The sequence below is a fragment of the Solanum dulcamara genome, chromosome 4 (genome assembly GCF_947179165.1).
Source record: "Solanum dulcamara chromosome 4, daSolDulc1.2, whole genome shotgun sequence".
Lineage (NCBI taxonomy): Eukaryota > Viridiplantae > Streptophyta > Magnoliopsida > Solanales > Solanaceae > Solanum > Solanum dulcamara.
The window spans coordinates 74,580,757-74,641,704 of record NC_077240.1 but is presented as its reverse complement, the minus strand read 5'-3'; the positions used below and the strand labels follow the sequence as shown (position 1 = coordinate 74,641,704).

The window sequence follows — 60,948 nt, the reverse complement described above, 5'->3', positions numbered from 1 at the left end:
AAAATTACTTAATTGAGTGATTTTTAAAAATTAATTACTAATTTTAGCGATATTTTTTATTTATTACAATTTATAGCAATACATAGCAATATTATGATAAATCTACACTTGTATTAAAAGTGAATTATGCATACAATATAAATGTATTATAAGTGTTTTAAAATATATATTATGTTTGTGTAGTAAGAAATTGACATAATGTATTATAAATCTATTAAAGTATGTGATAAATATATTATCTATCTATAAAACTTGTATTATATATGTCTTATAAATAGTTCTCTGCAATATGTATTAAAACTGTATTATAAATGTATTATAAGTGTTCAGTGATTTTTTTTATTGATATAGATGGTAAATATTTTCTTAATATTATATATTTATGTAAGTTTACCTTTAATTAAATAGGTCAAGCCCATTTAGAGTATAAGACTGTCGAAAAGGCCCTTACAAATGAGCCTGATATGCAGAGAAATAAAGCCTCATTAGAATACTGGGATTTAGAATTAAGTGCTCATGTATGTCACAAGCCCCATGCATTTTTATTTTATTTTCTGCTCATTTCTGTCAATTAATTAGTCTTTCCTCCCTAAAATGTATCTGCTTTGTTTCCAGGGATCTGAGGTTACAAAGTCGCAGCTCAAGAATTGGTAAGGGTGATATTTCTTTTATTTTGTTAATACCTTTAAATAGTTTATCTTAAACTATTTTATTGTCGGAATGGTGTGGGTCTAAATATGTTTATTACAAGGTACCTAAATGATTTATTCTTTTTAGTTTTTACACCTGTGTACTGCTTTCCCACTATGAGTGCCAGCATCCATGAATACCCAAGTTACTGTTCCACATCCTACTACCTTTTGAAACATAAATGTCTGTCCAGTGGCATGCTGAGTCAACAAAATATCTATACTTAACCGATAGACCGTTCGATAACCGTTCGATAATTATTAATCCGATATCGAACCAACCGATATCTTATAGGTTGGCTAGCGGATTAGTACTTTTAAAAACCGATAACCGTTAAATCAAACCATTAAACATAATAATCCGTTCGATAAGCAGCCCTTAAAGCATAACAAAATAAGTAGCACCAAAAAATCGCCCTAATAATTTTCTTTACAAATCAATCTTTTAATAATTTTCCAACAGCTCCGGCCATAAATATTGTTAACATAAATACATGTTGCTTATTAGGTTCTAATTTCCTTTTATTCACTGCTGTATTACAGGATGATTTCTTAGAAGATTTCTCATATAATTTCACTTTATCTATTCAGTAATTTCAATCTTCTAAAGCTTCAACATCATCATTATAACTATCGTATTTTTGCTACAAGGTTTTACGAATTCAAATAGTCATTTTTACACATTTTTACTAAGTTGAGTATATACCTTATTTTTCTCTCTTAAATACAACATAAATATACTTGCTCATGAGATGAAATTTATGAACAAAAGAGATAGAGAAAATATTCGGATGTTGAAAATGAATAAGGATGGAAGAATAAATAACAATGGAAGACAAAAAAATTGGAAGAAATGAAGTGGATAGAGTATTGGCGTAGATATAAAATGGAGAGAAGAGCCGTTTGAAAACACTGCCCAAGAAAAAAAATAATCTTGGACAGTGAAAGTTGTTGAAACCGGGTAGTGATTTAGGATTTTGTTTTTAGTGGTTTAACTTTAGAGGGTATTTTGGGTGAAAAAAAATGAATTTATCAATCCACCCTTGCGAATCTCCTCTAATTATGAAAATAACCTCAAAAAGTGGAGTTGTGCCAATTTATGATAATTTTAGTTGTGCCAAATATATTTTTAAAAACAATTTAGAGTCACATAAATATTTACAACTTATTTAAATCACAATTCTCCACTCGTGTTCTTTCAGAGCTGGATAAGTGATTTTCAAGGGCATCTCCTCGATCCATTCTTCAGACAGATAAAGATCTGCACTTCCCTTTTACAACATAGGAGGGAGGGGCCTCGTTCCTAAAAAGCCTTTTCGATTGCCTCCGCCCCTATCTCTTAAAGCTACGGCATCCCACCGATCCCTGAATCGGCCTTCGAAGTATCTTTTTGATAGGTGCTTCTATTTGTATGGAAAATTCGCTGCTGGTAAATCTCGTTCAGTGTCCCCCTCCTTCCCCCGCCGCCTTCCAATCCGCAGAAATATACAATGACAATATCACATAAACTCCTCAATAATTCCACCCCTTCCCTCTAAGGGGAGACGAGAACATAATGGCCCACCACCACAGGAAATTTCAAATTCAACCTTTTTTTAAAATTTTTTTTTTTTTATGCCAACTGCATCACATAAATGGGAGACGGAGATTCATATATCATCATATTTATTTATTTTTGGTTGATGTGTTGTTAGAAAGAGCCGCCGCTCAATAAGTTTCCGTTTCTGGAGGTAAAAACGACACGTGAAGTATCGTATCCCCCTTCCAAAATAAATGTAACCTATACATTGTACTATGAATTTATTACTCTACTAGTGGCATACCAAACAAAATCTAATGACCGTTAATCATATTAAAAATATATGTTTATTTTATTTATATTTTTAACATATTAAGAGAATTATACATATTCTTTGGATATTTTGTTTTTAATATTTAATTATTTTTTAAAAATTATTTTGTAAAATTTAAAAATAAACATTAATTAATATAAATATTATGATAAAATACTAATTCAATTATTATTATTATCTAAAAAATTATTCAAAGTCCAAATTGAACTAATAAAAGTGAATGAGGGCGATAATATTGAAGAATCCAAGTAGCTAATTAATGAACTACTCCATAAGTAATACTCCCTCTAGGCTCTAATTCATATTGAGTGTTTTAATTAATTTGGAAATATCTCTTAAAGAAATTTACTCATAAAGGTGACAAACAAAAGTGAACATAGAAAATAAGTAAGGATTATACAAAGTTTATAGTGTTAAGAGTTAATTATATTCTATTCTTCGATACATTGGGTCTCGATTCCGGATACATTTCTCAAAGTCCTGATACATCGCGTACATTTGATACAACATGTAAAGTGATGTATCCGATTGATACATCGCATAAATTGATGTATCTTACGTTTTGATATATCATATAAATGATGTATTCGATCGATACATCGTGCAAAATTATGCATCCGATCGATACATCGTGTAACGTGATGTATCTGATCGATGCACCGCATAACATGATGTATCCAAAAATAGAAAATAGTAGAAAATTTTATAATTTTTTTAAATGATAAAAAATTTTAAAAAATAAATTAAAATAAATTGTATATTTAGATAATTTTTCTAAATAAATTGGAATGTGGGAAACATAAACCTTTTGTACCCCTTGGCTATTGACGTAATCCCTTTGAGTTTATTAAAGACATAAACCCAAACATCCGCCGCCTTCCATTAAAGGCTTTTTCCCCCCTCAACCCCTTTATTTGCGGCTATATATTGGCTATCTTGCACTTTTAATGTCTTTAATTTAATGATATTTTCACTAGCAAAAGAATTTAATTCTATATATCCCATGCACCAAATGACAATAAATAACCCTTTTCTCTTATAAATACCCTTAAACTTCTTCCTATTTTTCCTCATCATTCCACCAACTCAAATTCCTTGTATACCTTTTGTAAAATTGCTATTTTTTTCATCTAATTTTATTACCAATACTAGTGCATGCTCAACTAATTTATCGACACATACAAAAAAAGAAAAGAAATAGTGACAATGCAATACCAAAACACTAGGGCAAGACAAACGTCATCATCTTCGGAGTCGTTGGAGAGGGTGGCAACGCTGGCATCAGGAAGCGCGGTGGTGATATTTAGCTCGAGTAGTTGTTGCATGTGCCATGCAATGAAGAGGTTGTTTTGTGAGCTCGGTGTGAGCCCGATGGTGTACGAGTTGGATCAAGATCCGAATGGAAAAGGGATGGAGACAGCGCTTTCCAAGCTTCTTGGCAACTCATCTGCCATACCAGTTGTGTTCATAGGTGGTGAACTAATCGGATCGATGGATAGAGTCATGGCTTCTCATATTAATGGCACTCTTGTTCCACTTCTCAAAGAAGCCGGAGCTCTCTGGCTATGACACTCTTTTCTTTTTAGTCCATTAAGAAATGAATGATCTTCTTCTATCTTTCAAAATATTATAAGTAACTTCCTATTTTGTCTTTAGAAGCATGCTCTTTTTAACCATGAAAATATCTTAATATGTTTAAGGCAACAAATTTATAGTATGTATTGAATGTTTTTCTTTTTAAAGTTTCATGTTCAGTTAAATAATGACGTATTATATGAAATAGAGGATGGAGCATTAAAAGAAGCATATATGTCAAGATCAAGGGATGTTGGGATTTTTGGCTTGTTTAATTTAAGTCATGAGTTTTATAGAAGTAGCTAGGTTAGGTAAAGTTAGAAATATCTGGTAATATACCAAATAGTATTATCACGGCAATCTAGTATGCCAGCAATATGAGTAACTTCTTGGGCTCATGGCTACCTTTAGTCTATTCCTCTTCCCTTTTCTCTTTCTTTTTTCTTAGGGCTTGTTTGGAAAGATGCTTGTAATTAAATTTAAAATAATTGGGTATAATTACACGCTTGACATATTTGATTGGTCATGTGATTACTTGGTCAGCAGGTAATTGTGTGTAATTAATAGATGGTAATTACTTTCTCCAATTTATAGGGAGAGGCTGTGAATTGCTTGTAATTACATGGTGTAATTACAAATAGATTACTTTTCAATTTCTTCCTTTTATTTTTGTTTTGCATGGTGTAATTACAAGTGGATTACTTTTTAATTTCTTCCTCTTATTTTTGTTTTTCATTTTGATTTTTTTATTTTTATTATTCTAATGTTTTCTAAAATTATTTTTTTATCTTATATTATTTATATTTCATTTTCTTCTCATTCTCGACCTTTACTTCAAGTGATTCCATGCAATTTTTTGTATTATCTATTTTTTATTTTATATTTTTTTCTATTAGCATAAGTTTGTTAGTATTCTAGTTTCTAAATTAAGTAGAATTCATTGTTGAATAAAGTTATAGACTTACATTTTTCTTTTCTTTTAAATTATATTTATGTACGTTATGTTAAAATTTGATACAAGAGTATTATATTAAATTTTTTGTTTTGAATTTAGAACCTATGTCATATTTTCAGTTTTATTTGTTTTAGGAGTATTGACTCGATATTTCACATTGCAATTTTTTTTTTAGTTAGACTTGATAGATTATGTTTTTGTCAAATATTTAATAATTTTATGACAATATATTTATAATATTAATCTTTTTGTCAAACATGCATTTCATGATGTTTATAGAAATTTTGTACTTTCAGTTTTATGATTAATTTAATTAAAATATACTAATTTAAAAATATAAATTAATTATTTTTATAATATTAGTTAAGAACATATGTTTATTAATTCATATATTTTCAAAATATAAACTTTTTATATTAAAGGAAAGAATTATTAGAATACCGTTGCAAGAAAAATTAAATAGATTAAATATAATTAATTTCATAAAAAAATTAAAATTTAAGATCTTTATTTAAATTTAATTAATATATTTGAGCTGCCACGCTGCAAAATCTGCCGGAAAATTCCGCTTTTTCAATAATGGATCCAATCGACCTCCATATACCATAAGTACCATTTCTATCATTGAATTTATATCTCTAGTATGTACACTAGTATGCCAGCATGCGCGGAAGAGTAAATTTGAAATGACAAAAAAGAATAAAAATATGCATTAAATAGGAGTAGCAGCAAAAACGCCAGCAGCCAGTGCAGCCTCTATATAATACTCCTAAAAATATAATAGCAAATTAAGGCAAATTTATTATTTGCTTTTAATATTGTATTTAATATTAAATAACTATATAAAATTGTATTGGACAAAAAATAGCTTGGATATATAGCATCGTGAAGGATAAAAATGTGGCACGAACAAAGAATGTGAAGGAAGTCGATTCAAAGGGATATGTCAGTTTCCAAGATATGTTCGGCGAGAATCGACTTAGGCGAGACCTGAGAATGAAAAGATTGGGATCTCACCAAAGAAAGGGTGAGAGCTCTTGGCCGGAAGATCAGATACGAAAGGATTCGGGTCCCGATGACATGGTAAAAAAGATATTTTTACATGAATAACAACTATTGATGATAGTACTTTAGGGCCTGAGTGGAGCTCTTCTATTGATTAATATATTACCTTTATAACCTATAAATATTATCTTTAGCTTTCGCACAAGTGTAAGGGACATGACGTCCTGATTCTAAGGAATACAAACACACTTATTTTTTTGTGCTACAAGCTTTTCCTGTTTCATTAAGTGTTTGTCTTTAAGCATTAAGTTACTATATCATTTTTGAATCGGAAGCTAAGAACACTCAAACAACACCAAATCCAGTGCATACATTTATCATCGAAGCTCGAAAGCGTCATACGATTTCCATTTACTTATTTTATTATCGCTTCTTGCTTTTACTTATCTTTGTTGGGGAAGGAAGCACCATAACTAAAGTTTGATATGACAATAAATATGAAAATAAATTGGACACGAGAATTTTACGTGGAAACCCCTCTAACAGATAGAGGGGAAAAACCACGGGGTAGAAGGATCTCACTATTTTAATATTGAGTACACAGCTCTCAAATACAAGGAGAAAACAACAATTAACACTTCTCTCTTGTAAAAGGAACAACTACTAAAGAGGACACTCAAGACTACAATATTTATCTTGGTGTATAACTCTCTTTGTATTCTTACTCTCTCTTTCTGGGATGATCTAAATGAGGGTAAGAGACCCTCTATTTATAGGGAACAAAAATGCGTTTCTGTAAAAAGATTAACGCGTTTTCTACGCGTTAATTGTTAACGCGTTTTCTACGCGTTAATTGTTAACGCGTTTTCTACGCGTTAATTGTTAACGCGTTTTCTACGCGTTAATTGTTAACGCGTTTCTGCCAACTACTGCTAGCCTCTTCTTTTGACTTTTTGCTACGCGTTTTCCTTTATGCTTTTCCAACCTTTTCTGTCTTTTTTGACTTTCACTCTCTACTTTTTCGTTTCTAGCATTTTCTAGCATTCTCCCACTTGAAGATTTAATTGAGAATCAATTAAGTCTTCACACCATCCTTTCTACCCATTTACTGCAATGTTACATTTCTGCTAGGCCAATAGAAGATCAACACCATATGAACTTGTTACTGTTGATCGGCTTTGTAAACATATCTGCCAGGTTGTCATTAGTGTGAATTTTCTGAATATCCACACTGCCTTCTTCCACCTTCTCACGAACAAAGTGATACTGAACTCGTATGTGCTTTGTTCTTGAATGAAATGCCGGATTCTTTACAAGATCCAAAGCGCTTTGACTGTCACAAAATAGAGCAATCTTCTCTTGTTTGTGCCCGAGCTCCCCCAGTAACATCTGCATCCATATTGCCTCTTTGCTAGCTTGTGTAGCTGCTACATATTCTGCTTCCGTCGTAGATGTAGCCACGATAGATTGCAGTTTTGAAACCCAGCTTACAGCTCCTCCAGCAAGAGTAAACACATAACCTGTGGTGGACTTGCTTTTATCAAGATCACCTGCATAATCTGAATCAATATAACCTTTAACAGTAAAGTCTGATCCTCCATAACATATTGTAACATCTGAGGTACCCTTGATGTATCTCAGGATCCTCTTAACAGTATTCCAATGCTCTCTACTAGGATTAGCCATGTATCGACTAACCACTCCCACTGCTTGTGCAATGTCAGGTCTTGTATATACCATGACGAACATTAAACTTTCCACTGCTGATGCATACGGTACTCGAGATATCTCCATCCTCTCTGCTTCATTGCTAGGACTCATACTTGAGGATAACTTGAAATTAATAGAAAGTGGGGTAGAAATTGACTTACAGTCTTGCATCTTGAAGCGTCTCAAGAGTTTCTTCAAGTAGTTCTTTTGAGAAAGCCAAATCTTCCTATTATTTCTGTCTCGGTGAATTTGCATCCCTAGAATCTTATTTGCTGGTCCCAAGTCCTTCATTCCAAACTCCCTAGCCAATTGTGCCTTTAAATTTGTGAGACGATCTTTGTTGGGGCATGCTACCAACATGTCGTCAACATACAACAACAAAATAACAAAATCTTCATCACTAAATCTCTTGTAATAAACACAAGGATCCGAACTATATCTGTTGTATCCAAGGCTTATAATGAAGAAATCAAATCTCTTATACCAATATCTCGGTGCCTGTTTGAGACCGTATAGAGATTTGTTCAACCTGCAAATCAAGTTCTCTTTTCCCTGTTCTTTAAAACCTTCTGGTTGGAGCATATAAATTTCTTCTTCAAGCTCTCCATGAAGAAATGTAGTTTTGACATCTAACTGCTCCAAGTACAAGTCAAATATAACACACATCGCCAGGACCACTCGAATTGTTGTGAGTCAAACCACCGGAGAAAATATCTCATTGAAGTCTATACCTTCTTTCTGAGCCAATCCTTTCACCACCAATCTTGCGCGATACTTCTCCACTTGATCACTACTATTGCGTTTGATCTTGTAGACCCATTTGTTTCCAATGTCCTTTCTTCCTTGTGGTAATTGAGCAAGATCCCATGTTTTATTTTTATGAAGAGCTTCAATTTCTTCTTACATTGCTGCCACCCACAGAGATGATTCTTGGCCTTTTATAGCCTCGTGAAAAGTTGAAGGCTCTCCATCTTCTGTTAGTAGATAGTATGCAATATTACTCTCCATAGAATAATCTAAGTGCCAAGCTGGTTCTCTTCTCTCCCTAGTTGACCGTCGAACTTGTGGAGTTTCGATCTCAGCTTGCTCTTGTTCTTCGTGCTCTGGTGCTACTTCAGAAGTAACTAGAACTTCTTCTATTTCTTCAACTTCAACTGTAGTAGTCTCTGATTTTTCTTTTAAAGTGCTACTTTTTTTTTGCTTGTATCTTGTTTTCAACAAATACAATATCCCTGCTGATTACCACCTTGCGGGCTGTGGGATCCCACAAGCGATACCCCTTGACTCCATCAGCATACCCTAATAAAATGTATTCCCTAGATTTCGGATCCAACTTTAATTTTTCTTGGGTGTTGTACATAACATAAGCAGGACATCCGAATATATGTAAGCGAGAATAATCAGCTGATTTTCCTGTCCACATCTCCATTGGCGTTTTTAGATCAATTGCAGTTGATGGTGACCGATTGATCACATAACAGGTGGTTTTTACTGCTTCTACCCAGAATGGTTTTTCCAGCCCTGCAGTTGCCAACATAGCTCTTGTTCGTTCCAACAAGGTTCTGTTCATCCGCTCTGCTACTCCATTTTGTTGTGGAGTATATGCCACCGTGAACTGCCGTTTAATACCTTTTTGTTTAAAGAAGTTATTAAATTCATCATCAGTGTATTCTCCTCCATTATCTGTCCTCAAACACTTGATCTTTTTCTCAGATTCAAGTCCCACCCGCACTTTGGATTCTTTGAAAACTGGAAAAATATCTGCTTTTCTCTTGATTGGATACACCCAACTTCTCCTGGAGTAATTATCAATGAATGACACGAAATATTTCGCTCCTCCTAAGGACTCCACCGGTGCTTGCCAGACATTAGAGTGGACCAGATGTAATATTTTCTTGCTTTTAGCAGAGGAACTACTAAACTTCAGTCTATTTTGCTTACTGGTAACACAATGCTCACAAAAGGGTAGTAAAACCTTTTTGAGCCCTCAAAGAAGCTTTTGCTCAGCAAGAATCTTCAAACCTCGTTCTGACATATGGCCAAGTTTACGATGCTATATCATCGTTGATTTTTCAAATGAACTTGCTGACGCGGTTGATGCTTCTCCTTCTTGGTGTGTTTCACCTTTAAGCACATATAGATTTGCCACAAGTTTTTCCGCTTTCATCACTACAAGCGTTCCTTTGGATATTCTCATGACCCCACCATGAGTCTTGTATGAACATCTATTATCATCTAGTTGTCCTAAAGACAATAGATTCTTCAAGTCTTTTATATGTCGTACCTCCTGAATGGTGCGTACCGTGCCATCATACATTTTTATTTTTATGGACCCAATACCAATAACATCCAAAGCATGATCATTTCCTATGAACACAGACTCTCCTAAGATAGGATTATATTAATGGAACCATTCTCTTCGGGAAGTCATGTGCCATGTTGCTCCTGTGTCCATGATCCAGACATCAGCGAAATGTTTTCTGCCTTTATTATTTGATATTGCCTTACTGCATAAAATATCGCCATCATCTGAGGTACATGCAATATTTCCTTGAGCATTTGATGGATCATGGTGTTCACTCTTCTTTTTGAATCGAAAATCTTTCTTGAAGTGCCCTTTCTTGCCACAGTTGTAGCACTTAATATTCTTCTTACTTCTTGATTGAGATCTGCCATGATTGTGACTCCCACTGGGGCCACGTTCTGCTGGTCTTTCTCTCACCATCATCAAAGCTTCAGCTTGCTGCGAACTTGCTTGTTTGTCTTCCTTATTTTTGCGTCGATTTTCTTCTTCCAAGACAGCGGCTGCAATTTCATCAAAAATTAGACTGTCTATATTGTTCATCAGGTTGATGATGAGTTGATTATACGAGTCAGACAGACTTTGAAGTAGAAGCTCCGCACATTCAGTTCCCTCTATTTTGCAACCCATTGTTGTAAGTTGCGAAAACAAAGTATTCAAAAGTATTGATGTGTTCAGTAACTGACATGGACTCTGCTATTCGAAGAGTATACAATATTCTTTTTAAGAGATTTTATTATGCAAAGACTTGACCTCATACAACCCTGTAAGAGTATCCCATATTTCCTTCGCCGTCCGCTTTTCCGCCACACTAGACAACACTTGATCAGCTAGTGCCAAGTGTAGATTAGAATCTGCGTTGCTGTCTATATCATTCCACTTGCTGTCATCAGTAAAATCTGTGGGCCTGCCTTCAATTGCAGCCAAGCAATTGTCCTTTCTCAATATCGCTTTTATTTTCATTTTCCACAATGAGAAATTAGTTCCATTGAATTTCTCAACGTCAAACTTTGTTGTACTTGACATTGTTATTTGCTTTACACCTTTCTAGATCGTTTCTAAATATTTTTGTGAACAATCGTGATAAACTGTACCGTCACCAAAATTTACTATTCACGTGAATAGTACTATTCACCGAATTTTACTATTCACAAAAATTTACTATTCATGAATAGTACCTTCGCATAAAATAGACAGAATAACCGAGGGATCTGATACAACTGTTGGGGGAAGAAAGCACCATAACTAAAGTTTGATTTGACAATAAATATGAAAATAAATTAGACACAAGAATTTTATGTGGAAACTCCTCTAACAGATAAAGGGGAAAAACCACGGGGTAAAAGGATCTCACTATTTTAATATGGAGTACACAACTCTCAAATATAAGGAAAAAACAACAATTAACACTTCTCTCTTGTAAAAGGAACAACTATTAAAGAGGACACTCAAGACTACAATATTTATCTTGGTGTATAACTCTCTTTGTATTCTTACTCTCTCTTTCTGGGATGATCTAAATGAGGGTAAGAGGTCCTCTATTTATAGGGAGCAAAAACGCATTTCTGTAAAAAGATTAACGCGTTTTCTACGCGTTAATTGTTAATGCATTTCTGCCAACTACTGCTAGCCTCTTCTTTTGACTTTTTGCTACGCGTTTTCCTTTATGCTTTTCCAACCTTTTCTGTCTTTTTTGACTTTTACTCTCTACTTTTTTGTTCTAGCATTTTCTAGCAATCTTTTAGATCATATTTAATTGCTAATAAATGAAATCTATCAAGTTAAGCTAAGAAGTGTATCCTTGACTCATACAAATTCAAGTCTATTACTTTTTTGGTAAATAGTTTGGGGCTCATCGTGGGGTCACGACAGTTGTGGGTTGGCTTAACTCACTACTCACCGTTCTTATGAGCTTGAATACTATTTGTTTTACAGTAATCCTCTGTGGCAAAATGAGAGACAAAACAACGGGAAACCAAACCAACGAGAACCAAAATAATGGGAACCAAACCAACGAGAATCAGATCAACGAAAATGTGGATGGTACACAACTGTTTAATGAGATAGAAGACCGAGAAGATCTCCAAAATAAACAAGACCCACCTATTGAAGAAATGGAGTTTGATGTTGGAATCCTCAACCTGGCCAACACAAACACACGAAGAAGGAGTGTGAAAATGGTTCCCGAGAAAGTAGAGTCACAATAAAAAGAAAGTAAGACTGATTTGGATGGTCTCGAAAAAGCTTTGTTGGGGTTTTGCTAAACCACACAAATCCATAATGGACCACATGAAGTGTCACGACTTAAACCGTCGTGAGTGACACCGACACTAATCCTCGGTGGGAGAACTAACTGCTAATCCAAAACTTAACCAATTAACTCAATTAAAAGGAAGCAATATTATTCATTAAAGCAAATATTCATAACTCACATAAAACCATGTGGAAATAACCTTCTAAAAACTGAAAGTAGTATATCAAAACTCAAAATCGTCTAGAATATGAGGATGCAACATCAAGAAGAAAATATAAGTCTAAAAAGTCTAAGTCCTAACAGATGGACTAAGAGGTAAAGAGGAATCCATGACAGTCTAGAAGAAGTAGTTCACCCTTGGATTCAGATAATGGAGGTCTCACAATTGAGGTCAAGAAGTAGGCATTTGAATATGACATGTATTCAACGAAGAAAGAACAAGTGCACTTCAGTACACGAAGTCAACAATGTACTAATAGGATCATCGGTCAGTTCCAAAGATACGAATGTAAGCAAGTAACCACATATAATAATACAAGTCATCACATGCAACAATAAGCTAAGTCAACAACATAATACGACTCCAAGTCACCAATCCTGCCTTAATAAACACATGAAACATGTCCCACATGATCACACACAAACTCTGTTCATTCAAGGAATGCACACATATAAATACATCAAATATGTACAAGGCGTGGTACCCGAGCCAACCAATGAGTAACCTGTACCAGGTGTGGCCCAAAGTCAACCGATAATATCATGTACCAGGCGTGGTACCTGGCCCAACCAATAGTCTGTACCATGCATGGTACCCGAGCCAACCAATAATCTATACCAAGCGTGGTACTCGAGCCAATAAGCCCACAAATATCACACACAATCACACATACAATAAAACAACCACATTTGTAAAGTCATAAGAAAATTAAACAGGTTCATTGCATGAGATTGACTACATGATATTATTTCACATTCATCCCTTATGTTTTTTCCAACATGCATTGTACAAGTAATACTATAGAATCAGTTAACATGAACATGATACATAACTTAAAAAACAAACAACCATCACATACCTCGAATCAAGCCTTGGAAGCTCTATTGAACCCGAGTCTTCCCCTTGTTATGAATCCAGGCCTGTTCTTGGTCTAGAAACGACACAAAATACAAAAATCAGTGACAAATGGCCTAAATATTCCCTATTACAACTTAATTCAAAACCCCAAGCCAAACTCATGATCTTCCCACCACGCCCAGGGCTTTTCCACCATTAATTCTCGTAGAACTACCTATTTCATGGTTACACTAGTAAGTTACGGTAAATAAATTAAGAATAATCATTCTTAAGAACCCAATCTCTCCCCTAGGGCAATAATACTACCTCTAAGGCGTAGAAATCAAAGTATCAAATTAGGAGAGTGATTTTCTTACCTTTAGAGATGTTTTTTATGGAGAACTGACGATTTTTGCCCTAAGTTGTCCTTGCTCTTCCCCAAAACACACTTGCAGAATAATGGGCAGTTCTGAAGAATTTTCTGCATTAACTGCGACCCCGATCATCCTATAGCGCCACCACCATAGAGGAATTGTCTTCTATAGCGGGAATTTTCCTGACCGCGATAGTAGCGTGTCACTAACTATAGCGGCTTGCATGAGATAAAATCTGGAAATCTCCCAAAAAATGCCAGTTTCACAACATACCTTCGAATTTTGACGTTTTGAACCAACCCTTTCACGCCAAGTTTGATATCGGGAGTTCTACTCACTCGAATTCACTTCCGAAAGTCCTACGGATTCCTTTTCGTGTTAGATAATGGAAATACGTACTATTCCAAGCCTAGAAATTATCCCCAATCTTTTTCTGGATTGCTCTAGACTTCACCTTGTTCAAAAATCGTCTGAACTTAGCTTAGCCTGAAAATGTTGAACTTACTACCGCAGAAATTTTCTAACCCAATTTTCTTTACCATTAGCTCACCCATAATGACAGAAAGGATTGTGACATGAAGGCACAAGATCGGAGAGTGGTGGGATTGCAAAGTGCGTTGGTCCAAATAACCTCTAATAATTCAAGGGGCAACATACGAACACCATTGATCACGGAGGATGAGTTGGAGGTTGCTAATCGATCAGAAGAATGTAGGACAACATGATAAGAATCAACTCCGAAGTACTTTGTACCCCTTTGGCTATTGACGTAATCCCTTGCGTTTATTAATGACATAAACACCAGAGCCGCCTTCCATTAAAGGCTTTTTTTCTCAAACCGTTTTTTGCGGCTATATATAGGCTATTGCACTTTAAGTGTCTTGAATTTAATGATCTTTACACCAGCAAAAGAATTTAAATCTATATGTCCCATGCACCAAAAGACAATAAATAACCCCTTTCTCTTGAGACATTATATATACCCTCTAATTTCTTCCTATTCCACAAACTCAATTCCTTAGATACTTTTTGTAAAATCATTATTACAAATACTAGTGCATGTTCAACTAATACTAGTGCATTATTTGAATTTACACTCGCAAAAAAAAAACCTAGATTGTTGACAATGCACTACGAAAACACAAGGGAGAGGCGAAGGTCCTCGTCTCCGGACTCATTGGAGAGGGTGGCGAGGCTGGCATCCAAAAGCGCGGTGGTGATATTCAGCTTGAGTAGTTGTTGCATGTGTCATGCAATGAAGAGGTTGTTCTGTGAGCTCGGTGTGAGCCCAATGGTGTACGAGTTGGACCAAGACCCTAATGGAAAAGGGATGGAGCGGGCGCTTTCCAAGCTTCTTGGCAACTCACCCGCTGTTCCGGTTGTGTTCATAGGTGGTGAACTAATCGGATCGATGGATAGAGTTATGGCTTCTCATATTAATGGCACTCTTGTCCCTCTTCTCAAAGAAGCCGGAGCTCTCTGGCTGTGACATTCTTTTTTTTTTAATTTATTGTTAAAAAGGAGTGATGATCTTTTTCTATCTTCCAAAATATTGTAGCAACTTAATTTTAATTAACTTCCTATTTTGTCTTTGGTCATGACATGCTAGCTCTTTGTAATCATGAAAATGTCCTAATATGTTTAAAGCCATGAATTTAAAGATATTTTTAGTATGTGCTGAACATTTTTCTTTCTTAAATTTAATATTTAGTTAAATATCGACGAATAATATGAAATATAGATGATGGAGTACTAAAAAAAGCATATATGCCAAGAGCAAAGGATGTTGGGAATTTTTGCTTGTTTAATTTAATGAGCTTTATAGCAGTAGGTAGGTTAGGTAAAGTTAAAAATATTTGGTAATCCTAATAGTATTATTATGGCAATCTAGTATGCCAGCATTAGAGGAAGAGTAACTTCTTGGGCTCATAAATTTGAAACGACAAAAATGAAGAATATGTATTAAATAGGATATAGTAGCAGTACAAATGCCAGCAGCCAGCCTCTGCCCTCTATTCATTACTCCTAAAATTATTTTTTGCTTTTTATTTATCTATTATAGCAAATTAAGACAAATTTATTATAAAAATGAAGAATATGCATTAAATAGGATATAGTAGCAGCACAAATGCCAGCAGCCAGCCCCTGTCCTCTACACATTACTCCTAAAATTATTTTTTTGCTTTTTATTTATCTATTATAGCAAATTAAGACAAATTTATTATAATATTATTATCATTAAATAGCTATATAAAGTATTAATAGTCAAATTGATATTTTCAAATTATAATTAATAAAATTAATTTAGTAAAATAAATTCCTAATAAATATATGGAATGTTAAGCCAACATGAATCAAGTAATTATATAAAACATAGAGAGTATATAGATGTATTAATGCCTTGTTGGAATTCCCAAAATTATAGTCTAAGAGCCTATTTGACATGTTGTTGGGAGGTTAAAAAAAATTATTTTGAGGAAAATATATATACATTTTAAAAAAAATTAATGTATTTGGCCAATCAGTAAAATTGCTTTTAAATGAAAGAAAAAATATTTTTTTTTGCGGTTTGAAAGAATTTAAAAATTTTCCTTCTTAAAAAGGAAAAACAGAAGCAAAAAATTATTTTTATCAAAATCAAAATATCCTTGCCATATATACATATTTACCAATATATTCCTTATAGTATTTATTTATTTTTATGGTAAAATTTTTATAATATAATGATTTAATTTGTGAAATGATTTTTTGATAGGGCTTCTTCCTATATTTATGTATTCCATTGGACCCAGAAATGATACATTGAAAGAATCCGTTGGGTCTTCCAATATCAATAGATTGATTGTTTGTTCATATATCTTCCAAAGGGAAAAATATCTCTGAGAGTTGTTTCCTGAATCCTAAAGAGTACTTGGGTTCTCCCAATAACTAAAAAGTGTAGCATGTTTGAATCTATCAGGGGTTCGCGTTGGTGGTGGAAATTTATTTTGCTTGATATTTTTAATTATATTTAAATCATCATGTTAATATTATATCAATATTTGATTATATTTTTTTATGTATGTATAATATTGATTGAAAATTTGAATATGTACATTTTAATTAACTAAAATAAAATTTCAATTAACTAAAATAAAAATTCAATTAAAATTTTTATCATGAGCTCCAAAAGAGTGGTGATATCAACGCACAACACATTCATTCGAGTGGCAATGCAGCTGATTTATTCACCAAATCTCTACCATCTGCAACATTCAAGAAGATAGTGCACAAGCTTGGAATGCGAAGATTCAAGTGTGTGTAATACTCTCATTAGGGGAAGTTAATACGTGATGTACTTTTTTTCCCTCACAAGGTTTTATCCCACCGAATTTTTCTTGTAAGATTTTTATGAGACATCTAAAATTTGTATTATTAGATATGTGTACTCTTTTTTCTTCACTAGTATTTTTTCCACTAAATTTTTTCTAATAAGGTTTAGCGAGACACATAATCTAGCAAATAGACATTCAAAGGAGAGTGTTATAAGCATATTTTTGTTATAGTGAACGTCTATTATGTAGATTTATTTGGAAAAAAGTTAGGACTTCTAGTTAGAGACTAAGTCAGTTTTTTCCCTATAAATAAAAGAGTTTCCCTTATTATAAAAACTCTCAATCTCTAATCCTTCAATAGAACTAAGAAATCTTACTTCTTCTCCCTACTTTATTGTCCTTATTCTTATATAGTTTCATAGCAAATGAGAAGTTGTTGGGTTTTTTAACAAAGGAACTAGAGGAATAAATTAAAAAGATATTGTAATGTTATCAAAGGGATATTATATTATTTTATTAACAACTCAAGGTTTTATATTTATAGCTATAATTTTTAATTGAAAAATAAAAAAAATTATACAAATGATTTATTTACAAAATTAAATCACAAAAAATAGGAAACTAACTCCTAAATTCACTTAGCAAAATAATTTGAAATTCTAAAAATTAGCTACGAATAGATTTATTGCAATCTTTTAGAGATAATGCAACTATTTATTTTATTTTTATAATATTCTGAGAAATATTTTCAACAAATCCTCCTTGGATCAGGAATAGTAGATTGTAGTCTTGTCTGGTATTAACCTCGTGAATAAATTTGTTAATTTATTTTTGGTCTTGCAAGGTTTTGTGTCTTTTTCTATTAGATTAACTGAAAAGTTTTTACCTCTTATTTCAACTTGTAAAATCACTTGCTTTGTGGCGTCAAAGATTCAACAATACTTGTCTTCAAATAACAATTTAATTTTTTTTCATTAGTTGGCCAATACTCAATAACTTTAATTTGTATCAATAACAAACATGTAAGAGACATCTAAAATTATTTTTGTATTGAAACTTGTTTTTGATTGCAAAAGTTCATTTTCCTTTATGTGAATATAATTACCATTTCCAATTCTGACTTTCTTATTTTCTATATACATGAATTTCTTAAAAAGATTTATGTAATATATCATGGGACTTGTATAGCCACTGATATTCATCTGTGTAACACCTCGCAACATTCTACGATAAGAATTTGAATTATTCGTCGTAAGTGTATGAGCTTGGACTGGGTGATGCCCTACTTGAATATGTGTCTTGAGGTTCATTTCCAAGTGTAGAAAGTGTATCAGATATGGTTTAGAGTAATAAGGGACCTCTAACACTAAGTCAAGTGATAGTTTTTCTACCGGCTAAATTTTTCGCATTAGTTCATGCAAGGATCAACTTCAAAAGACCATATCTCTCAGAATATGAAGTATTAGGTGGCACATATGACTTATAAAATGAAAGTTCTATGACTCTTCTTTCCAACTTACCAAGTTTGCATCAATTCGAGTTCGGTGTAAAAAGTTATGACCGTTTTATCAGACACCCCCAACGGAGTTTTCAGAACCTGATTGTACGAGTCCCATTTATGCGTCGTAAATTGAAGTATGGACCGTAAATACAGCTTGTAAAATTAGACTTCAGAAACTAAATTTTTGGCCTAATTTTCTCGGATCTAACTACAGATTGTAAATTCAACTACAGACTGTAATTTTGGTCCGTAGAATGAAGTCCTGAAACTTATTTTTTTATTTGATTTTTACGGATACAAATCATGGGCCGTAGATCAAACCAAGGATAATAATTTGGTGTCGTGGAATGAAGTTCTGAGATCACGATTTTGATCTGAATTCCACGGATGGAATTCACAAGCTGTAGATTCAACCACGGACCGTAATTAGGCCTCGTGAAAGAATTCCGATAGTTTTTAATTGAGGATGTTTCAGCTTCTTTCATTCTTTCTATGTCTACACCACAATGTTTTCGTAACCAATTGAAAATTATATCATAGAATTACCTCAAAATACTCTCATATTTTCTCTCCAAGCTTAGACAAGGATCAAAAAGATAAAACCTTGGATTTCAAGTTTCTCAATCAAGCTTTCTTCAAGAACACTTATTTTACCAGGTATGTAAGGCTATTATAGTGAGGGATTAAGTTCTTCCTCACGCCCTACATCTATGATTTCAGTTAGTAAGATCAAAACTATAATTTTTACCCCAAAGTTCAATATGCTTAAAATTCTCTCTATATTTCAATTGCTGATTCTTGATTTCATTATAGAGAATTCAGTACTTTATATTATTAATGATTTTTGATTGTGGTTCATGCCTAATGTACCACATGGACCCTTTTTAACTAAGATTTATTTGAAAACTTTGACATACTATTTCCTATGCATTATTTTTATGAGTAAAGAAAATTTCAACTTAAAGTAGTATTTTTAGAAAGAGTTTCAAGAAAGCCAATTGCTTCAAGTGCATTATTTTCCGAAAGAAAAGCACAATCCTTAAAGAAAGCATATCTCTATTTTGAGAAAGTACAATTAGTTTTTCATAAAAGTATAGTATTTTAAAGCAAGTTCATTAAATTTATAAAAAAAATATTTTTGAGTATTAACTCAATATAGAGATTATCATTTTTCTCCTAAAGTGGGACCTTTTCTCTAAATGGTACATCATACGGTTATTGAGCATTATTGCATTATTTTGGGTGTAGTATTGTGTATCGAGTTGGATAAGGATTCAAATAACTCAAACCCTAGAACTGCACCACTAGCGTAGCATAGGATCGTCTCAGTTTGGGCGACTCCTAAGAAAGCCCCTTGTAAGGGCTTAGATATTAGATTCATAATTTAGTTTGTCCTTTACCCCGACACGATATTGGATGACTCTGACAATGTGAGCTAAACGTTGTATCATTACGATGTTCACTATGATGGTTGTCGATTAGAAAAATTCCCCAAGAAAAGTAAATTATATTATTTTCAGCATTTGCTACTATTGCATACTTTTTCAGTTGTAAAGCTTGGTTGTTAAAGTACATATGCATGCTTTACTTTTTAGTTAGCTATCTTACAGTCTACTTTTAAATTTACTCTTTCAGTTCAGTATATTAGTTAGCCTGTTGTTTAATTCAACTATTTTACATACTGTACATTTTATGTACTGGCGTCATTTGGTGCTGTATCTTAAAATAATGAAGATTCAGGTGTTCAAGATCGGTAGCAGATGCTTTACTAGGATCTTTTCCCATCAGCATTTGGTGATACTTCCTTGCTTTCAGAGGGCTCCAGTTTGCTTATCTCATTCAATATTTAGTAGATATTTCTAGTAGAGTATTCACGTAACCGTGAGTCTTATTCCGGTATCTAGCTCTAGTTCAATGGAAGCTTCATAGACGAGTTAGTTAAGTCATTATTTTCAGATACGTTAAAACACTTACATTATTATTATTCAGACTTGTAGATAAAGTTGTTAAGATGATTGTTTTTGCTTAGATCATCATGATGCTCATCTGTCATAAAACTTCTTCATAAGTTGTTTATCCTTCTGCATAGTAGTAAGTCAGACCAAGGTTTCAATTGGGACAAGCAATGATTCTGAGTGCTGGCTACGCTTAGGGTGTAGACTCGGAGCGTAACAATTCGAAAATCAAATTTCTTGATTAAAAATATATTGCCACAAATAAGTGTTGTTCTTTTCTTTATTGGTGACTTGGGCATTTGCTTCATATTTTTTAGATTTACTTTTATAAACTACATTTTATGACCAAGCTATTTGCAAATCTTGCATTATGCATCTTGCCTCTTTCAACATTTAAATGGAGGATGATCTTTTTTACCACAATGCTTAAAGGTAGACACATTTTTCTTGAATTATTATTCTCGTTCTGAGTTTTGTGATTTTAACTATATGAAGTGACCATTCAAAATTTACAATTTTTTATATCTTGAGTTTTCAAAATGAATATTATTTTGGACCAATTATTTTTATTATGTATGACAATTAAAATGGACAAAGAGGGAGTAATAAATATTACTAGGATTAGCACATGGGCAATTTAGACATGTCAAAATGGGCTGAAGCAATAAATTGATCAATACCCAACCCTGCCCAAAGTTGATATGGGCTAATGAGTTGGGTTAAGATGGCTACGCAATGGGTCATAACGCAACTCGCACAACTTGACCCATCAATTTTATAATTTTAAAACTTACATCTCACGATTTCATTTATTATAAAAGAAACCTATATAAATGATGAAGTGTCCATTCAAAGTTTACAATTCCTTATGCACAGATTTTAAGACCTCAACTTTCGAATTGAGATCTCATAGTACTCAATCTCCTTATCATAAATCTTTACATATCCAAAATTCAAACCTAGATTCAATGAATTACCCAAAAATAGAAATAAACATGGAAAATACCTATATAAATATTGTTCCATGGGTGAAAAAAAACAATAAGAACGAGATATTTTTCATTGTTAGATTATCTATAAAACATCAATTCGTCCTTTAAATTTTTACAAATTCTTTCTTTACCTTTTTTTTCTTCTATAAAAAGTACGCAATGATAATATTTCACCAACAATAATCATTATAGTAACCTATATTAATAGCAGTCTATGATAACAAAAACAAAATTAAACAAGTTTTCATATATAAAAATCTTAATATAGAGTTGAACCTTAGAAGCTAAAATTAAGCATTTCCATGGGTCAAGATTAGGCATCATGATGTGTCTATTTGGGCTATTGATTTATCATGGACCAATTTAAGCTAACCTGAATCAACTCATCATCAAAATAACTCTAGCCCAAAACCCATTAAAACTTAAAAGGATTGGACGGATCATATGAGTTTGAGCTAATTTTGTCAGCCTGTAATATTCCTATACTCTTGTAAAGGTAACATGATGGATTACTATACAAAATAAACTCACAATTAAAGATCTTGCTAATTTGTAAATCACATTTTTTCCAGTCTGCGAGTTTACATTCTGTGCAAAGCAGCCAACTACAAGCCATTAGTGAAAGATACTACTCTACATGTCAATGTTAAATGGACTTGCTACTAGTCAGACATTGAAGTCTGCATCAGTTGTTCCTCAATATTCACGCTTGATACTTGTCAAACAGGCTATCCTATTTTGTAGCAGCTTCACTTTATCGCGCAGCTCTTCGTTGGTAACAGAAGATTCCTAACCAGGAAAAGGCGGAAAAAATGAAGCAAGGAAAGTCACCAATTCTTGCATAAAGCTGAGAGGAAAAAAAAAAGGGGAGGCAAATTAGTAATAGCAAAAACATAACAATTTTACCCTTGATCGTTCTCGTTCATCAAATAGCATGGCAGCTAAATTGTCGTGATTGTTGTTCAACTCTGATATCAACTTTTGTGCTGCTTTAAGCTGATAGTACGCGCGATTAGATAATTTAAAGACTTAGTGTTATATGAGAGACAAAGACAACTAATATCAGTCATCACTTACTTGGACTTGTAGACTTTTATTCTTGTCTTTCTCATACTGCAGATCGCGCAAAGCTTGTTGTAAACTGCAGGAAGCAAACATATATAACTCCATAAAATTTGTGAGCAAAGAACATCAATTAAGTATTTACTGACCGATTGTTAGTACTGTGATTCTCTTCTCTCAAGTTGGACGCGGTATCTTCCATCTGTTCACAATGGAAATGAGAAGAGAGAAATTTGACGAGTTTGCCTATTTGATAGTAGTCGATAATGAAGTGTTTGTATTACCTTCACAACACAACTTGTTGGAATTTGACGAGTTTGCCTATTTGATAATTCTCTCCACATGGTCTGGTTTGTAGCTTGTATCGAAGACTGGACTTGTCCCGTCTTGTGTTCTCCTCCAGTGGATTTCGATTTAGATTTGTCCTGACTGGTTGTATGGACATTGGAGGAAAACCGGGAACAGGATTTGCTTGTAGCAGGGGTGTTTGTTTCATTCTCAGGCGAGACATTGTTCCTTATATTGCGACGTTTAGCATAACCAATTTTATGGCAATTATCACCCCTGTAAAAAGAAATATGCTCGATGAAACATTGTAAATGAAGCAAAAACTTATAATTTTGTGGCAATTATCACCCCTGTAAAAAGAAATATCCTCGATGGAATATCGTAAATGAAGCAAAAACTTATAATTTTGAAAGAAGAAATCAGTTGAACATACCAATACTTCTTCTGCATAACTAGTAAACGTGCCTCGAGTCTAGCAAGCACAATCGTCCTCTCAAAACCCTGTTTATCATGAGCTGGCTTAACAAAATTAGCTTCTAAGACGCCTGTTTCAAAGCACAAAGTGAAAAGAATATCAACCAAAAGCTCAAATAAGAAGACATTATGTTACTGAATCACTGATTACTCATGAAAATAGGACCTATCGTGCCACGACCATCACTTCCAGCAGCATTCCATACCCTCCAGAAAGGCTAACAAAAAAGAAATGCATCAGCTAAGCAGAGCAATCGAAAAGAATGCTGCACGTAAACGTATTGGTCCAACTACTTACATATATCTAAATAGTCGATTTACCAAGGACTATTCCAGCCCACCTCAGCTAGTGACTCAACTAATAGTTATTATCTCAAAAAGTCACTTTCTTTGTTGAAGAAAATTGAAATTACGAAGAAAGGTAGATAATAACTGTTAGTTGAGTAACCATCTGAGAATTATGATGTGTTGAGTAAGGGAAACCTAACCTTAATTAGCCGATTCTTGTGATATACGTTGAAACCTTGAATATCGATGTGATGTTCTGCATCCTTCACGAAACCAATAGTTACCAGAGCGACTGCCTATTATTATAAGAAAACCAGTAATTGTTAGAAAAGCCAAAAGTGTCAAAAATACTTCTAAAATCAAGCTTGAAACTTTAGAAGAGAAAAAAGAGGTTACATTTGGATCCTTGGATGTTTCATCACCAATGGGTTGAGGTCTGTAAGTAATCTCCTCGCAATTCATCATATCGTCAACCAAATTATGATGCTCAACATCTTTCCCTCGCAAAATGATTCGAAATCCAGGAGAAAGCCTCAAATACAATATTGAAGCATAACTCTGTGAACACAATCAAATTTAGTTTTAGGTGATTTTGTTATACTTTTTCCTACACCTTGGCAGCATGGAATGCATAACAATTAAGAATATTTACCCTTAAAGAATGTTGATAAGTTAGAAAATGCCTGGAATTAGGATATGTTTTTGCCATCTCAATCTTCTTTTCGTCTCGACTAACACCCTTGATTTGAATGTCCTGAAGAAGAAAGAAGCATCATCCAGCTAAGAAACTGATATAAGATATGGCATATGCAATTCAAGAAAAAGCAGAATACTACTTGTGGATCGGTGTCAAAATCAAGTTCGGTGTCTCCTACTTCATCTTCCCAGAGATTGTATATGATAATTCGTGTTCCTTGATCATTCAATAATTCAAACTACAACAAACAAGTAGAATAACATTAGGAACATAGTAGCACGAGTAAAAGAAGAAATATGCACCAGAAATAAAGATAGATGTCAGTTACCACACGCAAATAGGAAATACCTGCATGAAGAGATCTTCTTCACTTTCATACGGAGACCATTGTACTATCGTGTCTGAATTTCTTTTCCAATCATCAGCTGAAGATCGAACCAAAATTTCCCAAATTTCTTCTCTTTTCACAAAATCAATCTTCAAATTGCCACATACAGAAACCGTATTAAATAATTTACGTATCATTCTTACAAGATACAAGAATATGATCATCATAGTAGACAGGAAGTTGTACCATAGGAACAATGATATCTTCTTTTCCTGTGCTCCTTAAAAATGTATATGACAACATTCCAACACTTTGTGTTGTGCTACACAAAATAAAAACGATACATTACTTCTATAAATGCGATGCTAAATCAATCGCTAGGAAGAGAACTATATAAGAAACTAGCAAGTAAAAGTTACTAGCACCATAAAAGTACCTTAGTCCGTCCTTTCCCTGACAACGCGAGAATACAATCACATCTGCCCCGAGTCTCATGCTACTTGTTTTGAAACCATTTCCATCTTGAAAAACAGATACAAATAATTAGGCAATTGTTGCATTGTGAAAATCAGTTACACACCCGAATAGCAGCACAAAGATGGTTTGGTTGCTGCAACAGATATAAACTCACATTGGCCAATAGTATTTGCTAATTTGCTTTTTGCTGAATATCCGAGAGACATGCACTGGCGCATTTTATCAGGAGTCATTCCACCACCATTATCTGTAGTTCAATTTAAAGAATCAACTCAAAGATTCGAACAAGAAAGATATTTTCATGACAGATTGATCAAGTATCGGATCCACAAACTATGGTCTCTTGAACAAGAAAGCGAAATCTCCCAAAAACTCTTAAGAATCCAGAACCAACGACTTAAAAAAAGATATACAAGGAGAGTGAATGAATATACCTTCAACTAATATCATTTTACCCTTGTCTTTCTTGTTGTCAAAAACATCGACATTGACATAGGAAGCTCCATTGCAAACCTGGAGGAAAAATATTTTTAAGAAACAGAACGATTAAGGTGGTGGTAGGAGGGAGAACAGAGAAGGACATAAAGGAACAGGAAACTACAACACGTGTACCTCGTCCATAGCATTGTCCAGAAGCTCAGCAAAAGCTGGTGCAGAGAACAAGATTGCGAAAACATCAACAAAGAGAAATCTTCCACTAATATATATATGGGAGAAATGGAATTGAGGAACAGTAAAGTAAAAAAAGGATCAAGCTTTGCAATAAACTTTACCTCCCAAAGCCCATTTATGGCTAGTGGCATTTGAATGCAAGAATTTTGGATGAACTCTCACATGATCCATGCCATCTGCACATATCAATGAAATTAAAGTATTATGAAGGATGCTCTTCAATTTTTTCGGTCAACAATTCAATTGATAGAGAGTATATGTGTTTCACTTTGGTTGTGTATGAATTTTCGAAGGGTTTATAGTTGTCTTGAGACTTAAGTTACTCTATTCACGCGTTAAGGTTTTAGTTCCAATGTTCATATTCTTTCACAAGATCGTATCAGAGCCGGTCTTTGATAAAACCATTCTCACTCTCATGAGTAAGCGTTAGTGACAATGTGTTAATGCTAACTCCAATATAAGAAAATGAGGAGTTATTTATCCCAAAATCGGACATATTAAGGAGCCTATTAAGCTTTATCTAGATCTCTCCTCAACCTGTCAAACATATTTCATGGTCTCGAGCAAGTCAAGGCTGCTTTCTCTCTTATACAATTGAACTTGTTTTGCCAAGAAAAGAACTTTAAGTTGACATCCAAACCTTAAAAACCAATCAACAAGATTACATGTATGAATGGTATCAAAAACTATACTTATCCAATATTGATAGTATAAGAGTTTTTGACAATAACAACTACATCTCTTCCCAACAATAACGTCTGCACCTCAATCCCAAGCAAATTGTGGTTAGCTGTATAAATCTCAACTGATTATGTCGCTCCATTTAAGCTCATGTAAATCCTATATAATGCAAAATAAATATAAAAGTACTAGAAGCTATCTATATTTTCTACTTGTCATATAAATCTCTAGTAGGAATTAAAGACTCCCAACATATGACTGAAACTCAATCCCAACTAATTGGTGTCACCTATACAAATCTTATTCTTTTGGTGTGCCCTATTTCTCTCTAAGTCTGCATGAATTTTAGTTCCTTTCATGTGATTTTTGTTCTCCATTAATTTGGTTTAATACAATAAGTAGAGCATCAGGATGGGAGAATATGCTACTAATAATCTACCGAACTCGTCTACTACACTCTATATTTCATCCCAAATTCAAGTCATTCATCTTGATACATAGCTAAATTGTGCAATTACTTCAAAAATATGTGGCAATGTCCAAAAATTAATTCTTCTCCTTTACTGCAAATAGCAAACCTAACATATTGAACAACAAAGGAAGAAGGAAACAGGGAAAGGCTTAAAATATCTTGTACTTCATTCATGCAAGAGTTTCTTATTAATTCAAAGTTCCAAACTTTACAAATATAATGTCTTTAATTAGAATCCATCAGTTACTTATTACAAGAAACTAATTTTATCATTCACAAGAATTCTTTTTGATGCAATCATCCTCCAACCCCACCAATCTATTGTTTCTTGTACTTCAATTAGCCTACTAGTTTGTTGCAGTTACACTAAACTTTTCGTATTAGTATTACTCTTGTAGTTCTTCTCCTTCTATTTCTGTTACAATCTATTGTTTCTTGTACTTCAATTAGCCTACTATTTTGTTGCAGTTACAATAAACTTTTCGTATTAGTATTACTCTTGTAGTTTTGTCCTTCGATTTCTATTACTATATGTTGTTTCTTGTATTTTGATTAGCCTACTATTTTGTTGCAGTTATAGTAAACTTTTCGTGTTAGTATTACTCTTATAGTTTTTGTCCTTCGATTTCTATTACTATATGTTGTTTCTTGTACTTTGATTAGCCTTATTTGTTTATTTTTACAGCATACTTTGTCTTCTTTTTCTTTTTGCCAACTATCTATCAAAGGTGTCTCTCTACCTCCCAAGATAGGGTAATCGTCGTATATATTCTATCCTCTCCATATCTCTAGTAAAATTAAACTACATATATTGTTATTATTGTTGCCGTTGATTTCTTTTTTTAAAACTTCTGGCTTCACCACCATAGAATATTCAAACATTACCTGCATGACCAGCAGCAAAACCACCATCAATCCCTTCATAATCTCCAGCTTTCCAAAACTGCTTAGTAGATGAAACAACAACTTTTTCCGGTCTCACTACCAATTCATTATTACTTACAACAACTTCACGCGATCGGTTCCACGCCGCGCGTTCTTCTGGCGGAAGTGGATCAAGAAACCCTACTGGCAAAGCCGCTTCAACTTTCATCTTCTTTAACGGACTTGGTTCCAAATCATCATCATTATCGCTATCAATATCATTATCAAAAAAACGCGAAAAATCTTCTCCATTCCTAGTTACACAAATCATAGCTGTGTTTCGATGATCAATATCCTCAACGTCAATGATTTCTTCCTTAATAGGATGAGTAGAACTCATGATGCGACGAAAAAAAAATTAAGAATCAAGAACTAGGGTTTTTTTTTATAAAAAATTTATTATTTTTTATGAAGATGTTTGTGTTTGGAGCAAATTCTGAAAGAGAGGTTTAATGGGACAGTTTTTTTCCTTATTTATGTGAAAAAAAACTTAAACCGTCTCCTATGTGGTTTAGGCTTTATGGAGTTACAAAAAAGTTGGCGCCAATGTGGAGTCCATGTCCGACATTTTAATTAAATAAAATAAAATTGAAAAAAAATTATAATTATTTTTTCACCAATTATAATTTGTCATACTAAAATGTAAGTGTAAATTAATGCTTAAAAGTACATATAATGATTACCCAGATTAGTCAAACACAAACTTTTTTTTTTTAATTTTTATATTTGTATTTATAAGCATGGACATCCAATAGAAAATGTTGATCATCAGCATTTATCCTTTAAAAGTGGATATATTTGTTATCATTTTTATCAAATTCATTTTATTGTTTGCTAAAGTTTGACAATTATAAATCTTTCGTTATTAAAAATAAAAAAAATAGCATAAATACATCAGATAAAGTCGGATACTCAAATTTTTAACTATATGCTTAATGAGGGAGTCCTAATACCCCTCGGACTATTTAAAAATAGAACTATTAACCTCGCATTGAGGTGGAATAAAGAGTGAAGAGCAAAATATAAAGCGTATTTTTTTTTTGGATTTATTTCTTTTTCTTATTTTATTTGCTTCTTCTTTAACTTCCCTTTTAAGTGAGAACATGAACATTTTTAGGACTTAATTCGGTGAATCTTTTTCTTCCTTAATTTCCCCTTTCGAGTGAAGAACATGAACATTGAGGACTTAATTCAATGAATCTTTGTCACATTAAAATACTAGTATAGTATTCATTCGATGCGCGAATATTATTAAATTTATTAATTATTATATTATATTTTTTTGTTTGAATGCATCAAATCATATTGAGTTAACAAATATTTAACTATAATATTAATTTCCAACGCAATAATATATTCAAGATAAATGAATTTACTATAAAATTCAAGAAAACAAACTATGTGAATATAATTATTACATAACATTTTGTTGAACTTAAAATATAATAATTAGTTACAAACAACTCGGAAATATAACATGATTAAATAAAACTACTCTATAATTATGAGAATATTCTATAATCCTATAGTTTATTGACTAATTAAGTTGGGACTCATAATTATCCAAATCACTTTCATAATCATCTCTTGTTCGTAATATTTCCTAATTCAAGTAACACTTATAGGAAACATGTGAAAATAACGGACAAAACATGATAAGTAAAATACTTCTATTTTTAGCTGAAATCATTTAAGAGACACTTTATGAAAAAGATTTGTATTATGAACCAAAATGCGTATAAGAGCATTTGTTATCTCCAAAGTGGAGTTTGGTGTCTATAGCCTACTTAGCTTAAATTGAAACAATTAAATATTTTAGTCACATTGTACACAACTTAAATAAGGAACATATTTATGTAAATAATTCTTTACTTGATTTTAAAGTTCTTAAATATTAAGAATTTCTACACAAGTCAAACAAGAAATTAGTTTTAAAATAATAGTTAATTCTAAAAGTCTTAAATATTATCAAAATGATATTTTTGTCCAATACGGAAGCTATTTTTAAAGATAGAAAAGGTGAACGACATTTCACTAAGGAATTTTGTGTGTTTATTATAAAGAGAATTCTTATAATCCTTTTCTATGAGAACAGCATTTTTCTCGAATAATCTTTAAAATTAAAATACATATAATTTTAATTAAGTATTACAAACAATTTAAATCCAAATCATAAAATATGATATTCATATTGAACTTAAACCAAAATCAAATCTAGTAATCTACTATTAATCAATTACAATAGATGATGATAAGTCAATGACAATTATAGAAAACAAAGTTAAGAAATTTGCATAAACAAATAAAGATTGCCGATTTGTAAGTGTAGGTTCTTCTGATGCATTAGAAGTGAAGGATTTACAAACAGTTTTAACTAAACACTTGGGCATTAAAGGAAACTGTTTAGTTGATTTACTTGCTTGTTGACATAATCTGCTAACGATATATCAATATGAAGATTATGTAGTTGCTCTATCAAAATAGGTAAGTTTTTTGTCTTTCCATGGACAACAACATTTTTATAGGGTATTATACCCTTGGACATACAGATTTTAATTCAAGAGAAGAAACTTCTGTCGAAATGGAAGCTGCAGAGAAGAGTGAATCGGAGAAGAAAGGAAGATGACCTAATAGATTTGGGAGGAACTTTTGGACTGATATTTCATTCTGAAGAAAAGAGTAAAGTGAAGTCCATCCCTCTTCCTTCACTACTGTACATATATATATATATATAGTGTGGTTAATTTATAATTAACCACAGTTAGCCATATCTAACTACTATTAACAAACTAATTACTCTTTAACAGAAATTATTAACAGAATAACAACTACACATTTACATCACTAACTACTAACTAATTTCTGTTGTGTTTACTGTTATGTGTCAATACTCCCCCTCAAGTTGGAGGGTGCATAACATCTAGCACTCCCAACTTGTTCATCAAATACACATGCTGCTGCTTGTTCAGTCCCTTTGTCATCAAGTCGGCCTGTTGATCATTTGTCTTTACAAATTCAGTTTTGACGATTCCCTCCTTTATCTTGTCCCTTATAAAGTGACAGTCAATTTCTATATGTTTCGTTCTCTCATGATAGACTGGATTTGCTGCAAGTTGGATCGCTGCCTTGCTATCACTCCAAATAGCTACTGGCTGATGAACCTTTACCCCAAGCTCACTGAACAAGCCTAGCAGCCAAGTAACTTCTGCAACAACTGCTGCCATGCTTCTATATTCAGCTTCAGCTGAGCTCTTGGACACTGTTTGCTGCTTCTTTGATTTCCAAGAGATTAGAGACTCTCCAAACTTTACTGCATATCATGTAATAGATCTCCTTGTATTGGGACATGCTGCCCAGTCTGAGTCACACCAACATGTAATTTCATGTGCAGGTTGTGCTCTAAAATAGAGGCCCTAACCTGGTGCATTCTTCAGGTATTTGACTACTCTTATAGCTGCTTCCCAATGTGAGACTTTGGGCTCTTGCATGAATTGACTTAGTGTTTGGACTGCAAAGCTAATATCTGGCCTAGTGATGGTTACATACAGTAGCCTTCCTATCAACCTTTGGTACCTTGAAACATCCTCCAAGGCTTCATCTCCTTTAACTCCAACAACCTTGTCATATTCCACAGTGGTTAGTTTGTTTCCAGCTTCCAATGGAGTGACAGCTGGCTTTGTGCCAGCTAAGCCCATCTCTGATATAAGCTCCAATGTATATTTTCTTTGATTAAGGATGATGCCATGTTGTGATCTCAGAACTTCTATACCAAGAAAGTACTTGAGTTCCCCCAAGTCCTTCACTATGAAGTCATGCTGCAGGATCTGTTTGGCTGCTTCTATGAGACTGCTGCTGTCTCCAGTGATAAGAAGGTCATCTACATATACAAGTATTATGACAATGTTGTTACCTGATTTATTTGTAAATAGTGAGTAATCATGAAGGCTTTGTATGAATCCTGCAGCTATCAATGCATCAGTCAGCTTGATGTTCCATTGTCTTGATGCCTGTTTCAGGCCATATAAAGATTTTAGCAATCTGCATACCTTGGTCTCCCCCTGTCTCTTGAACCCTTCTGGCATCTCCATATAGACTTCCTCATAAAGGTCCCCTTGCAAGAATGCATTGTACACATCCATTTGATGAAGCTTCCACCCTCTTGAGGCTGCCAGTGCAATCACTGATCTCACAGTGACCATTTTTGCTACTAGAGAGAAGGTCTCATGGTAATCAAGGCCTTCCTTCTGACTGTATCCTTTTGCTACCAGCCTTGGCTTGAATCTTTCTACCTCTCCATTTGCCCTATATTTGATCTTGTACACCCACTTGGAGCCAACAGCATTCTTTCCATGTGGAAGATCAACAATTTTCCAAGTGTGATTGTCCTCAAGAGCCTTGATCTCCTATTGCATAGCTTTTATCCACCTTGCATCCCTTGAAGCCTCCTTAAAATTTCTTGGTTCAGTTGAGTCTGAGAACTTAGCCAAATAACTTCTATAGTTTTCTGATGTGCCTGCATATGACAAATATTTGTTTATAGAATAGATGTGGTCATGGCTAGTATTGACAACATAGTCATTCAACCACCCAGGTTGCTTGGTTGATCTGGCTGGTCTATTGCCAGTGACAGCAGGAGGAGCAACAACCAATGGATTTTGTGCTTGTGCATTCTCCTGTGCAGCATCATCAGCATCAGATTCTTCAGCATCAGCAACATCCTCTTCAGCATCAGCAACATCTTTGTCAGTGTCAGTAGCATAGTGTGTCCCCCTTGCTCCTACTGGTGGAGATTGGCAAGGATGAGCAGGGGCAGGGGAGTCATATGCAGCATCAGTATGGTTCAATTTGAGAAATGTGCTATCTGTTGAGTCTGCAATGTGACTAAAAGGAAATGTATTTTCATGAAACACCACATCCCTGCTAATAAAGAATTTGTTAGTAGATAAATCAAGCACAATGTAGCCCTTTTGAGTTTCAGAGTACCCCATGAGTGTAGCTTCTTTGGCTCTATATGCAAATTTGTCTGATTTAGGTAAGGCAGTAACAAAGCATAAACAACCAGGTACTCTTAGATGATCAAGGGATGCCTTCTTGTGATGTAGCATCTCATAAGGAGTATTGCCCTTCAGGGCACTTGATGGTAACCTGTTCATGAGGTATAATGCATTTTTTAATACAGAAGCCCCAGAATTTTGTTGGAAAAGAAGCTTAAAATTTGATAGCTCTTGCCATCTCCAAAATTTGCCTGTGCTTCCTCTCCACCACCCCATTCTGTTGAGGTGTATAAGGACAGCTGCTTTGGTGAAGTATTCCCAGGGTCTGCAAAAGCTCACAGGTTTGAGAGTTAAAGAACTCAGTACCATTGTCAGACCTAATGGTCTTGACCCTGCAGTTAAACTGAGTATTCACAAGTGCAAGAAACTGTTTCAAAACCACAATTACTTCAGTCTTCAGCTGTAATAAATGGACCCAAGTGTATCTGGTATGATCATCAACAATAGTGAGAAAGTAATTCTTCTTATCAAAAGTAGGAGTTTTATAAGGACCCCACAAATCTAAGTGAATCAATTCAAAAGAGTGTTTTGTTCTAGAGACACTTGAAGGAAATTGTAATCTAGTTTGTTTTGCTAATGGACAGATTCTACAATTGTTATGCACATTCTTGTCAATCTTGTTTTGGAATTTCATCATATTCTTCATTGTGGATATAGAAGGATGGCCAGTCTTCTGTGCCATAGGCTGCATCTTTCCTCAGCATCTGCTAAGTAAACCTGTCTCACTTCTTCTCTTCCTTGTTCATCAGAACCTTCAGCTGCCCCCTAGAAAATATATAGTCCTCCTTGCAATCTACCAATCCCCTTCACCCTGTCACTGTAGAGATCCAGAAAGATACAGTGATCAGGAAAGAAATTCACTGAGCAAGATAACTCCTTGGTTAATTGTGACACTGACAGTAAATTATATTTAAAATCAGGCACAAATAACACATTTGTGATTCTCTCCTGTCCAAATAATTCCGCACTTCCTGTGTGTGTAATTGGCACTGTACTTCCATTTCGCAAGTGCATCCGTACTTCTTTATTGGCTTGTAGATTATGAATGCTCTTAAGCATTTTGTCACTTGCAGTGACATGGTGTGAAGCACCTGAATCTACTATCCATTCACTTTTTTCCAGCTGGGACAGTAGACAAGTTACAATACCTGTCATGTGGGCTTGATATTCCTTCAGAATCATGGCCATGATGCCTGTACTGGTATTCTGAATTATGATGGTTACTTTTGTCATCACTTCTTCTGTTGTCTTCAGTATATTGTCTTCCATTATCATCCTTACCTGCATTATCTGCATGTTTCCCTTGACAGCAATCTGCATTATTTGCCACTGCAACATGTGCTTCCTTCTTCCATCCTTCATTGTTATCTCTCTTGTATCTTTCTCTGTATCTATCCTTCCTCCATCTTTCACGATAGTTGTTATCCTTCCTGTAGCCATCATATGCACCTTCCACCTTTCTGTTGGTTTTGTTATCCCTTTCTGAAGGATATCCAACGAGTTTGTAACATTCTTTCTTTGTATGATTTCGCATGTGACAATGCTCACAATACATTGGACTGCCTCCCTTATAACTATCATTTCTTTTGACTTGCATTGCTATGGGATTGGATTTCTCAGCACTTAACTATTGACTTTCATCTTGCACCATTAAGGCATATGCCTGATTTACAGATGGTGCACTGGACTTCATCAGAATTTGCCGCTTAGCCTGATCGTAAGATTCGTTCAAACCACTCAGAAACTGCATTAGCATCTGTTCTTATAGATATTCGATATAATCCCTGGACTTTGGACAACCACAGTTTGGAGAAGGGGCTATCAAGTCGTATTCACTCCACAACTCCTTCAGCTTGGAGAAATACACCGACACTGGGCTTGTTCCTTGTTTGAGACTTGCAATAGTTGTGTGCACCTGGAAAACTCACACTCGATTTACCTTGTCAAAGCTCTCCTTCAGATCCTCCCAGACTAAACGTGTATCTGATGCATACACGATGCCGCTTAACAAGCTCTCTGATACCGTGTTCATAATCCACGATAGTACAATTGCATTTACCGTCTCCTATTGTTCATGAAGCGATTCGGCGAACGAATCCTTCGTGCATGTGCCAGTCACGAACCCTAGCTTCTTCTTGGCCAAAAGAGATATCCTCATAGCTCGACTCTATACCCCATAATTTTCAGATTCGGTGAGTTTCACCGGTGCTAGGACATATCCCGATGTGTCCGATGGATGCACATACAAGGGATGGCCGTGCTCTATAACTATTCTTTCAATCGATGCTTGTGATTGTGAGAGTTCACCCATGATTTTCAGTTCTGAACTTCAATGGTGATATTAAGCCTTTCCGACGAATTCCAGTTTCCGACGAACTCCAGCTCTTCAATCGTTTCTCCAACAGACTTCAGCTTCTCTGATCGAAGACCCGCTCTAATACCATGTCGAAATGGAAGCTGCAGAGAAGAGTGAATCGGAGAAGAAAGGAAGATGACCTAATAGATTTGGGAGGAACTTTTGGACTGATATTTCATTCTAAAAAAAAGAGTAAAGTGAAGTCCATCCCTCTTCCTTCACTACTGTACATATATATATAGTGTGGTTAATTTATAATTAACCACAGTTAGCCATATCTAACTACTATTAACAAACTAACTACTCTTTAACAGAAATTATTAACAGAATAACAACTACACATTTACATCACTAACTACTAACTAATTTCTGTTGTGTTTACTGTTATGTGTCAATAACTTCAATGTCTAGGGTATGGATTTTGTTGCCTCAATTATCACCAGATTTATTTGTCAAGAGATCCTGGTTATCGATCCAACAACTATCGACAAAGCAACACAAGATAAGATAAGGCCTAGCACTGCTGGGCGGCATCGATGTGTACTCCTACGCTGTGAAAGAGAGGGCGAAGGTGATACTCAATCTCATGGACAAGCTGCCTAGCTAAGAGGATGTGTCTCCAATATTTGGACGAGCAGACCGATAAGATTCAAGAGGTTTTCAAAAATTTATTTATGATAATTTACCTTAATATTGTAATCATTATAATCATTAACGGGGTGAAAATAATAATGAAATAACACTGGTGGAAGTAGTTAAAAATAATGAAGATCGAGTAGTTGATCTTAATACTACAGTTACACTAAATTGCACCTTAGCTACGGTCTAGCAGAATTTGGTTTTGGATACAAAGGATGGTGTTACTAGTGATTAAGTGGTTCCTATGGTTAATTTGGAGATTGATCTAGCTTCCAATCCCAAACTACCTGCAGCTAGTGTTTTATCTGAGAACGATCCTAGTTTGGCTACGATTGAAGATCTAGGCTAGGCTAATAAGGTGCAGTAGTGTGGAGAAAATTTGGATTGAATTTTTGAATCTGGTGGTACAGGTGCTCATGACATCGCTTTGAATAACAATGATAAGGGAGGCTGGACTGAAGTACCAAGAAAAAAAGTTTTTCCGGGTAGCACCAAACTACAACAACTAGATTAGACTAACCCAACTCTCAAGGAACATACAATAAATTGTGTAGATAAAGTATCAAGAAAGTTTGTGTGCTCTAACACCTTTGATTCCCTAATGATCAGTTCTAATCAAAAGCTCAACGCAGCCACTCCAATTCTTCATATTTCTAAGCCAGAAACTACTAGAATAATCAAGGATCCACAAGCCACACTATTGAATAAAGCAAACCCAATGGTCAAACCACCTATGACCACACTCAACACTTTGAATCATAATGTTCCTTCCCCCATCTTTGGAGCCGCTTGGAGATTAAATATTCAGAGAGAAACTTATCTCTATAGGGAGTGACTAGACTTTGGTGAAAGGTATTCCATCCATCTCTCAAGCTAGCTAATTTTACAAACGATTTGTTTGTTTATAAACGAGTGCTCCTAGATGGGCAGATTTAGTTGAGAAAGAGGAGCATATTTCTTCACATGCAAGTAGTAAGTTAAGTCCTCAAGCACCAATGTTTGTGCCTTCATGTAAGGAAAATTCATCTATGGCAGTGACAATTGATAATTCTAAAAAGAACTTGACCATTACAGCCAATGTATTAGAAAAGAGCCATGAGCCAGAAGCTGTAGTTTCAAGACTTAGTCCAACTACAACTTATGATATTGACTTGGGCAGTGACATGGGGAAGATGAGAATGATATGCTAGACATATTATTTGATAAGGTGGCCAAGGATGGGGATCTCTAACCTAGGCAAAAAAGATAGTGGAAGCAACAAAAGCAAAAGGAAGACACATGAAAGGCAACATAGTTGGGATGGTAAGGTGACTGAGAAATTTATTTCAAAGCACTTATCGGTGTGACTGACAAAGCAGAATCATATGACAGTTTCAACAAGAACAAGATCCAATAAATTCAAGAAGAAGTGATGAACTATCAAGTTCTGTTGGACATATTTGACGAAGAAGACTAGATGAAAATTCTTTAGGTTACTTTACATGAACAAACTATCTTTTTTAATTCCTACATATATAAAATGAAGTTTGACATTGATCCATTACCCGATCCCTGACTTTAACCAAGACCCCAGTCCCGACCCTAACCTAAGACCCCAACCCAAGCCCCGAAACCTGAGCCCCAACTTTAATTAGACCTAGAACCCGAGACTTGTGTCCCCACCCTAACTAAGACCCGAGACTCGACTTTGACCTAGAACTTAAGACCCCGACCTCGACCCAAAACTCGAGCCCCAACTTTAAATCTAAACTTGGGATTCGATCCTAACTTGAGATCTGACTTAACTCAAAACCTGGACCAAAATTTGGCCCAAATCTCATAACTCAAACCTAATTTAGACCCAGAACCCGATACCCGACCTTGACTTGAGACCCTACCTCGACCCTAACTTGAGAACTGACCCTAAATTGAGAAATGAGGCCGGACTTTGTCTTGGAACCCTAGCCACGACTTTGAGACTAAACTCGACATCTCCACACCGAACCCTAACCCTAACCCAAGCCTCGATCTTGACTTTGATTTGGGACTTGAGACGTGATCCTGATCCACGAATCAAGACCTGACTTTAACTCAAAACTTACGATTTGAGACCCGACCTAGAACTGGGTCCAAAGACCCTAGAATCGACTCCCACTCGAGACTCGATTTTGATCCAAAACCAGAGATTTGACAATGACTAGTGATCTAAGATCCAAACTCGGCCTGGAACCTGAGACCCAAATTTGACTCAGAACCCGAGACATGATCCTGACTTTAACCTAGAACTCAAGACTCGAGCCTCGACCCTGACCCTAGATCCGAGCTCGACCTTGGACAAAAATCTTGAGACCTGAACCCTAACCAATAGAAAAATCGAATTAAAATCTCAAAAAACAAATCCAAATTAAAGTAAATCTTTAAAATGGGCTTGAATCGAGCTAATGTTAGGCTAAATTGAAGATTACTTTCGAAATAGATTATGTTAGGTGGGACTAAAATCAACCTAATATAAATTATCTTGTATCCAATTCTTAAAATTTTAGATGAATTAGGCGGCCCATCACTTTTTGGGCGACAGACACCACTAGGTCATATGGTCATTCTTTTTCCTAAACTCGAGCTCCTTCTTTTCACTAGATTTTGCTTAATTAAACTTCCTACTGATAATTCAGCTAGGTCCTTTCTTTTTCTTTTTCGAAAAAACAAAGAGTATAGAGGATGAGAGTGGGGCAGGAGGTGGTGGGAGTAAGTTAGTTGACCTTCAAATTTGTGGCTAATTTTGTATGTTACATATTAATTTATTAACATATAATACATTCTCATTATAATGGCTCAATTATTTGGAGTATTTTTTAGAAATATATTGTAAATAAACACACACATCCTTTGAACAGTTGGATGGTAACTGACAAGTGGCATGACCCATTCTGAATTGGTCTCTTTGTGAGATCCTAAGGTTAATCATCATAATAATAAAATGGAAAACTTTGATAATTAATTCCGTCAAAGAGTTGACAATCACCACCATAGCCCTTTTATTTTATTTTCTAAAAATAATACTAATAATTCAATCTTATATTATACCATTGCTGGCCTTCTCGTATATATATAGTGTTACATATACATATATAGAAAAAACATGCCAAAAGATTTTAATTCATTCCCAATCCCCTTTTATCTCCTCTTTTCCCACGGACGAATCGCTGTGAAAACTTAATTACAACCTTCTTGCATGAATATCTCTTCTTTGTGTGAACTTTATCTACATGAGTAATATTGTGAGGCCAAGGATGAAGGTCGAACTTTACTTGGCTTACGATAGAGGTTAGCTCAAATCCTAGATACAAATCATACTATCTTGTACGTGTTTAATTTTTTCTCGAAGAAAAATATGGATTTGAGAAAATTAGTTGAGAAAGGAAAGAAAGGAATAATCCCCAAAACATGGGAGCGTTGCAAATCATTAGGTCGAAAAAATTCATTAGAAAATAATCAACATGCCCTAACGAAAAAAGGGGCTAGAAAATTAAGATTTCGAGTGACTACACAAGGTTGTTTCTCAGTCTATGTCGGATCAAATAGACAAAGATTCGTGATTAGGACTGAGTATGTGAATCATCCGCTCTTCAAGATGTTGCTTGAAGAAGCTGAATCAGAGTTTGGTTACAACAGTAAAGGTCCTTTGGTCCTTCCTTGTGATGTTGATTTTTTTCTCAATTTATTGATGGAGTTGGCCTCTGATGAGGCTCATCGTCGTGGTTGCGGCTTTGCTAGAAGTTATAGCTCATATCATCTCACTCCAACAATATTTGCTTCGTAACTCACGTATTTGTCAATTGGGCTACACACTATCAAACTTAAAAATGCATATTGTATCATATGAATTTGTATTATATTTTATGTAACACTTGATTATAATTGTCAATTTGAACAATTGTTCGTTCTACTTGGCCCGCCCTCCATATCAAGGGCATCATAGTGTCAAATGAATACATGATCAGCTTATATGTGTTGCTATATGGATGTCCTCAACATATTTGTTGCCGTAAATAAATATTCTTGTAACTCACAGATTTGTTGATTGAGCCATGGCATTATCTTGAGTTCAAAAGTGCACGTATCATATATGAATTTGTATTATATTTTATACAAGAATATTTGGAAATTATATGGTTGTGTACTAGCTTTCTAAAATAGTAACTACATATTATAGTAATTATAATAACATATTTATTAGAGAAGGTGTAACGAGTCATTAGGTCGTTTTGAGTACTAGAACTTTTTATTTCATAAATGACTCATCCCATAATTTTTTTAATGGGTATTTTGGACTATTTGGTAGGTACAATTATTTAGTCGAGGGTAACTTTAGATATTTAATTTAGTTGGTGGGCTAAATTGATAATTTATTTAATACCCTATACAGCGTGTCCCATATTTATTAAAATAAGTAGTAGGATTTAATAATTTTTAGATCATAAATTGAGGGCACAAAAAAAGAACGTGTTAGAGGAGAAAAAAATGTGCGTGTTAGAGGAGAAAAATATGCGGCTTCAGGTAACACTAATTGAAGCTCTAACTTTTGAATTTGGATTAGTGAATATATGATAACATACATATGTTTGTATATTGCTTGTAATTGAAAGGGATAAAACCCCATTTTGTTATTGTTGGTGGTAAAGTTTTTTGGCCAGAAACAAGTGAAGACCATTGTAGCCAATGATAAAAAAATTATGGGAATTTTTTGAGTAAAAAAAATCATGAATCATCATTAGATAATGATGAACAACACTATAGAATAGCCAATCATTATGTGTTAATGATAGATGAATGAGAAGTTTGATGCTGCGATTTCAGTTTGTTATTTTATTTCAAGTTACAGTATCACTTTGTAAAATCAGTTGACTTCGACCTTAATTATTATTATTTTGTTATTATATTATAAATTAACTTTAATATATGGAGATGTGTAATTAAACTTGATATCCCAAGACCGTGAAATCTATAGTCTTGAACTTGCCCTATCAAAAGTGATGCCTTGAATAAAGAAAGTTTGATGAAATATTATTAATAAAGTAAAATGTGATAATAAAAAATGATAAATTAATTATATTTATATCAGGTGTCACATTCTGACACGGTATATTTAGATTGAGTGTCATATTCCGACACGGTAATATTAGATCGGGTGTCACGTTCCGACACGATATTATTGGATCGGGTGTCACATTCCGACAGGGTAAATATATTTTGATCAAGTATCACGAGCCGACACAATATTATTGGATGAGTGTCCTTTCTGACACAATATTATAGGATCGAGTGTCATGTTCCGACATGGTAATATTAAAGAAAAACATATTAAAATAAATTAATACCACCCAATCTCAAATAACTCATTTTATCAAAAGACCGTGGTGTGAAGGCCTGATTCCTCATGTATATTTTAGATATTGTTGACTGATTACATAACTGTTTCATTGTTTTGTCACTTGATCTTGATATTGTTGTTTGCCATGTTTTAAGTGTTGTAGTTGATTTTCTACTATTACTTTATGTATATTGATTTCTATTTTAAGTCGGCCGATGATACCTACTCAGTACATGTTGCCCCGTAATGACCCTTATTGTATTTTTCTTTGCTTTATTTTGTAGAGTGCAGCAACTGTATCATTGACTTCGACTCACCCTCAACTCTAGCCAGTCTTCGGTATATCAGATTCCAGGGTGAGATATCCTCCTAATTCGTATTGGATTCTCTTAATCATAACATGATGTCTTTAGTTTTTGGACACAAACTAGTTTATTTATCTATTATGGTGTTTGAGATACTCTTAAACTTGATATTTTGAGATTAGATGTCCTTGATACGACGACTTTCAGATTTTGGGGAACGTATGTAATAGACTTTAGTGGTTTTGTTATATCTTACTTTCATAAGTTGAGCTTCCGCATTATTGTCGTATTTTATAAGTTAAGTCTCTAGTATAAGTTGGGGTTGTATTGTTGGTTCTCCCACCTAGGAGGCTAAGTGTTGGTGCCATTCATTACCCATTTTGAGTCGTGAAAAAAGGAGTTAGAGAGAGAAGCTCCTACTTCTCACTAAAGAAATACCTACACAAAGTCAACAACAATTCACACAGACAACCATGTCCCTCAACCAAACAAAACTAAACCCACCTGCTCTCCCTGCTATAGGCAAAGTTAGACCATCATTCAAAAACATACTAGTTGTGTCGTATCCATATATTACAGGCTTCAGAAGCGCAGTAGGGAGTGGAGCAAGCAATGGACATGTTATTGAACCCAAAGACAGATTCTAGAGAAAGGAAAGAAGATAGGGAAATCAAACAAACAAGCCATGGACAACATGATTCCGATTCAGGGGAATGCATCATTCTATTGGAAGAAGACAAGAAAAGAATATACAGACCATGGGCTTTCTCAATTATCATTAAAGTGTTGGGGAGAAGAATAAACCATCAATACCTTAAGAAAAGACTATATGTTTTATGGAAGTCAACAGAGGAGATTGTTTTAATTGATCTATGACACTATTACTATATAGTCAAATTCTACAAAGAAGAAAATATGCAGCGGGCGATGCCAAATGGACTGTGGTTCATAAATGGCTATTTTCTTTCAGTGAAGAGATGGCAACCAAACTTCGTTGCATCAAAGGCCAGAGAAAATATTTTCACTATATGGGTCAGGCTACCAGAATTACCAACGGAATTTTACGATCATGCTATCTTGGCTAAAGTTGGGAGAATGCTAGGGAAGTTAGTCAAAATGGATATTTGTACCTCAGAAGACCTTAGAGGAAGGTATGCCCGCATCTGTGTTGAGGTGGAAATGGGAATCCCAGTTTAAAAAAAACAATTTTGATTAGAAACCATATGCAATCCATTGTGTACGAAGGAATGGACATCTTTTATAACAAAAGCGGAGTCCTTAGACAAAACATATCAAATAGCTTGTCCAATAAAAAGCGGTAAGATAGCCATGAGACCATGGAGATAGATCAAGAGGGAATTTCGAGGAGCCAGCAACCACAAACAAGGGAACAGGAAAGGATAAAAGAAGACGAGGAGCAATGACAAACAGTGACTTTTTCAAAACAACGAAGACAATCCAAGAGAACAACAAAAGAAATCGTCAGTTCAGGTATTTGCGTTAAATTATTCGAAGCAAGCACTGGTAAGTATCTTGAATCCAAAACTTGTATGTACAAAAAGAACAACAATAGGAAAAACTCAAACGCCCCTACAGGGAATCGATCCCAAAGACAAAATAGAAAAAGGGACAATGTCATAATTGATGATGTCACTCAAGATTCGGATAAAAACACACCAAAGCTTTTTAAGTGTAAGTACTCCATAAAAGGGACACGTAAACCAAAATGTCTATGCGAGGAATCGATCCCAGTTTCAAATCCAAAACAAAAAAAATGTCAAAACTGATGACGTCATTAATAACTTAGATAAAAATTCTATTAGTTCTTTAAGTGTACCACAAAAGTGGCGACGCAGTCCCAAAACCTACAGAAACCTATAATCCTAGACTAACTCCTATTTTAACCCCTAGTACTACAACTCACCAACCCCCCATATAGGAATTAAAGGCGGTCCACAAAATGTGGCACCTTCACCTGAGGAAAATATACCTTATTACCCTTCACTAACGTGAACACTAAAATGTCTACTCCAAAAAGCCATTGTAGTACAGATAAGCTGGAAGATCAAATTTTTAAAGATACGCTCACTACTTTTCAACCATCTTTTCAAAATTTTAAAAATATTTTAAACAAAACAGAACCAACAACTTTCAATAAGGACACGAAAGCATTTACCTTTAATAACTAAAATACACCTTAACTGCATTTACTAATAGAAGAAATATCCCCACAAAAAGTCAAGTTTCGATTTTCATTTCAGCTATATCCATAGAACTATCGAACCTTCCCCAAAATGCCAAGACTTCCCTTTTTATCTCATCAAAGGAGAAAAAGCTCAAATAGAAACCCACTCCACCACCATTCAAACAAATTTGCGATGAATCACTTCTCCATCCCAACACCCACCCTTTCTGATCCCTTTTCCTCCTATGCTGACGTACCCAGTGTCCATGGGGGGACACATATATTACACAACCCCATCTCCACCTCAAAAACCCATTCCTCAATCTTGGTTAGAAATGGGACTTCACAACTAAGCCCTCTCCTTCACAGCTCTAGTGGAGGGTAGAGAAGTGATATTTGTACTAAGGAATCCGACCTTCATAGCTTGGGTTGTCTCGAAGGGGATGAGACTAGGGATGAAAGCCTACAACAACCAGCTATGGATGTCCTCATTGCTCTAGTATCTATTTGCGATTCCATTTCCGTAGATTCCTTTCTATCAATTTCCAACATGGGAGATGTCGTTGTTCAACCCGCTAGGGCAGATAATGTCTCAGGGACCACCACTTTTCCTCCCAACCCACTTTTTTCCTCAGAAAGTGATGGAGACAACTATATCACCATGGTCATCAACTGCGGCGATGATAGAGCCATACCCCTCCATTTCCAACATGGTCCAAACGAGCTCAGAGGAAACCCCCCCAATGGTTTTCCCAAACCTCGCAGCATCATCACAGGTACTGACCCGGACTCAATCATGTCACGATTCAATTCTAGGTCCTAGATGTGACACGGCGGATGAGACACTCGGAGGTACCTCACCCAAGCCTCTTAGCATTCGTTAAGCATTTCATTGGTAATGGCATACAATAACAAGCGGAAAGTAAATAAATAAAAAGGGAACTGGTACTAAGGGAAATATCGTGGAGAAATAGTCCTTAGCAACTTCAAAACATTTTCTATTTATATCCCAACATACCTTTACTAATAGACTTGGCGGGGGCTAAGACATGTCCCTAGCTCACCCTCAATAATAAGTGTCAAGAAATATCTTCATAAAAGTTTTAATATTTTATAAAACATGAGCTTAGAATATAAAAGAGGTTATTCCTGGAACATAGGAACTCACCACAAGTAACCTTCAACTAACCCGAGCTAGCTGCGTGGAGGAGGTCATAGAGAGACATCGGTCCCTACATGGTAAAATCATGTAGGCAAAAGTATGCGTTAGTACTTTGAATGTACTAAGTATGTGAGTATGCTATGAAATGAAGAACATAAGAGGAACCTGAATAAGCAAAGTGCATAATGAATGCATGCATTAAACATCATCATAAGAAACCTTAAAATATTCATTTTGTGGAAAAGTGACCTTAACCGACATTTAAGACCATGGAGCTATTACATGAAATCCAACATAACCCCCTACGTTGGCACGGGGAGATTACTTGCCGGATAGAACTCCGTCAACTTTAACATTCTTTAACTTTAACATTATTGGCTTATTGTGGATCCACTAGCCTAAATAGCCTACAAGGGCTCTTATGTTGGCGCTTAGTTAATGCAACATGAGACTTTACTTAAGGACCCCTTAGGTTGAGTTCCCATCTACATGCTACATTCGGTGCTAGGTCAATCCCACGGAATAACATTTAAGTATCATAATAACATAGGAATTGTATAACTTTAGACATTAAATCATCATCGATGGAATAACTCATTAAAACATTTCATTTGATTCAAATATATGAGAATTGTCCTTTCATATTGAATCCTTTCTTTGGCTATAAGTCCTTTCATCATCATTCAATCATTTCACAAGACTCCCTTAAACATAGGTATTTGTTTCATAAACTTTTATTTGGAGTCGAAACTTTCAATTCAACTTCATTCAACATAAGAAGACTAGGTGGGTTCAATTCATAAAGACCTTCAAATACATTTAAAGAATACTTGTAAGCATAAGTGTGATATAAATGCATCGAATCAAACATCTTAAAATAACCCACCATATACACTTTAAAACTACCTTTCAAGCCTTCATATAAGATCACTAACAAAAATTTTCATTTCATGAATGAGAGTCAATATATAAATTTAAACATAATAAGCTTCAAATATACCATAATATATGTAGTTTGAATCATCATGTAAATGCCCATAAGCATTCACCATTTAAAATTTGAAATATCAAGTTGAGAAAATATTTGAGCTCTATGGATGGAAGGACCCATGGATGAAAACCCACATACCTTGGAGAAAAATTCCCAAATGCAAGCTTGAGGGTAATGGAGACTTGAAGAACCTTGAATGGAACCCTAGCTTTACTTGAAACCCTTGGGAGAACTTTGAGAGGAGAGGATTTAGTGTTTTAGTCTAATTATGTGAATGAGAGAGTTAGAAAGTTTAGGATCTTTAAATAAGGCCAATTCAGTCTCTAAAACTGTAACACCCCAATTTTTTTTCCACTAAGATTCGAACCATTCTTCATGTACGTATAAGATCGAGCTCGAAGGCTTCAATTTGTATATATGATCTATGATTGATTTATAAGTATTTAAAATATTATATGTGATTTAGGGTCATAAGGAATCCCAAAAAAATCAAGCCAAGTCCAAAGAATTCCTTTCGGCTAAGTTTTCGAATGAGTTAGTATAAGGGTCAACTTCAAATGACCATATCTCCTAAAATATAACGAGCTGGGTGTCCCATAACCTATCAAATTAAAGGTCTTTGAGTCTTCTTTCCAACTCCACCAAGATTGTATTTTTCCGAGTTCGGAGTCAAAGGTTATGCTTGATCGAACAGAGAAGACCTGCAGCGAATTTTGGCTGATTTTTCAGATTTTGTAGGGATATTTTGGTAAAATTACCTAATATCTATATATATAACTGGACGCATTTTGGATCATAATTTCAGTCTTTTTCCTCTCCAAACAACCCAAATCTTTATCCCCTTCTCTCTCAAATTATCTTCAATAAAATCCTCTCAAACTCAAGGATTCAAGTTTCCCTTTGAAGACCTAACATCAAGGTTTCTTCAAAATCTACACTAAGGTATGTAAGGCTACTAAGAACATGGATTAAATTCACCATGTGCCCTACATCTTCTTTGAGATTAAATTTTTATAGGAATTGGATTTTCTTGATAGATTTATGTCCTAATGAGTTCATACATCTATTAACTTGATTTTGTTATGTTGGTATTGATAAGTTGAGAAATTGATAAATGTTTCATGTTTGATATGAGTTGATTGATATGAGTTGTTATACATATTTTGTTATGTCTAAGAGTTGATTGGTATGAGTTGTTATACATATTTTGTTATGTCTAAGAGTTGATTGATATGAGTTGTTATACATATTTTGCTATGTCTAAGAGTTGATTGATATGAGTTGTTAAACATATTTTTGTTATATTAGCAATAGATAAATTAACTTGCAGTAACTTGGAATCCGTTGGTACGTTACAGTTTAATTTAATTACCAAATGATGGAACATAGAAAGAATACTAAAATGTTGGTTAGGATGTTTTCATTAGTTTAACACCTTCACAGATCCAAATTGCTAGAAATAAGATGGGGACAATATTTGATTAACCTTTTAGTTAGCATGAATCCAATTTCTGTGAGTTGATGCCTCAATGGAATTCCATTAGCATCATGAAATTAAATTATATTTAAGAAAAAGTTATATTCCTATTAGTATATTCATATAATACTTCCACTTTGATATATTCTAATAATATAGAAAAAACTAACTTTATCATTTATTTCCTAATTTTACGTGAAGTGTTTGGTTTGGTTTGGGACAACTTGGATAGTTATTAAATAATAATATTTGGCAAAAGAACACTATGGAAAGACATTCTTTCTAGTCAAAGGTGATGACAGAAAGTAAAGTAAGCAATATTCTTGAGATTGCCTTTAAAATATATATATATATATAAGATTGGGGTTGATTGGATAATATGATTGGTCAAGAGGCTTGATTTGGGATAGAATTGATGAATTGACAGAGGTCCAAACGAGACTGGTCGATATGATTAGATTGAATTGATTGGATAGAGTTTTATGAGCATTGAGTCCTGGGAGGAGTATCGAGCACCGAATTGGGTAAGAGTAAGTAATAACTCGAATCCAATAACTACGTCACCAAACGTAGGAAGGAATTGGACCGTTAAAGTCGAATGTTTTCCAAATTACTGTCCTGATATAATAGGACTTGATTGGTTATGAATTTATGATTTGTTGATTCGTTCGTACCCTGGCAAGGTATGAACGGATGTGGCAACAACGTCGGCTTGTTGTACTATCACTGGCTCATAAGTGATGGTTGTCGAATAAGAGAAACTCCCATATAGGTCTTGATAGTACTCTGAGTCGGATTGGGATGGATTGGGCTGGATTGTATGTGATTGGTCCTGTCTAAATTATATTTTTTTTAGACTCAGAACATCTTGATTGAGTTGTACCTTCTTCTGAGTTGAGATTCTAAGTTGATTTGATCCCACCTTGATGTATGTTTCATTCGGCCATTTTACATACTCGTACATTCCACGTACTGACGCCATTTGGCCTGCATTATTTTATGATGCAGAGACAAGTACTAGAGATCATCAACAGGCGCATCGTTGAAGATCTATTCACTTCCAGCTAGTTGGTGAGTCCTCCTTGTTTTCGGAGGATACCGCAGTTATCTTTTCAACTTTGAGTTAGTTTTCCTTTATTTTGATTTGTGGTAGCCATGAATTTGTCATTGGCACCTCTTATATTGTTGATAGAGGCTTCATAGACTAGAGTGTGGATGATGCTGAATTGTTTCGTTGTGACTAGTTTTATTTTTTCTAGTTGTTGAATGGAGATGTGGTTGGCCTTTGGCTTTATTATGAATAGTATTCTTATGATTTGAGTCTTCCGCTAATAGAGTGTAACTGAATGAAAGTGTGATTGGACCAAGTGGTTCGCTTGAAGGCCAGAAATGGTTTTCGAGTGCCGGCCACGTCTAGGGTACCCTCCCGGGGCGTGACAAAAACGATCTCACTTTGTTTAAAATACAATAAAAGACTAAAATGCCCCTCAAAATCTGGATAACGGGATCAAAACCCTGTAGGCGCGAAAGTGGCATGCCGCGTCATCACCCAAACTACTGCAGCTAGTTTCAGGCGCTCTACTGGTGCGCCGCGCCAAGCCCTAAACTGTAGTCTTTGATAAAATGATCATAACTTTTGACACCAAACTCGGAATGAGTCGAACTTGGTGGCGTTATATGCTAGGATATATGATCGTTTGAATTTGACCCTTATACGAACTCATTCGAAAACTTAGCCGACAGAAATTCTTCGGACTTGACTTGGTGTTAGAGATCCTTCATGACCCTAAACCACATCTAATACACTATAAACACTTAGTAATTGATCCTAACTAATATATTCAATTAGAAGTCAATGAGTTCGACCCTATATGTCGAAAAAGAATGGTTTGAATCTTAGAATAGAAATTTCTAAGATGTTACAAACCACATATATCTCTAGACAGAATAATTCCATATCTAGAAGTGGACCCAAGATTGGAGGAATTAGAAGAAACCTTAGCACTGGTGAGGAAAACAAGAACAAATATATTGATCCTAAAGAAATAAAATTTTTGTTGTTCAAAGAGAGATTCGTAAAAAATTGCATTCTAATTTGCCCTCCGAATCTACGAAAAAGCTCAATAGATATAAGGACTCCATGCAATCAAGAGATAGGGAGTTTTATAGTCATCTTGAACAAGACATTAATGAACAGGAACCCGAGGGAAATGGAGCATTTGGTAGAGAATGCCCCACAAAACTTTAATAGCTCCATGAATTTCATAGTGTGGAACTGTAGAGGAGGAAACGGGGCTGATTTTAGACGTAACTTTAGGTCTCTAATCGACTGGCATAGGCCATCACTGATAGCTCTTATTGAAATAAAGCTGGATGATCATCAAGTCCTCATAGACGAATTTTCCTTTAAGAGAATGGTACAAGTACCTGTTGTGGGAAACTCTAGAGGAATAGTTATCTTATGGTATGAATCCTAACTAGAACTGGATGACATTGCAACTTCAAGGCAAGAAATTCACACAAAGATTAAGATATGTTCAACTAATGATTCATGGTTATTTAGTTGTATATATGCTAGTGTGTGTAGACAAAACCGTCGAATTCTTTGGGAACACTTACAAAACATAAAAAATAATTTTAATAGTAGATGGTTAGTAGGTAGGATTTCAATGAATTAATGTACAGTAAGAAAAAGTATGGAGGCAACCCTATTAATAAACCTCGTATCAACGAATTTTGGGAAGTAATTAATTATTGCGAAATGATAGACATAGGCTATAAAGGTGGCAAATACACGTGGCTCAATAAGCGCTTCAAAAATAGGATAAAGCGTATTTTTGAAAGACTTGACTGCTCTTTTGCTAACGAAGAATGAATTCACCTATTGCCAAACGCACACGTGCAACACTTCCTCCGCACCCATTCTGACCACTGTCCCATCCTTATATCATTATTCCAAGGAGATACTCTAAAACCTAAAAAATTATTTCATCTTGAAACCATGCGGACTACACATCCGGATTTTATAAACATTATAAAGAAAAGTTGGGAAGGAGAAAATGATATTTTAAAAACAATTCCTACCTTCACTACTAGTGTTACTACTTGGAAACAAAATACTTTTGGTAAAATTTTCACAAAGAAAAAGAAAATAATAAGGAGATTAGATGGAATTAAAAACTCCCCCCACTATACACACAATTCTTTTTTACAACAACTAGAGTTAGACCTAATTAAGGAACATAACCACCTACTACGATTAGAAGAAGAGTTTTGAAAATTAAAATCAAGGATCAACTGACTAAATGATGGAGACTCAAACACTAGATTCTTCCATACGACAACTTTAAATAGAAGAAGAAGAAAAAGAATTGTAGCTCTATAAAACTCAAAAGGAGACTGGCTTTATGATCAGCAAAACATCAAACTACTAATGCTACATTATTTTACCAACCTATTTCGTACATCTTAGAACATCTCTAAAATTAATTACAATAGTCCTCAATCACCCCAAAATGGGCCCGACCTCCATAAGATGGTAGACATTCCTACAAAGCTCAAAATACGTGGGGTAGTAGATTCCTTCCAACCTTATAAAGCCCAGGGCCGGATGGAATACATCCTTTCTTTTACCAAAATTACTAGAACATAGTAGGTGAATCATTCATATCTCTATGTACTAAAGCTTTTCAAGAAGAACACATTTCTCATGAAATAAATAAAACTCATATTTGCCTCATTCCAAAAAACAAGGGTGCCAACAATGTTAAGGATTTTAGACCTATAAGCCTTTGTGATACAACTTACAAAATAATCACAAAGGTAATCTCAAATAGGCTAAAGCCACTAATGAACGAACTAATGGGCCCATGCCAATCAAGTTTTCTTAAAAATAGGCAGGCCACTGATAATGCAATAATTGTTTAAGAAGTCATTTCCCACTTCTAAAAATTGAAAGGGAAGCATGCAAGCATGATGTTAAAAATAGACCTAGAAAAGGCTTTTGATATAATAGAATGATCCTTTATAAGAAACACTCTCACTTACTTTGCCTTCCCGAGTAACATCATTAACCTTATCATGTCATGCATACCTACTAGTAAGATAGCAATTTAAGTTAACGGTGAACGTACGGAATATTTCGAACCATCTTGGGGAATAAGGCGAGGAGACCCGCTATCCCCCTATATTTTCATATTATGCATGAAAATGTTGTCACAAAGAATAGAAAAGGAAGTAAGACAAAAAAAAATTAAAAACCGTTAAAAATCTCCCAAAAAGGGCCTCACCTATCACATTTATTCTTTGTCGTAGGGTAAAATGTTAAATATTGAAGAGTAGCTAAATGAAAGGCAGCGAAGGGGATCCCCATACGTGACAGGCCAGTGTAGGCTTGCTCCGCACAGGTTACATCTGGGCCTTTGTATCTTTTCTATTTCATTTTTTAATTTGAATTTTTGCATCAGAATTGGATTATATTAGATTTTATTTTTTTATTTAGAATTTAGATATTTGTTATAATTAATTGTTTGGAGCACATGCCTTGTTTTACATCTCATTCGAATCTAATTCGAGTAGACGATACTAAACAAGGGCGCAAGATTTTGACATCATAATCTTTTTTTATTTCATTTTTTCACCGGACTTGGACCATGTTTCTTCCTCGTTTTTGATACCGGCAAGACCCAACCAGATGATGTCCGCTGGTTGGTAGTGAGATGACTTGATACTCATGGGCAAAAAAAAATAAGGAAATTGGTGACATTATTAAAGTAGTACTAGAAAAATTTTGCGAGGAGACTGGCCATACAATAAACTATGAGAAATTCAGGTTGTGGTGCTCCAAAAATGGCAAGACCGATGTTACAAACAGTATCTCTAACACTTTGGGTACAGAACATGGAACCTCAATGGGGAAATACTTAGGCTTCCCAATCTTCCATAAAAAACAACCCCCAACGACTTTCAATTCATAATTGACAATCTTCAGCAAAAGCTGGTAGAGTAGAAAACAAGATTCCTCAATATAGCAGGAAGAATCACTCTAGCCAAAGCCTCCCCAGGTAACATATCTACACATATAATGCAATATATACAACTCCCTAGGGAGTAACAAAAAAAATTGACCAAATACAACGAAGCTTCATCTAGGGAACTACGAACTCAAAAAAGAAAATGCACCTAATTAAATGGGATACAATAACAAAAGAAAAGAACAGTGGAGGCCTGGGAATGCAAAAAAATAAATATTAAAAATAAAGCACTGCTCACTAACTATCTTGGCGAGCTTTTAGCAACCCCAACTCTCCCTTGTTAGTAAACTGTATTGGAAAATATTAAACAGTAACAGAAACTTCTGAAAATAATAAAAAACAGAATCTGAAAATATTAATGCAGAAACAGAATCGAGCCCACTGAATACACAGTGTGTCCTTAAGAAATTATTCCCCTCAAAGTACCCGAGGTTTTTGGAATCTTTCCTCCCAGGATAGAACGATTACTCACCAAAGTAGAGGTACTGCAAATCTTTGATGACAACGAACCACTTGAAGGATGTATATCACACGATTTTAGGAAGTGCAGAAAGAAGAAGAAGAAGAGGGTATGTTCAGAAGTTCGTATTTAACATTCTGAAGATTTACAGATATATATAGACTGTTTATACCTTTTCAGAAAAGGCACCTGTTGGGAAAAGGTTTGCCTGTTGAGAAGGTTTGCAATTTTTCGGACAAGGTTGCAACCATTCAAAAATCCGTTGGAAAAACGGAGGGAAATTTTAAATTAATCCGGGAAGAAATGGGTCGCGGGTCGCGGGTCAGGATTTTTTCCACTTAATTAATTAATTAAATAAATAATATTAATTAATTAAAAATTTAAAGAAAATTTGGTCCAAAAAGATTATCAATCAATCATATCAATTGACCAAATCCAAATCCAAATCTAAATCCGAAGCCGAAGCCGAAGCCGTAGCCGTAGCCGTAGCCGAAGCCGAGCCGAGCCGAGTGAGCGACGACGACGACGGCGCGAGGGGAGACCCTCTTCTTGACCCTTTAGCAACATGAAGGAGTGCTTCTATTTTTAAATAGGAGACTTTTCATTTCCACCACCTATGTGGGACCAAAGCTTATTTAATAAAATAAGAGAGAACATATCATTTCCTCTCCACTTCTTTTTCCCTCAATTTCCCATTCAACCTATCAATTAAACCCAACAATCCCCCACATGAATGGGGAATGTCTACAAGATAAAGAAATGCACGGATAAATGTGTGATATACAAGCGAAAATTAATTGCATCTGGATAAGTAGGTTTCCCTTTGAACTTTCCATAGTGAACTTATATAGGATATACTCGATCAATCGGTAGATGCGATATCTTTGAACCGTCGAACTTTGTTGTATAACTAGACAACATAAGTCACACAATCAATCATCAACCATCTATGGTTCTCACGGTTGTGTTCGTTTCAGCCATGAACACCGCCTGGTTTCGTGAATGCATAGAGAATGGGCCTTTACTGTCATTCCCCTTGAAGCGGCTTATACTTCACATTCACATAGGTGATTTCTAAATGTGTAGTCCTATAGACACACTATCTAGTTATTTTCCGTCAGATTTAGATAATCATTAAAAAACCTTTAAAGCTTTATTAACTCATTAAAAGCCTTAAGGTTTTATCCTTTGTTTCTGAACATTGTCATCATCACGAGAATGGGTTGAGTTATTTGACAATGTTGAACCGTCAATCATAACTTTGTTTGATCTCTTTGAACCTAGTTCTTGGGATCTCCAGTCTACTAGGTAGAGTTACCGCCATGTTGACTTGTCCTTGGCCTTAACCCCATTCCCCTCGATGATCTTTCAACAGCCTCTCTAGATAAGCCTTTTGTTAGTGGATCTGATATATTATCTCTTGACTTTACGTAGTCAATAGTGATAACACCACTAGAGAGTAGTTGTCTAACAATATTGTGTCGTCGTCGAATGTGACGCGATTTTCCATTATACATAACATTTCCTGCCCTCCCTATTGCCGCTTGGCTATCACAATGTATACATATGGGTGCCAAAGGTTTGGGCCAAAATGGAATATCTTCCAAAAAATTTCGAAGCCATTCAGCTTCTTCACCAGCCTTGTCTAAAGCTATAAATTCAGACTCCATTGTAGAGCGGGCGATGCATGTCTGTTTTGATGATTTCCAAGACACTGCTCCTCCACCAACGGTGAAAACATATCCACTTGTGGATTTAACTTCAGATGATCCGGTGATCCAGTTTGCATCACTATATCCCTCAATTACTGCGGGATATTTATTATAATGCAAAGCATAGTTTTGGGTGTGTTTCAAATACCCCAAGACTCGTTTCATTGCCATCCAATGAGTTTGATTAGGATTATTCGTGAATCGACTCAACTTGCTAATAGCACATGCTATATCTGGTCGTGTACAATTCATAATATACATCAAACTTCCCAAAACTCGTGCATAGTCCAATTGTGAGTCACTTTTACCTTCATTCTTTTGAAGTGCAAAACTTACATCAATTGGAGTTTTTGCAACATTGAAATTTAAATATTTAAACTTATCAAGTATATTTTCAATATAATGTGATTGTGATAATGCTAGACCTTGTGGAGTTTTATGGATCCTAATTCCTAAGATTAAGTCAGCAACCCCTAAGTCTTTCATGTCAAATTTGCTAGCAAGCATACGCTTCGTAGCATTTATATTGCCAATGTCTTTACTCATTATCAACATGTCATCAACATATAAACAAACAATGACTTCATGATTTGGAGTATTTTTAATGTAAACACATTTGTCACACTCATTAATCTTAAATCCATTTGCCAACATTGTTTGGTCAAATTTTGCATGCCATTGTTTAGGTTCTTGTTTAAGTCCATAAAGTGACTTAACAAGTTTGCACACTTTCCTTTCTTTACCTGGAACTATGAAACCCTCAGGTTGTTCCATGTAAATTTCTTCCTTTAATTCTCCATTTAAGAAAGCCGTCTTAACATCCATTTGATGAATTTCAAGACCATATACAGCTGCAAGTGCCACTAACACCCGAATAGATGTTATTCTTGTTATCGGCGAGTATGTGTCAAAGTAATCAAGACCTTCTTTTTGTCTATAACCTTTGACCACAAGTCTTGCCTTATATTTATCAATAGTGCCATCAGCTTTCATTTTCCTTTTAAATATCCATTTTGATCCTAAAGGTTTATTTCCAGGAGGAAGATCAACCAATTCCCATGTATGGTTATTCAAAATTGATTGAATCTCACTATTGATTGCCTCTTTCCAAAATGCTGAATCAGAAGAAGACATTGCAGCTTTAAATGTTTGAGGCTCATTTTCAAGCAAGAATGTCACAAAATCTGGTCCAAAGGAAGTAGATATCTTTTGACGTTTGCTACGCCTTGGATCCTCTTCGGATGGTATACTTTCCTTTTGAACTTCTCTTGGTCGTTTAGATCTTTCACTTGAGGATTCACTTTTAGTTTTATACGGATAAATATTTTCAAAAAATTCAGCATTGTTTGATTCAATTACCGTATTAACATTAATTTCAGGATTGTCCGATTTGTGAACCAAAAATCGACAAGCTTTGCTATTTGTAGCATAGCCAATAAAAACACAATCCACGGTCTTTGGTCCGATTTTTACCCTTTTGGGCAAAGGAACTTGGACCTTTGCTAAACACCCCCACACTTTGAAGTATTTCAAGTTGGGTTTTCTTCCTTTCCATAGTTCATATGGAATAGTTTGTGTTTTGCTGTGGGGTACTGTGTTGAGTATTCGATTAGCTGTAAGGATAGCTTCCCCCCACAAGTTCTGCGGTAAAGCGGAACTTATTAATAAAGCATTCATCATTTCTTTTAATGTTCGGTTTTTCCTTTCCGCAACTCCATTTGATTGAGGTGTGTAGGGGGCAGTAGTTTGATGAATAATTCCATATTCTAAACATATCTTTTCAAAAGGAGATTCGTATTCTCCACCCCTATCACTTCTAATCATTTTTATCTTTTTATTCAATTGATTTTCTACTTCGTTCTTGTATTGCTTAAATGCATCAATTGTTTCATCCTTACTATTAAGCAAATATACATAACAATATCGAGTGCAATCGTCAATAAAAGTTATAAAATACTTCTTTCCACCACGAGTTGGTGTAGACTTCATATCACAAATGTCTGTGTGAATCAATTCTAAGGGACTAGAATTCCGTTCAATAGATTTATAAGGATGCTTAGCATACTTAGATTCAACACATACTTGACATTTTGATTTATTGCAATCAAAGTTAGGCAATATATTTAAATTAATCAGTTTTCGCAAGGTTTTATGATTGACATGTCCTAAACGTGAATGCCATAAATTATTTGACTCAAGTAAGTAAGAAGAAGCTTGAACTTTATTATCATCAACAACCATTACATTTAGTTTGAAAAGACCCTCAGTGAGGTAGCCTTTTCCTAGATACATTTCATTCTTACTGACAACTACTTTGTCTGAAACTAGAACACACTTGAATCCATTCTTGATAAGAAGGCCGGCAGACACCAAATTCTTTCGCATTTCTGGAACATGATACACTTTGTTCAGCGTCACCACCTTGCCGGATGTCATTTTCAGAAAAACTCTCCCATATCCTTCAATCTTTGCAGTTGCAGAATTTCCCATATAGATCGTCGCATCAGGTGCTGCAGGGGAATAAGTAGAGAATGCTTCTCGGACTGCACACACATGCGAAGTAGCTCCTGAATCAAGCCACCATTCTTTTGGATTACCTACTAGGTTGCATTCTGATAGCATTGCACACAGATCATCAATAGCTTCTTTATTTTCCACCATATTGGCTTGTCCCTTTCTCTTGTCCTTTTTCGGAAGACGACAATCTGGAGCTTTGTGTCCAACTTTCCCACAATTATAACAATTGCCCTTGAACTTTTTCTTGTTCTGCTCCTGATTCTTTCCAAAAGGCTGCTTCCTTTTCTTACTCTTTGGAGCAGCATCTTCAACGATGTTCGCTCCCATAATTGCTGAATTTCCACGCAACTTCTTTTCTGCTGTTTTGTTATCTTCCTCAATCTTGAGACGAATCACAAGATCTTCCAACTTCATTTCCTTACGCTTATGCTTTAGATAATTTTTGAAATCTCTCCACGAAGGAGGCAACTTTTCTATCATCGCAGCCACTTGAAACGCTTCATTAACTACCATGCCTTCAGCAATAAGGTCATGAAAAATAAGTTGCAGTTCTTGAACCTGGGTTCCAACAGTCCTGCTATCTATCATTTTATAGTCTAGGAACTTAGCAACCACAAACTTTTTCAAGCATGCGTCTTCAGTCTTGTACTTCTTCTCAAGTGCATCCCACAATTCTTTAGAAGTTTTTATAGCACTGTAGACATTATACAAATCATCATCCAAAGCACTTAGGATATAACCCTTGCATAGAAAATCTGCCTGTGTCCATGCCTCAGTAATCATAAACTTTTCATTGGCCGGCATATCAGCAGCGGGCACAGGAGGGTCTTCATTGGTGAACTTCTGCATACCAAGAGTGGTAAGCCAAAAGAACACCCTTTGCTGCCATCCTTTGAAATTGGCTCCAGAAAATTTTCCTGGTTTTTCTGATAAAGCATCTTGAGGACTCAACCCCACTGGGATATTAACTACCAAATCAGTATATCACCATATAAAAAGCTCTTATAACCAACATGAAAAAGGAGAGGGCGATTTCAATTGGATTTGGACCCTACATTGCCCAAATAAAATTAGGCACTTTTTATGGCTATGTCAACACAACAGGCTACCAACTATATCTCTGCTACACTCAATCGGAATCGATATGAACAAACTATGCCACATATGCAACATTCCGAAAACTACCCAACATATATTCGTAGAATGCAAAATAGTGCAAAAACTTTGGAGCGAACTAGTCATTGCAAGGGATATTAGGAGTATAGCCGTTAGACACAATCCTAACTGGCTAAAACAAATTGGGAAAATCAATCTAAAAACAAATAATATGACTTGGGAAAGAGCCTTTCCTTTTTACTTGTAGAGCATCTGGCTAACGAGAAACAACAATCACCACAAAAAAGAAGCAAAGTACATAAATCTAAAATAAACATACTACCATGACCTTGAATTTTTGTCCCTCGTGAAACAGAAAAGTGCTAGAATAAGGAAAAAATCTAGCTATGTTAAATGGAATCCCCCTAAAGAAGGTTATAAACTAAACACCGATGGCTCGTCATCAAAATCAGGCCAAAACGGGATAAGAGGAGTTATACGCAACACCAACGGAAAATGGATAATGGGCTTTATGGGCAATATTTGCTTTGCCACCAACATAGCAGCAGGACTGTAAGCACAATACAAAAGCCTACTAATGGCCTTAGAAAATAATCTAACACCTATAAAAATCATTGTTGACTATTTGGACATCATTCATATGTTATCTAATGACAACCCATCTTATTCTACTATTCTCGCAGATTGCAGGGAACTACTTCTAATGCTAGGGAACCCACCAATCCAGTATAGCTATAGAGAAACAAATCAAGTGGCAGACCTTTTGGCAAGAGAAGGGGCTAGGCCAACTACTATTAACTATTTTTCATGCTGAGTAGTTTCACCTATGTTTGTCTTGAAAAAGCAGGAGGCACACAAAGCAGGAACTCTTTTTGTTAAACTAAAAAAGCAAACTGCAAGTGATGTATATTTTAATACTTATTATGTAATTTCACCCTCTCCCTAGGTAGCACTAACAACAGCAATATGCATATTAACATATAATATAATATATCTACTTATTACCAAAAAAAAAACATATTTATTTGTTATAACGTAATTAAATATAATTCACAATGTCATTTCGATTGCACAGAGTATAATTATATGATTGAGTATTATTTTATTTTAAATAAAAATTAATTACAAAAAGCCATATGTTAATTACACTATGTAATTACCATTAATATATTTTTTTTGACCCCTTCGAAAATTGAAGAGTATAATTGCTTTTCTCAATTACACTCAATTTCATATTGACCCAATAATTACTTGGTCAGAGGAACATGACAATTATATAATTACACTCATATCCAATTATAAGGTAGACTTCCAAAACATCCATAGTATTTGACTCTACAAGTTCGCCCTTAATGTAAAGCTTAAAAGTGCACGTATCTTCCAAAATACTCATGTTGTCTTTTCAGATCTCTTATTCATAAAAATAAAAATATTTTATGTGTAAAAAAAATATAAAATAAGTTTGCAATGGACTACAAAATCAAATCTATCTTTTCATAGAATATATTTTTCCCTCAATATTGGTTCTGTATTAGTTTCTAAAGAGGTTTAAAGAGGTTTATACATATTGGTTTAGTGTTTAGGTTGGATGCTTAGATTTTTCTATATTTGAACAATGTTCAATTATTTTTATTTAAGAATAAAGAAGATTGAAGTGAAAAATAAAACAATTAAATTAAAACATAAGGGTTACATGGCTCATCATATACTCTCAATATATGAGTATTTTTTGTCTTGGTAATTTTTGGAATAAATAGATACATCCAGCTTAACTAAGCCTTATTATAAACATTATCTTCTTATTTGTACATTTATATATTTTCCTAATGATTATCATTTTTAAATGACACTTATTACCAATGATAAGCCATTTTTTTGTATCAATCATAACAAGGATGATATAGTCATAAACTATATGAGATTATGATGATGTAAAACCAATGTTCCCCCTACCCCTCCCCCTCCCCCACTCCACACGCCCGAAGTTCTTATAGCCTGTTTGGGGTGTTCACGATTTTGGTAAAAATCGATCCAAACCAAATAAGTAAACAAGTATCCAACAGTTGATTTTCTATTATCAATATCACCTTCCATATTAACATATGTGTAGCACTTCAAATTGGATCTGATCCTCCAAAACATAAGCATTTTTCAAATGAATTAACTCAAACATAATTATAATAGTCATATCGTATGTTGCATATTCATGACAGTAAAAGTTGCAAAAGTATGTCACACTATCTACAATTGCAGTAGAATATATTGCAGCTACAGAAGTTGGCAAGAAGATGATATAGCTCAAGTGATTCTTTCAAGAACTTGGATTGCAGCAAATGGAGCATGTTGTCTATTGTGTCAGTCATAATAATAGACTTGAGCAAGAACTCCATGTAGCATTGTAATATCTCGGGTGTTTGAAGGTTCAAATATGATATAATAAGGTTAAACATTGCAAAAATAATCTCGGTGAATTTTTAGGTAAAGTATCTGGAAAGATAAATTTTTCCAAAAATTGCATTTCCAGAAGAGTGCGACAAGTCCGCGTCACGGACCTGCTCCCACATAATGCAAATTTTTCCCAAGTCAAAATCTGGCTAAATTCTTATTCGCTCAAAATGACACAGACTTGGATTAGATTCTCCGTTCGATTTCAATTTTTAGGTTAGGGACACTTTAGACTTTTTCCTAATTA

At 34.8% G+C, this 60,948-nt stretch overlaps 3 protein-coding genes across 3 annotated transcripts; 2 read left to right on the top strand and 1 right to left on the bottom strand.

Moving 5' to 3' along the window:
• The first annotated feature begins 3,629 nt into the window (after positions 1-3,629).
• LOC129885085 (glutaredoxin-C1-like) lies at positions 3,630-4,241 on the top strand. The gene has a single exon (XM_055959299.1). The coding sequence runs from the start codon at positions 3,749-3,751 to the stop codon at positions 4,109-4,111; it is 363 nt and encodes a 120-aa protein (XP_055815274.1). The 5' UTR covers positions 3,630-3,748; the 3' UTR covers positions 4,112-4,241.
• A 10,566-nt stretch (positions 4,242-14,807) lies between these two features.
• Positions 14,808-15,375, top strand: LOC129885084 (glutaredoxin-C1-like). Its single transcript, XM_055959298.1, has one exon. The coding sequence runs from the start codon at positions 14,901-14,903 to the stop codon at positions 15,261-15,263; it is 363 nt and encodes a 120-aa protein (XP_055815273.1). The 5' UTR covers positions 14,808-14,900; the 3' UTR covers positions 15,264-15,375.
• Positions 15,376-21,777: 6,402 nt separating this feature from the next.
• LOC129885083 (protein MICRORCHIDIA 7-like) lies at positions 21,778-28,324 on the bottom strand. Its single transcript, XM_055959297.1, has 19 exons — positions 27,861-28,324; positions 25,924-25,998; positions 25,763-25,797; positions 25,585-25,663; positions 25,305-25,397; positions 25,110-25,194; positions 24,920-24,995; positions 24,694-24,822; positions 24,485-24,583; positions 24,301-24,402; positions 24,045-24,206; positions 23,849-23,944; positions 23,527-23,578; positions 23,320-23,431; positions 22,883-23,162; positions 22,748-22,800; positions 22,614-22,677; positions 22,443-22,532; positions 21,778-22,325 (listed from the first exon to the last, which is right to left on the bottom strand). The coding sequence occupies exons 1-19, from the start codon at positions 28,237-28,239 to the stop codon at positions 22,233-22,235; spliced, it is 2,154 nt and encodes a 717-aa protein (XP_055815272.1). The 5' UTR covers positions 28,240-28,324; the 3' UTR covers positions 21,778-22,232.
• Between the last annotated feature and the right edge of the window lie 32,624 nt (positions 28,325-60,948).

Excerpts from the sequence above, each read along its gene's own strand:
- LOC129885083 (XM_055959297.1), bottom strand. The coding sequence starts at position 28,239 with ATGAGTTCTACTCATCCTATTAAGGAAGAAATCATTGACGTTGAGGAT. Across the intron at positions 24,207-24,300 it reads CTTATCAACATTCTTTAAGG|AGTTATGCTTCAATATTGTA; the intron begins GTAAATATTCTT and ends TTGTGTTCACAG. Across the intron at positions 22,533-22,613 it reads ATAAAAGTCTACAAGTCCAA|CTTAAAGCAGCACAAAAGTT; the intron begins GTAAGTGATGAC and ends GCGTACTATCAG.
- LOC129885084 (XM_055959298.1), top strand. The coding sequence starts at position 14,901 with ATGCACTACGAAAACACAAGGGAGAGGCGAAGGTCCTCGTCTCCGGAC.
- LOC129885085 (XM_055959299.1), top strand. The coding sequence starts at position 3,749 with ATGCAATACCAAAACACTAGGGCAAGACAAACGTCATCATCTTCGGAG.